This window comes from Diuraphis noxia, unplaced genomic scaffold (assembly GCF_037042655.1).
Source record: "Diuraphis noxia isolate RWA-SAM2 unplaced genomic scaffold, SU_Dnox_SAM2 contig0001, whole genome shotgun sequence".
Lineage (NCBI taxonomy): Eukaryota > Metazoa > Arthropoda > Insecta > Hemiptera > Aphididae > Diuraphis > Diuraphis noxia.
The window spans coordinates 50,948,968-51,021,056 of record NW_028301711.1 but is presented as its reverse complement, the minus strand read 5'-3'; the positions used below and the strand labels follow the sequence as shown (position 1 = coordinate 51,021,056).

Genomic DNA, 72,089 nt, shown 5'->3' with positions numbered 1-72,089 from the left:
ATTCAATTGGTTTTTGTGTATTGTTGTTATAATTTATTGAAATGTACCATACAATAATTGATTTTTCTCATTTTAGTTTATCAAAAAATGAATTAATATGGTTAATTATTCTAAAGATAATGTTTTTATTACTAAATACATATTACATGTATTATACATGAAATTTATAACCACAACTCGCAAGTGATTATTTTTTATATTATCTACTGTTAAAAACATTTAAAGATTTTTCTATAATTTCTAACTCAAAATAATTTGCAAATTTTCGTCATTTTTAGGATTTTGTGGAGATTTGAACTTTAAATGCTTGTGAAAAATATTCTGACTACGGAGTTTAATATTTTTCATCTGCCGTTGAAAAAGTATACTAGGAGCCTTTTATTACATTTTCAAGATTTTTTATCCAACAAATGAAATTTTATTGATATATATAGAATTGGTCTATTGTATAAGCTATGAACCACAATATATAAAAAATAATATATCATTCCTTATACTATGTAACGTAGGTATCAATCACGTTTGGTCGTTCATTTCGAGAACAGAATTATACGAAACTGAGTCGACAGTACTAGGGTCGCATGTGGTATTACTGGTATTTGCTATTCGATCAGTTTTATATCGAGCACCGGCAGCGGAGGCAGCGTAGTATCTACTTGTTCAACAACCATCACGATCATAGCATACAGTCCTGGTACATTGGTACATGTATACTAATCCTTCACGTAATACGTGTTTCTACAAACACAAACTCAGCCACAATCATAGGCGCCCGCAGAAATTTTTCTAGGGGGGGGGGGGGTAATATTAGGATTTGAGGATAAATATTATAATTTTACTAGGTGTTTTAAAATAATAACCTTTTTTATTATACTCGTATAATAATATATCGTATACAATATATTATATTTTATTATATTATAACTTATTTTATGCTTTAAATTTGTTGTATAGTATATAGTAATTTATCTTAAAACATTCAATTAAAAAAAATATTTTTAAAAAGCCAGTGGGGGCAAATGCCCCAGCTTGCCCTCCCCTGTGGGCGCCTATGGCCACAACGCATCTCAAACGGCTTTTCATCAATTCAATTACGCTTATTATTAATATAGTGGTCGCCGCTTATAGTTTTCACAGCTGGTTATAAGAATCAGCCACTTTTAGTGATAAAAAATGTCAGGAACGGAACAAACAGCGGTCTCCAGTGCATTTTTCGCCGCGTACTGTGATCAGGTTTTCGGTTATAGTGATCAGAAATAATTATGTCAGGAATAAAATTTATACTAAAATTACCTATTTTTATGTACACAAAGGAGGAAAAATGATTGCGAACGACCGTACTAATCTTATCTAATATGACCCATGTAATGAGTACTTCATATTGTAATATCGTATATGTTTGAAACCGTTTGTTATATATACCTATAGTTTTCATACCAAAAAAATGGGCAAATTACCAACTTTTTTGAAAGAACCTAAGTTTCAAATTTCGCATGTATGTATATTTTCCTTATTAATTTTTAAATTTAAATTTAATTAATACAACTGCAGTACTGTATTTTGATATTTTGCACAGTCTTTTTTATGTTTTGTACAAAATAAAATATGATTTTAAAAAAAATTTCGTTATTTTTTCGATACCTATTTTTTGAGTCGCCGCTTATAGTGATTCCCGGTTATAGTGATCAAAATACTCTCGGACGGATGTGATCATTATAAGCGGCTACCACTGTATTATAAACATCACAATAAATAGGTACTTAACTACAGTCGTTGCCAAATAAGCTGATCACGCGATTATATTATATAAGGGATACACGGATCCCGCCGCCGCCGCTTGCTGAATTTATCTGGCAATAGCTGTAATATTAGTGATATATTAATATTATCATGTATAATAGTAATATCTAGTACAACTTTTTATTCCTATTATGATTATTAACGCGTCATCTTTCAATAAGAATATTATAATTTGTATAATTATTGTATAGTTACTCATGTAGCCTATAGGTATGCAATATATATATATATTCATATGTATTTAAATAATGATAAATAATATTAGGTATTATTGTATTAATATATATAAATTAAGGTGAATCCATATGAATATTCTTGAACTATGCCGTCCCGCGGATTCTAAGTGATGACTGCAGCCAATAGCAATCAAATACCTAAATATGTATTAAAGTCTGCTTCACCAAAACTGGCGGGTGGCCTCCGTCGTACCCCGGACCACACCCCGCCTGTAGACAGTGCTTCTCTTTCTATGCGACCATTGTGACCACCTTTTGCGGTTCGGGTCGGCAGCGCTTAACTATTGACGCTATTGTTTAATTTAAAATGTTAGGCTCTCCTGTAGACAACCTTCCACGTCTATACATTTTAAAACGTATATACAGTATATAGGGGAGGTTTTTTGTATTGTTGTTGAATTTGCAGCTGCTTGTGGCATCATGTTTTACAGTTTTCTGTGCATTATAGTGTGTTCAGTGTTGCTGTGTCGCTTGGCAACATAATACAAATATGGTGTGTCCAAAAATCCCTACTGGAAAAGATGGGCATCTTATTGTTGTGCATGCAGGGTGTGCTAAATACGGGTTCATTCTAAATTCCAAATTGGTTTTCCGGAGCAATACTGGCAATTCTACGGATTACCACAGCCAAATGAATTCGGAATTGTTTCAATCTTAGTTCACCCAAATGTTGAACAATCTTGAAGAGCCGTCCGTCATCATAATGGACAATGCATCATATCATTCAACCCTTATAGATAACTATCCAAAGAGTAATGCAAAAAAGCAGATATACAGGAGTGGATGACTAAAAAAATTATAAAATTTTCACCATTAGAGACGCTAGCAGCACTTAAAATGAGGGTTAAAGCTTTCATACCAAATGAAAAAATAATATGAATTGGATCAATTGGCATTAAAAATAGGTTATAAAGTAATTCGACTTCCTTCATATCATTGCCAATACAATCCAATTGAGCTGATATGGGCGCAGGTGAAAGGCCAAGTTGCAAAAAACAATAAAACTTTTAAAATGTGCGATATCGAGCGGTTGACTCACGAAGCATTAGATTCGGTTACCCAACATGATTGGGAAAAGTGTGTGAGACATGCTGAAGAACTCCAAGACAAGGATAATGAAAAAGAAATTATAAGAGATGCTGTATTAGAGCCAATCATTTTAACATTGCTACCAGATGACAGCGATTGGGATGACAGTGACGATGAAAAAAATGCTGAATAGGACTACCAATTTGTGTTTTTGTATAATTATTTTGTATTTATATAATTTTATACATTTTTTAAATACAAAAAAATTATATATTAATTATAGTATAAAATTGATACTGTAATTTTTAGTAATAATTTTACCATAATTGTTAAAATTAACTTTAATACAAAATGTTAATAATAATAAAAAAAAAGCGGGTAAGTCGTGTGGATGTCGCTCTGCTGTACAGTAGGTTACTGTAATGGATGAGATTAAATTTGAATGCAATGATGGGTATCATTGTATACGAAAAACGATTCTGAACGGAGATGAATGTCTCCGAAAGTCTAGGATATATTATATTTAAATATTGTCATATATTCTATTTTGAAACAAATATTTTATTTTTCAATAAAGACCATTTTGCATAAGGCATGGGTAATCAATTAGTGTAGTTATCATGTAGTTATCATAATTCATAATACCTTATATTATCATAGATATACGAATGCCTGGTTTGAGGATAAATCGTTATCATTACGCGATTTCATAAAAATTTAAAACTCAGACGCTCAAAACATTTTTCCTATAATGACGCTTCAAATTTTCTCTATAGCTATTTGAAGCAAAACTTATGGAAAACTTGGTGTTAAATTTTATAACCTTAGATATAAATACAAGCAATATTATGAATTTTAAACTATAAAATAATTTACAAATATTCATGGTTTTGACGGATTTTTGTCAATATTTGAAATTCAAATGCTAATAAAAATTTAATTTGAATTTCCGGTGGACATTTTTTTTGTGATAAAGATTGACAAATTTGTAAGGAATCTTGTATTAAATTTTCAAAGCTTTTATTAATTTGCGAATTTTCGTGATTTTTACGTGTTGTCAAAATTAAAATTTAAATGCTTGTAAAAAAAAAATGTGACTACACATTTCTTCTATTTTTCAACTGCTATTGTAAAAATATTTTAGGAGCCTTGTATTAATTTTCAAATCTTAGGTATAAAAGGAAAATTTTTTATGAATTTCTAGAATAAAATTTACGAATTCTAGTGATTTTTATGTATGTTGTCAAAATTTAAATTTAAATGCAAGTAAAAAAAAATGTGGCTATATATTTCTTTTGTTTTTCAACTGCTATTGCAAAACTATATTATAAGCCTTGTATTAAATTCTCAAATCTTAGAATTAAAATGAAAAACTTTTATGAATTTCGATCTAAGATAATTTGAAAATTGCCGTAATTTTTACGTATTAAGTCAATATTTGAACTTCAAAAATGCTAATAAAAAAAAATCGTGCCTTTATATTTTTATAATTTTTTAATCACTATAAGAATAACTTATGAGGAACTTTGTATTAAATTTTCAAGTATTTTGATAGGGCCAACAAATTTTTTTCAACACTTCAAAAAAAAATTTTCAAACAAATTGAAAATTTCAGTCGTCTATAAATATCTCAAAAAAGTCAAAATATTTTGAAAATTAAATCATGTAAAGAAAATACCAATCTAAATAACTGATAAAATTTTCAAGTATCTACGGACTTATACTTTTTGAATAATTACAAATATCTAAAATCGTTTGAGGATAAATCCTTATCGTTACGTTATTTCGTAAAAATTTAAACGCACTTAAAATTTTTCCTATAATGATGTTTGGAGTTTTCTCTATAGCTACTTGAAGAAAAACTTAGTGCTGTATTCTTAATCCTTAGTTATACTTCAAAATTACTTGCAAAAAAATTTGAAATATAAACGCTTATTAAAAAAATTGTGACTAACGATTTTTAATTTTTTTTAGCTACTATAAGATCAACTCATAAAGAACCTTGTATTAAATTTTCAAGTTTTTTTGGTCGTCCAAAATTTTTTTACCGGCACTTCAAAAAAAAATTCTAAAAAAAATTTCTGTGGTCTATAATTAACTCAAAAAAAGTCAAAAATTTTTGAAAATTAAACTGTATATAGATATCACTAATATAAATATTTGGTGATAATTTCAAGTATTTACAGCGATTAGTTTTTGAATTACAACCATATAAAAAAATCGATTTGGTCGAAAACTGGTATTGCGTAAAAATTACTGATTTTCTATCACTTTTTTTGTGTTTGTCTCGATTTTTTTGAAAACTTTTGGAAAATGTTTACTTTTGACCTCTATCATTTACCAACGATATTCACTTTTACATCGGAAACCACCCCCAAAGTTTGTAATTTAAGCATTATTTCAACTAGTAATGCTGTACGCAGACACAAAAAAAAAAACACACACATCATAATGATCGAAAATTGCATATGCCAATAAATAGTTAAACTTAAATCGAAATTTTTTGAAAATATCATGGTTCATAGAATATACTTATATAAACATTCGGTGAAAATTTCATGTATCAATGGTCATTTGTTTTAAAGTTACATAAAAAACCAAAATTGATTTTGTCGAAAACTGATTGGGCGTAAAATTCTCGTTTTTTTCTTAATTTTTAGTTTGTTTATCCCGATTATTTAGAAAAATATAAATTTTTTACTTTTGATCCTCCAAAGTATCAACTAGATACACTTTCTGATCTAACAAGGTACTGAAGTCGAAAATCGAAGCATTTTTACTGCCACAAAACGATAACAGACACAAAAAAAAACACACATATCATGGTAAAATCAATACATTCCTTGCTCCGCTCAGAATCTAAAATGAAATAATCTATATTTATAAATTCAATTTTGTATTGAGCTATGAAATATTACTAAGATTAAAATCGTTGATTAATAGCTATTATTGTGTTCTATAATACTCAGTTTTTGTTTATAAATAAAGTAGGTCGTTACTTATTTTTGTATGAACATTTTTTGTTGCAACTATATAGTCTACCCAGAATCTTGACTATAGTTTATAATGTTTGTATGCTTTACTCTATACCTGAACATAACAACAAATATATATATATATATCAAACACAGTGTAAGTATAAAATATAAGAACATGTTTGCTTGACAAAAAAAAAAAAAAACACACATCATTGTAAAATCAATACATTCATCACTTCGTTCAGAATTTAAAAGTTATATATTTTTACTTGTATGATAGTTATATTTTTTTATTTTTTAAGTTTTTATTTTGGTATGCTTTTGTTATATTTAATTGTGAATCAGTATTCAAAAGTATATACAATTATAATTTGTATTTTAGATTCTGAACGAAGTGATGAATGTATTGATTTTACAATGATGTGTGTTTTTTTTTGTGTCTGTGTACAGCATAACTAGTCGAAATAATGCTTTGATTTCAAACTTTGGGAGTGGTTTCCGATGTAAAAGTGAAGATCCGTAAGTCACGATTTTTTTTAATAAGCGTTTATAGTTCAAAATTTTACGAAATCTGTCGAAAACGCGAAAATTTGCAAGTAATTTTGAAGTTGAAAAATCATAAAATTTTATGCGTTTATAACTAAGGATTAAAAATACAACACTAAGTTTTCCATAAGTTTTTCTTTAAAGTAGTTATAGATACAACTCGAAGCATCATTATAGGACAAATTTTAAGTGCGTTTAAATTTTAAATTTTTACGAAATAGTGTAACGATAACAATTTATCCTGAAACGATTTTAAATGTTTGTTATTATTCAAAAAGTATAAGTCCTAGATACTTGAAAATTTTACCAGTTATTAGGATTAGCATTTTCTTTACATGATTTAATTTTCAAAATATTTTAACTTTTTTTGAGATATTTATAGACGACTGAAATTTTCAATTTGTCTGAAAATTTTTTTTTTGAAGTGTCGATAAAAATTTTTTGGCCCTATCAAAATACTTGAAAATTTAATACAAAGTTCCTCATAAGTTATTATTATGGTGATTAAAAAATTATAAGAATACATAGGCGCAATTTTTTATATTAGTATTTGAAGTTCAAATATTGACTTAATACGTAAAAATTGGGTGATGGACAATCGACCGACAACCAATCGACCGACAGGACAATCGATCGACAACCAAAATACCGACAAGACTATTAACCGACAGGGTCGATCGACCGACAACCAAAATTCCGACAAGACAATCGATTGACAATAGTTTCTAGCTGGAGCATGGTTATGTTCGTTGTTGGTTCTTAACTTTTGTCTTCCATGAATTAAAATTGTGGACGCACGTCCTTTACATTTATAAAGCACTTTTTTCTCACAATTCCAGTAAAAGAGATCGTTTCTATTTTTATCTTTTACCATCAAATATCCATTTACTACTAATTTTTTTCGGCCTTGTTGTGACGGGACAATATTGCAATATTCCTCCATTATACTTATATAAAATACGCACAGAGACTGCGTGTATCTTCGTCGGATCAACTAAATGTACACAGTTGGAAAAAGGTATCGCGCGTTAATTGAGTTCTCGTTGTCGTGCGATAAAATTTTTCGATTAGATAAAAACATTAAACGAATCGGAACTGCTTATCCATTTCAGGACTAATATTTATATCTAAAATGTTCTAACATCCGATAATTTCGGTATAAACCACATTATTCTGAGGCTTAGTTTTAATTTAAAAAAAAAAAAAAAACGTTTTCTTTGTAATATACATTATTAACAATAATATACCAATATTATACATTATGCACAAATTTTAAAACAAGAATATAAATATAAAGTGAAATTAAATTACAATATATTATATTATTGTCAATCGATTGTCCTGTCGGTATTTTGGTTGTCGGTCGATTGGTTGTCGGTCGATTGATCCGGTATTCGTATACCTATGATAATATAAGGTATTATGAACTATGATAACTATATGATAACTACACTAATTGATTAACCGTATGCAAAATGCGTCTTAATTGAAAAAAAAAAATATTTGTTTCAAAATAGAATATATGACAATATTTAAATATAATATATCCTAGACTGACAAATCATCTCCGTTCAGAATTGTTTTTCGTATACAATGATACCTGTCATTGCATTCAAATTTAATCCCATCCATTACAGTAACCTACTGTACAGCAGAGCGACATCCACGACTTACCCGCTTTTTTTACTATTATTATTTTAAATATTTGCGAATACTATGATAGAAAAATTAATAAATATTTGCGTTTTATATATTATTTAACTTATCTAATTATTAAAAAAATAATAAATAATTAAATAGTTAATAATACAATGTTATTATATTATAAATAATACATTGGATTTCAAACAAATCGATTTTATTATAAAGTAAATGCATAAAAAAAATGGAAAAAATACAGATGTTTATTAGGTATATAATATATATATATATTTGAAAAAGCGCGGAAAGTTGTTTGATAATTACTACAACAATTAGTCTGCTTGAACCGTGGCGATCACCCGCCAGTTTTCGTGAAGCGGACTATAGGTATTAAAATTGATCTGCGAAATTAGCATATAGGTACTACAGTATATTACATTTGAATATCGATCGGTGCAATAATTATTGATGAATACATTTTTATATCCCACAATTTTCTTTTTATGTGGTTTATCCGTTATACATCTTACCTTCAGAGTTGGGCAATATCAAAGATACAATTGTATCTTGTATCATGTGTCATGATACATTTTATATTTTATACACATTTTTATTGTAAAAATGTGTACCAAGACATTTTGATTTTCGATATTAGATAATTTCGTAGTGGATTCCATTTTCACGAAAAATTTTCCATGTGCAATCGAGTTAAAATTAACGATAACGAAAAAATGTACCACACAATTTTATAACTTGTAAAGCAGTAAGATAATTTGAAAAACATAAAATTAAATTAAGTTGCCCGTATGCCCATATATGGTATACGTATCTATAAGTACAGTTATGCAGATAAGCACTTACCTGAAATACATGATTAAAGATATACCTAAATATATTTTTAATTATGCTGAAATGTTCGTTCTCATAAAATATGAATCCTACCTAGATATGAGTGTAACCGTGAATGTATTTCCGCATAAAATAGAAAATCAAATCAAAAGTATAAAGATAAGCAATTACCAATTACAATATACTATTCGCATTGTTATACCATTCTATACATTTTACTATTGGTTCTGTTTTCAATGTGACTGTGTCAACGGCCCATTCACGATTTTTTCATAATTTGTTGCTTTATAATTATCGATTTTACAATTTATTTAATCGATTATTTTACTGTATTTATGTATTGACAGTATATTGAATTATGTATAGACGTTTTAAGTTTAATAACAAATAAAATTCGATTAGAAATATCGTGTATCCAAGTATCTTGTATCTTGATACACTAAATGCATGTTTCATGATACTTTTTTTTGAGTATCTTGCCCAACCTTGTTTACCTGTATAAAATACAAATAATTTACCCCACTAAAATGGACTTCGGTGGTGGAGATGTGGTGCTTATTTACAATCGCTTGTAAGTTCCAACAATTATCAGGTATATTATCAGATACTCGATTTTTAGACTTGCACTTAAAAACAAAAATATAAAGGCGAAAAAAAACTGAATACAAAATGTGTACCTATAGTTGGTATATTGTTATTTATGAATTATTTTATATTTTATTGATTCCTAATAAGTTTGAAATATTCATTACTTCAATAACACTATCAACTATCAAATATTAATTGTTAATATTCTAATAAGTGTTAAAATAATCATGTTTTTTTTTATACGCATTTTAAGTTGAATTTTGACAAAATTCATAAAAATCTCAAAAATGTTATGAATTATTTTTAAGTTTAAAAGGTATTAAATGTTCAATTTTAAAGCAGTAAATTGTTAAATATTATACAAATTTCTCATAAAAAGTTCATTCTAGCTGTAACCAAAAAATCTAAAACTATATTAATACGTTGTTTTTTTTATGGATATTCTATGTTCAAATTCGGACGAAATTTGGTCATTAAACGATGTATTTTAGTTATTACACTGTGATTTTAAAATATTATTCGTGGTTATATTATATAGGTAACTTATAACGTATGTCTTATAAAGTATAAATATTATTATATTGTGTATGCTCAGTGAAATTTTCAAGAATTATTTTTTTGAAAAAAAATGAATTAAACCTACTATACCTATTGTAGCGTTAAAGGGTTAATGATAATTTAGGAGGACTATTCGGTCTATTCGATAGATTTAATTTATTGCAATAATTATATTTACCGAAAAGATCGAAGGCGTCAAGGGTATGCAACCAAAGTTGCATGGACGGTTAACGTTTCAGACAACGAACGTATGACAGTGCCTACTTCCTATGTATAGGCAATTCTTCACACAGTACAACGACGTGATGGTGGGTAGCACAATGACGCGATCATAAAACAACAAGGTATTGATTATTAACGAAACGCGAAAGTATAAAGGATACAAGCTATACAATTGAACGTAGGAGTGTGAAGATTACGGGTGTAACGTCACAGAATTTCGAGACTTTTATTAGAATATTACATGATATCATTATTATAATCTTATAATATGTCCAAGTCCTTTTATTATATAACTCATAGTATTTCCATAATCTCTATTATTATGCATGCGCTCATTAAATATTATAATGACAAAAACACTGTTATGTAATACTAGTCCCCTGACCTCCCCCCCACATACGCATGTGGAAACAGGTTGGCGCATACCAGTGGCGTATATAAGGGGGGGGCCTAGTGGGCTGCAGCCCCTCCCGAAATTACAGTCTTAACTGTTAACTATATTGTAGTCTCTAGGTGCTAGATAATTATTGTTAGTCGCTATATATATTATAGCCCACCCCAAAAATTATTTCTATATACGCTACTGGCGCATACGGACACGGCAACCTGTTTCCACACTATATACATTGTACGAAAGTTCCAGATGCGACGACTAACGCGAAGACGCCGCAACGACCTACGACCAGCCACCGACGTCTACGGCCGTGTTGTCTGTTTTTCGCCACCATCGATGACCGATCAATTTTTTCGTTCTGATATTCCACTCGATCGACTCTCGAAAAACGTCTCCCGGACTTGCGATTATAATATTTGTTTTCACCATCGGCGGAATACCATCATGATGGGCTGAAGCTACGTCATAGACCCGTGGCCGCCGAATCCACTTCCAACATCATCAGTTCAGTACAAACAGTCGTCGTCAAGTATTATTTTCCCCCCAACATTTCCCCTTTTTCATTTTGATTATGTATCACCATAGTTTCTTTTTTTATACTCCGATTTTTCTCAGAGATGCCGCGGTAATCGTACTGCGGAGCCGTGGGTCGTTTCCTTTACTACGAATAATATGTTATAGATATGTCATACCGACATATAATCTCACAAATGTGCTCGGTAACCGTTCGTCGGAGCCGTAGCGTTGATATTCATTTTTTATTACATTCCTTATGCACTGAAAAATTATTCATTTATATTTATTTTTTAATTGCCATGAGCCGAAATATTATTCATTTTTTATTATATTTATTTGATTATATTTCTTATGCACTTGCCATGTGCCGAAATATTCAAATATTATTTATTTATATTTATTTTGTAATTGCCATGTGCTGAAATATTATTCATTTATATTTATTTTGTAATTGCCATGAGCCGAAATATTATTCATTTTTTATTATATTTATTTTATTTTATTTCTTATGCACTTGCCATATGCCAAACTATATTATATTGTTCCCGACATTGCCATATACCAAACTTATATCTTAATTAATTTGTAAAAAAAACAACTATGCCATTATTATTACTTATTTAATTTATTTTTGAATATTGTGTAAAATACACCCGTATGATTACCCTAAACTTATTAGTCCTCATTATTTATTTATCAATTAACTTATCTTCTTTCCCCACATAAATCTTGGAACTTCATTGCTCCATGCGTGTATCAAAGCCTGTGAGTTCCACTAACTTGACGCTCGGGTCTCACGCGGTGCGGCTCACAGGTCACAAGGACAGGGGAACACTTTCCTCGTGGGTAGCTTTTGTGACATGGAAAAACCACAAATTTTCACATCATAATCGTGATAATTGCTTGTTAATTTGTTATGTGTGTATAAACTGCTTCATTCGCTTAATTTGCATTTGCCAACATATTCTAATTTATGTGCCACTATTGAATATGTTCTAACATTATCCATAAGCCAAGTGAATTGCTAACGAATTTTCAGTGAGTTGAAAATAATAGAAAATCGTCAGAGAGCATCAATGTCAAATGATAATTTAGAGGCTTTCATTTTTATGTCAGTTGAAAAAAGAAATATTAGATCAAATATCATTGGAAGATATTATAGAATATTTAAAATCTTCATAATCAAATATGTCTAAATTATTATCTTAAGTGGGTATACTTAAAATGATTATTATCTATTTTTTATTATTACTAAACTAAATATACAATAAATAATTATTAGTATATTTTCAATTTTGTGTTATAAATTAGTATTATTTATAATTATGTTTTAAATATTTTAAATATTTTTTTAATATTTAAAGTAGGTACGTTTAATATTTGTTATAAACCTTTTAAAAAAAAGATATTTTTAATTATTATTTCAAAATAAAATAAATTAATTCATAAGAAATAATATTGTATTTTTATTAAATTCCACTAATGTATTCGTGTATTATTTTAAAGCGTATACTTTATAGTACAAAGTAAATTTATTTTGTATAGTAATCATGGGACATGGATTATGGATAACATCACATAACTAATCATGGTTGTTGAATATAAAGGTTATAAAAAAGTGCCTTCTTCTAACCTCTTTAAATCCTACCAAATATCAATTTTGTGAAACAAATACATTTAAAAATTCCCGAAATAATACATTGTGGGCCGCCTGCTTTCCTAGAATAGTAGGCCGGTACCCTTCCAGTCCGGACCTGTCCAAAAGGGACATAAATATTATCTTTATTCTGTTCAGATATAAGGGCTACGATTCATTATATTATGAGCTGTATACCATTATTGTGTTTCAATGATTTATTATACATTTACACCATTATTATTGATATTGTGTCTTATACATAAACTAATTATTTACTATATAGCAACTAATTATTTACTAACAACCATTTTTAATATCAGTTTAATTGTATATGTACACACCTAACGACCTAAAACACATAAATACACAACACCCATTAGGTATTTGAACAGTATTTTCCCAACGATCCCGACTACTGCAGCAGTTCGAGCTACACCATTAGACATCCAGCCAGGTCTTCACATATTTAAAACCTCGGTGTTAGTGATAAGCAATTATGTTCCCGGAGTGCACGTATTATTATTAGATGCTCCCGGCTCGTACACATACTGACTTTCATAAAACCGTAGATAAACTAAAGTGTTATTTAAAAACTATTGTAGGAATATCTGTAGGAATATTCGAATTCTGTTTGTAAATATTTTTGTAAAATCCACTGTAGACATGAGTTTAATAAGTATTTTAAACAAAGGTTTGGCTGCCAAGAACAAAACTAAACTTACTTAAAATCTATTGACTTTATCGAATCAAAAATAGTATAAAATCATTAATCATAAGTATTTATTTATTAATCATTAAATCAACAACGTAACGAAGACCGACTCAGTTGTATAACGCGATTTCGAAGCGTAGTCTGAATCGGTGAACAGAATGCACATCCGTGGTTTTTAAGAGACGTGAAAAACAAACAAATACGATTTGAGGGAAAAGCGCAAAAACTCGGCCACTACGAGTAAGTAACGCAATGGGCCGCGCAATAGAGATTTCTTGCACCTAAATCCTCCGTGTTTACGATAAAAGTAACACAGGGACACGCCACTGAATTTTGGTTTTATTATACAAGAGATTACGATAGAGACTATGACCGTCATGGAGTATTAATTATAAGTAATTATTATTTATATTATTATAATTTAATAATTAGTTACTATTCTAAAATTTTCTGCGTTGTATTTTATTGATTTTCTAAGGTCAAATCCGGGACGGGTACAGTTTTCCCGATTTTGATAACAACTGATAACATCGAACCTGATAAGAACGAAAAAAAAAGGCTCTTGCCAACCTATAAAAGTTAGCACAAATCCGAATTCCCGCATCGTTAACCAGCAATTATATAAAAAATAAAAATATCAGTTTAATACCAATAGTGATTTTTCGAAAAATTCATACCAAGAAATTTAGTCTTCTATAAAATAAAACCCTGTTTAGTTATATTTTAATCAGTGAAGTTAGGCTTTAATCATTATACATTTAAATTTTATTTTAATTCATTGATCAATGTCCAATTATCTTAATAAATTATTTTAAACTTTATATTATGATTTAGATTCATTTTATAAGCAATTTGGCTTTTAAAATCGTACTAAAGGTTACCATTGTATTATAATATATTATATTATTATAATATTGTAATCTTTTGATTGAAGTGCAGCTAATATTAGAGAATGTATTTAAACTTACTGAGCTATAATAATTAAATTGTGTATGCAAATTTGAATATGCCAAACAAAACTAATTACTATTTAGTCATATTTATTAGAAATGTATATAATTTATTTTTATTTTTAAAAACATAATTAACTATGGTAGTGTAAAAATATTATTAAATTCTTCATAGGCTTAAATTATGGATTATATATTTTGTTAATCAGTGGTTGAATTGGAAAAATAAATAAAGGTGGGATCTAAATGAAGTTTAACAATTAAGCTAATCAATTTAATAGTAACCCTATTCCTTGATGAATATAATAATGGGGTACGCTTTAATTTGAAGAAAAGATGAAGAGTAGCTCAGTCCCTCCCGCGTCCTCCCCCAATTCAACCACAGTTGTTAATTAAATAAAGGTAGCATAGCCAATTAGAAAAAATTTAGTAAAACAATATATTATAGTATTCATACATCCAGTAATTGAATTTTCATGAAATACATTTTATTTGTTTATTTGTAACTTTATAATAACATACATTTTTGTGTGATAAACTATTCTATTTATTATTTTATTTATTTATTTAATAGATATCAAACGTTAAAATAATTTTTGCTATATTGATAAGTAACAATAAAATTGTTAGTAATTTCTTATATGTTAATAGTTTTTAAAATATTTTATAAACAAAATTATTTTTTGAGACAAGTATTTTTGTAGATAATAGGTATAATAACTATAATATAAATATAATTTAAATTATAAACTAAACTTGTAATAGGTGTTGTTTATATTATAACAAAATGGTAAATTGCTATGTGCTACAAGCAGTTTTTTTTACTTATTTATCAAATTTATAATAACTATAATATTTATGTACATATTCTTATTGTGTAAAATTGTTAACATAATAATATGAATTATAGGTAACATGCTTTTTTTAGTTGGTAAAAAAATGAAAAAAATGATATTTATTTTCTTTAAATTTTATATACTGAGTTATATTTTTGATTGTTATATAAATTATATAGGTATTATATTTTCTTTATAATATTACCACAGTAATAATATTATTACATTGTAAGTAATTATTTTTATTGTTTTACGTAAAATCATATTTTGTTTTAAATACGAGTATTTAATATTTTCAAAGTGTTACATTTAATTACTTTTCTAATTGTTATCTAATGTTATATATTTTATTTTCCTTGTACTATTCCCTAAAGCGATATTAGATATTAAGTATTTATTTTGATTTTTTGTAATAAATCATATTTGGGTTTTTTAACATTTTTAAATTATTACATTTAATTAATTATTATGTTGTGTTCCTGGTAATTTGTTTGCCTATACACTGTTACATAGGTGGTAACTATAATATAATACTGCATGTACAAAATCTATTAGCTTATACATTTTTCTAGTTTTTCAATATAACTAATTATCTTAACATTAATTATGAATGTTCAAATACCTACTTGTGTTAAGACTAGGTTAAACTGTCCAATGACTGATGTTTTAAAACTGAACTTTGTGTTATTTTTAATGTGTATGATTCAGTATCCTTTCAAATGTGTTTATTATTATGTATTAACCATATATTTTGGAAAATAAATTAATAATACTGAATTTTTGAACAAAATATTAAGTTCAACTAGTCCTTAATTGTTAAATAACTGGAATAGTTATCCTAACTTGTTGTCTAACATGAATTTATAATAAATAAGTACTTATAAAATAAGCATCTAATTATCTTAACATCAACAATTGTGTTTAAGAATCCCATTATAAAAATGTAACTATTTTAGATACTTAAAAAAAAAAAATGTAATCTGCAATGTAACGTTTACGACTCATGGCCATTGTAACCGATGTCTTTTGATCGATAAAAAAAAAATGTAACTATAATGGATTGAAGAACACAACAGAAATAGAAGATATTCTAAACTAATATTTAGTATAATAAAATAATATACTACCTATACAGAGTGATTTTTTAAACATGCTCACCTAATTTGTATGCATTTATTCAAATTTTGATTTTTGAATTTTTAAATATGCTTGAAAACCATATCTCAAATTTGAGATTTTTGTACCACTTAAGAATGATCCTGTAACAGACAACAGTACAAACTTCTGTTTTTTCAAAACTTTATTTGCTACTTATTATTCAGCAGACATTTATTGATGCACTTATCTAAATAAAAATTTAGTTGTTCTTAAGTACCTACTATGTATTAATTGGATTAAGTAGCTACTAGTTATCAGTGTTAGATTAAATTAAGTTAACCAATAAGTAATAACCCTGTGTGGCTGTGTCCTGTGATCTATAATAAGTATATTATTATTGCTTTACAAATTAGAATTAAACACTAATTATATATTCTAATTACCATAATTCAACATTTCAATACCTAGTATAGCAGTATGTGCATAAATAATAATTAATAATAATTGTATTGTGGAATAATTTAATTACTATTCAGTATTCATTCTTTTTTCGTGGTTATATTTGGAACGCAAGTACGCAACTAGAATGCAACAAATATTTTACTTTTGAGTTTTTGATACCTACTCAGTTTATGTATTTTATTAGGTACATATTAAACATTAAAATAAATTAATGTACCTATCGTACGTATAATAAAAAATAAAAATTCGTTATTAGAATTAAATTAGTAGGTACCTAGGTGGCTAGGTAGTAAGGTATGTAAAATAGACCTCAAACATAGACACTGAGAATAGAATGATCGAGAATCAACAAAACAAACTACAGTTACGTTGTTGGATTAAGATTAACATAGGTGCCTATCTACTGTTAAATACGTTTTATAATATTCAGGGAAGGTAATAGTTTTGTGATGTAATCGTGTAATAAACTAATAAATATAATAATATGTGAATATTAAAATGCAATTTCCACTAACTTTCAAAAATTATCATAGTGTGCAGTGGCACCGAACTAATTTTTTTTAGGTGTGGCAATGGACATTAATTTATATCCACCCACCTACCTCTATGCAGTATGAAACCTAAGCCATGGGGGGCAAAGCCACCACCACCCCAAAGACACTACAGATTTTTTAACTTGGAAAATATAATTTTCATAAATAAATACCTATATATTATTTACTGCATTTTTGCATTATTTCAGTAGGCTACCCCTTTATAAATGTACACACAAAAAGTGGGGGTAAAGTCTATGTACAGCATAACTAGTCGAAATAATCCTTCAATTTCAAACTTTGGGGGTGGTTTCCAATGTAAAAGTGAACATCCTTGGTGCATTATAATGGTCAAAAGTTAACATTTTCCAACAATTTTCAAAAAAATGGAGAAAAACAAAAAAAAAATGAGCAAAACCAGTTTTCGACCAAATCGGTTTACTTATATGGTTGCAATTCAAAAACTAACCACTTTAAATACTTGAAATTTTCACCAAATGTTTATGTTAGTATTATCTATATACAGTTTAATTTTCAAAATGCTTTGACTTTTTTTTGAGTTATTTATAGACCACTGAAATTTTCGATTTTTATGATAATTTTTTTTTTGAAGGGTCAGTAAAAAAATTTTGGATGACCAAAAAAACTTGAAAATTTAAAACAAGGTTCCTCATGAGTTATTCTTATTGTAGCTAAAAAAAATTAAAAATCATTAGAGACAATTTTTTTTTATAAGCGTTTATAGTTGAAATTTTTACGAAATCTGCGAAAATGCGAAAATTTGCAAGTAATTTTGAAGTTGAAAAATTATAAATTTTTTTGCGTTTATAACTAAGGATTAAAAATACAACACTAAGTTTTCTATAAGTTTTTCTTCAAGTAGCTATAGAGAAAACTCGAAGCATCATTAAAGGAAAAATTTTAAGTGCTTTTGAATTTTAAATTTTTACGAAATAGCGTAACGATAACGATTTATCCTCAAACGATTTTAAATATTTGTTATTATTCAAAAAGTATAAGTCGTAGATACTTGAAAATTTCACCAGTTATTTAAATTGGCATTTTCTTTACATGATTTAATTTTCAAAATATTTTGAAGTTTTTTGAGATATTGATAGACGACTGAAATTTTCAATTTTTCTGAAAATTTTATTTTTGAAGTGTCGATAAAATTTTTTTGGCCCTATCAAAATATTTGAAAATTCAATACAAAGTTTCTCATAAGTTATTCTTATAGTGATTAAAAAATTATAAGAATACATAGGCACAATTTTTTTTTTAATAGCATTTGAAGTTCAAATATTGACAAAAATTCGTCAACCCATGAATATTTGCAAATTATTTTGTAGTTCAAAATTCATAAAATTGTTTGTATTTATATCTAAGGTTAAAAAATTCAACACTAAATTTTCCATAAGTTTTGCTTCAAATAGCTATAGAGAGAATTTGAAGTGCCGTTATAAGAAAAATGTTTTGAGCGTTTGAGTTTTAAATTTTTATGAAATCGCGTAACGATAACGATTTATCCTCAAACCAGGTATATGTTATATGTATATGTATGATATAAGGTATTATAAATTATGATAACTACATGCAATGTTTTTGGAAAAATTGATTAACCATGCCTTATGCAAAATGCGTCCTAAAATATTTGTTTCAAAATAGAATATATGACAATATGTAAATATAATATATCATAGATTGACAAATCATCTCCGTTCAGAATCGTTTTTCGTATACAATGATACCTATTATTGCATTCAAATTTAACCTACCCTAGTCAGAGGTCCACCCCACCCCCTAATGTACAGCAGAGCGACATCCACTTACCCGCTTTTTTCTAGTTACTAAAATATATTAATTTATAATTTTTTGGAGATGAGTGTTCAGTTTATGTGAATAATTTGGCCATTGGCTGAACGAGGGGGGTGTAGAAGTCCCCTGTCCAAGTTTAAAATGTGCACTCCCAAAAAGGGGGAAAGTGACTGGCCATCGTCATATGAAAGTATACCAAAAATGATGAAAAAATACCCTTTAAATAGTTGGTCTAACTTTTTTATTTTTAAATTATAGGCAATTAACTTTTTTTATCAAAACTAACCTATCGCTCATTTGTTTATATATCTTAAAAACTTTTCAACATTTTGACTTAATTTTGGTATTACAATAATGTTTTCTTTTTATCCTGTTAGAAAAATGTCTACCAGAAGTAGTGCTTCGATTTCCACATATTATATAGGTAGTATCTTTTTTTTAGCAAATTGGATCCAGGTGGTACTTAAAGAAAGTAATTTTTTGATTCTCTCTTATTTAACGCCACAGTAAAAAACCACTGAAAAATTACAAAAGATCTGGATTTCAATTTTGCTTTGCAAAAAATCTTTATTTATCACCATAGAAACGAATAATATTTAAATATCAAATAAAATAAAATATTCTTTCGTCCGCTCAGAATCGTTTTTTTATCGAATGTAATCATTGCATTCAAATCGAATACTGTAAGACTACACTATCCTGTCCGAGGACCGAAGGGACGATGGACAAACTTTCTACACCGCAATGCTGACCTACTCTTTTTAATTTTAAATCTATTTCAGTGTTATATAAACTACAATACTACATAGAACATACACGCAATTAAACAAGCAATGTGAAAATGATTATTATTAAATGGAAAAAAGTTATCATTTACTAATTAACTCGTAGTAAATATTAAATTATTTGGAGTACCTACCTAATCCTTTTAAAAATTCAAATGTTTGATAAAAAAAATGTTTACTTTTTCAAATTAATAAATCGGCAGGACCTAGGATCGACTGGAAGTTTTTTGAGGACATGGTGAAATGTGCGGATATATTTTATTATAATGGTTAATTTATTCGTGGATAAGTTATTCGTGGAGATCATGAAATTTTTATTTGAATTAAATTAAAAATAATTATATATACCAATTTTATTCATCTAATAAAAACATTGTCTACAATATTAACTGTAGACATAGCTACACAGTTTAACACATCCATGTAGTCTTGTGTAAACTACTTTTGAAAAGTGTTTGGAATAAATACTCGAATACTTATGAAAGATATATTTTATATTTTGATTTGTGTCACTCTATTCTTTCAAGGGCTACAACAAAGATTGTTACCAATTCATAAATATTAAATATTGAGCGATATATAACAAATAGTTTGAAAAGTGAACAAATTTCAAATAAATATAATTTTCATTCAAGCAAAATCATGTTAAAATATTTAGTTCTCATTTTGATCATTTAATTTTGTTAACCTATAAATTGTATTAGGTACCACTATAAAAACAAAGTATGTATGTTGTATATATTTTACATTAGCAGTTATTTTTTTTTTATAAATGTAATATGAAAACTAATGGGATGAATGGTGTGGTGGTGTGGGGGCTTTGCCCCTACGGGTCAGTGAGCTTTTCACTATTTGTGCACCCCAAAAAATATTGGTCTAGTTGCGCCAATGAATTTGGCATTAGACGTTCTTTTCATCACACATTATGGTAAAAATTAATTTAACATGATAAATGTTTATTCTAAAATGTTGTTGTGTGTTGAGGTATATGTTTCATTACTCATAAACTTAATGTTTATTTTAATCAAACTTAATTTTCAATAGCTTATGATTACATTCTATAATTCTCAAACACTGTACTAAGGGGTGGCGAGGGAAGGCTTTAGTCCTCTCTAAAAATGGTCCAACCCAAATAAACCAAATATAAAAAATATAAAAAATATAACATAGCCCCACATGCTATTTTTATAATAGATAAATTATTATTTTTAAATACTTATAAAATATATTTTTTAATTTTTAAAAATTAACAAGTATTTTATTTATTTATTAGTTAGTTTATTAAGTAATTACTAAAAACAATAATTTAATTTATATTGATCAAACAAAAGTAAAAAGTACCTAGTTCAATAATTCAATCATAAAGGATCATCATGTTATAAAACTAAAATTAAATATACTTTAATTTGTGCATCATTTTTAAAGTTGTTATTTGAAGTCTGTATTTAAATATTTCCTTATTTACATAAAACAAAACAGCCTTTTAGCCATATAGGTAACATTATCAAAACATTGTACCTACAATGCATATATTATCTATTGAGAACTTAGAATTTAAAAAATTTGGTATAGTGTTATAAAATTTAAATGTGTAGTATATGTTAAAATAAATTAAATTATATAATTAAGTAATCTCTTTTGTTTTTGAAAAAAATAATGCATAAAATGTATCTGCTCAGCTCAGAATCCCTTGAAAAAAAAGGTTTAGTGCCAATGTGTCATTATACTATTATAGTTAAGTACAGTATAGTGTAGGAATATTGCAAGAATTTGGATTTGTTTTTTAAATTACTGTATTATTTTGATTATTCTGTTTATTAAACACAAAAGAAATTCACTATATCAATTAATTATTTTATTATCATTGTAGCAAAAGAAAGGTAATGTGTTTAGTGCTGTATATTAAGTATGTTTTCTAGCAAACTGTATAATATAATAAATAAATAAATATATTTATTGTAGAAACAGTAAAAAATATAAAGGAGAGAATACATTTGATATTTCCAATTTGTTCAGCACTTGGACCATTAGAACTCGATATTTTTCAGATATTAAATCCCTTAAAGTACCATCTGCTAAAGAAAGTAATGTAGCATGTGATAATAATCAATGTATACAAACAAATCTAACAAATTTTATATACTTATACAATTAAAGCAATTATAATATTTAATATGCCTTATAATACCATTTATTTTGTAATTTGTAGTTAGTATATTGATAACCATTAGTTATAATTGATAAGCGGTAGTTAGGTTTTTAGATATTTTAAAGGCGAATAAAAAGGATTTTAGTATTTTTATGTTGGCAAAGTTGGTCGGGTAAAAAAAAACAATATCTTATGCGGGAATTTTATTTTTTCAATGTTGGCTAAACTGATCTCCCGAATTTTGATTTTGATGATATCTGCTGTTATCAAAATCGGGAAATCTGTACCAGCCCCGTCAAATCCTCCACATCACACAATTCTCGTGTGCCACGCCTGCGACGGTTGGCACTGCCGACAGCGTCATTTCACGGCGTCCCTGTCGACGTGGTAGCTTGCCGCCGCCCTGCGTCTGCAGCAGCAGCTGCTACGGACCAAATACGGAGACAACCAATACGGATCGTCCATTTTGGGGCGTTGCGCTCTTTGTTGTAGCTGTTCGTTGTTGTAATATTTTCTACATCGTTGGTTGCTCCCGGGTATACTCCTGATTATTGTTTTTTATTTTATTGTTTCGTTCGGTTCGGACCAGGGTAGTTGTTGTACAATTAAATATTGTGTTATTACGACTACCTTGGTCTGAAATATGGATTGCCAAACATTTTTGTTCGTGTATGGAGTTGAACATCGTGTAAAAGTCAAAATCAAGTAAGTCCTGTTGTGTCTTGATGAGATTGCACATAATAATGTATCCTTGATGCTTACCAAAACTTTTTTGTTTTCGTGTCTCTAATAGTTTATATTTTATTATTTGTTTAGTATTTCTCAGCATCAATCAATACGGCCGGAAGAAAATTCAAGTCAGCAGCCAAACTGTCAGTAACACTCAATCTCAAAACTAATCCGTTGTTTTCACCTTCTAATGAGGTCATGGTAATTTATTCCCAAACAAATGCATTTTTGTGTACGTACCTACTTCAGAAATATAATTACTCTGGTCCTGTAGCAGCCTAATTCTAAGATCAACCGTGTTATATACGTATTCCATGCAGCCTAAGTGCCATTTACCACAGTCTCGGCACTTGTGTTTTGATGAAATATGTGTGCCAAGACTGGGATACTTAGGCTGCATGGTATACGTATATAAAACGTCTAGCCTTGCCGTTACCTATGTTACATCAGAGGTTCCACAAGTTCGGAACAATTAGATTAATCTATAATATGTACATGAAAACGGTAGATGTATTGAGATAAAATGATTGCCTGACCTTACTAACCAATAAATAACCATGTTTTCTCTAGCTTTATTAAAATAAATTTTCGTAACATAAAGATATTACAGATTATATAAATATTACTAAATTTATTTAAGCAAAGTATAATTTTCAGTAATTTTTTTTTCAAATATTTGTAACATTTCAACAAAGTGTGTTATTAAATGAATTTTATGTTCACAATAATATTTTTGTTTTGTATTTTTATTTATTAATTAATACTGCTACTAGAAGAAAATCTTGTTTGTTGTCAACTGAATAACAATTACTATAAACTATAGTTGATAAGCGTTTTATGTATTTAACGTAAGAACCTTTGTGGTGGTTTTTTATATTTTTTAGAATAGGTTTACATATGACATAATGTCATTTAGGTATGTACCTATATTTTTAATAAGATAAAAATAGGAAAATTCATAAAATGTATATTTCATAAACTCTGATTTAAATGTTCGGCTATACATTTTTATTTTGAGCTATAAATAAGTAAAACAACACTGATTGGCATAACCACCAATTATTTTTACAGTATCACAGATTTTAATAAATTTAAAAACCATTAAAAAAATTATGATATTTTTAATACATAGTCCAGTACATATTATTTTTAAACCAGTATTATTAAATTCATATTAAATAGAATTTTTTGTTTAAAAATTGTAACCTTATAATACATTTTTAATAAAATTAAAAGCATGATAAAACATTTCATTTAAATTTAAATAGTATTAGGATAATGCGCGGCAATTCCGTATAGATATTTTCTAGTAGTAAATATATACCTATCTCCATATCTCGAATAATCAAGCATATAGACTTAGCTTGGTGCTTGATCTAATTTTCTTGCTTTTTGGTAGTTTAGAGCTACTAAACAAGAACTCAATCAGCTGATCAAATGTCTCTCTCATTTTATTTCACAATTGATACTCTCAAAATTTGAGTTATATACATTATTATTATATTTTATTCTTTAAATAGTTGTAACTTTTAACTTTTATGTTTACATAAAAAAAAACGTGCCTTTGTATTTTCAATATTTTCCGACTGCATTTTCAAGTTTGTTGACCCAATGAATACAATTTTATTGACATTTATAGAATAAAAACTAAAAAAATAACGGTATTTTTGAAATGTCTATAAATAAGTTTAAAATTAATGAAAATATATCAAGTATAGGAATTGGTAAAATAAACATATGGTGAAAATTCCATGTTTCTATAATTATTCGTTTTTGAATAACAGCAAAATAAGAATATCGATTCAAGAGAAGTTGAATATACTAAATTGTAATTCAAATGCTCATAAATATTTAATTTGACTTTTCGCTAGATATTTTTTGTTTGATAAAAGTAGAAAAACTCATGATGAATCTTGTAATATATTTTTAAATCTTAGATTTAAAAAGATAAAATTGTATGAATTTTTAACTCAAAATAAATTGTAAGTTTTCGTGGTTTTAACGTATTTTATCAAAATTCGATCTTTCTATATGTTTATTAAAAAAATTGTGACTATGTATTTTTATTTTTTTTAATTACCCTTGTATTAAATTTTGAAGCTTTTTCATCTAACGAATACATTTTTATCATCATTTATAAAAAAAAAAAAAAACTAAAAAGGTTTAAAATTTAAAATATCTATAAATAACTTAAAAATATTTGAAATATTAGGAAGTATAGAAAATAACATTATGTATATTTAGTGAAAATTTTATGTGACCACGTAGATTGTGTTAGAGTTAATCAAAATTTATTTTGCGTAAAATTTTTTCGTTTTCCTTAATTTTTTTTTTTTTGTTTTTCTCGGTGCTTTTAAAACACACACACACACAAAATAAAAACACTGATTAAATGAAACTATTACAAAACATTCAGTATATATATATATATATATATATAAGTTGTGAAACACCGAAAAATTGTCAATGATGGGTTAGAATGTGTAGTTTATTCTTTTTTACCATCGTAAACATAATAATAATAATATTATTTACAATATAGGTAATCTGTTTCCGGTGCCTATACCTACCACTTTTATCACCGTTTATATTATGGTATTTTTTTTCGAAACGTCCACTACTATAAAAATGTTTTCCATCTCAACTAAAGATTTCGAAACGCATGGATCCCGTACAACATATATAAATATGTATAGTATTATTATTTTAAGTCCTTTTTCATTTTTATGGGCGTAATGCACATGTTTGCTTTCTACGTTTGAACTCGTTTGACCAATTCTAACATTAATCATCATGTGATTGCATTACTGCAATTGAATATTCAGTGGAGTTTATTGGATATGTAATTTAATACACCCTACACATATGTGTTTGAGTTTGACGCACTGACCGCTGGTGCTTGAACGAGGAAACGAGGAAACCGATATAGTTTCTCTCCCTCGTGATAGATATTATGTATATCTACAAGCTACACTGCTACAGTATTATATTTCAATCACATTTTGCCGTCAGATGTGGATTGAAATTTCAAACTACCTCGTGAAAATAACTTTTAGCGGCCCCTTTGTAGCTGTGTGGTTGTTGGAGTCTTGTGGCGGTTAAGTTTACCATATTGAAGGTGGTAATTTTTTAGTCATTTAAAGAGGTGTAGATACTTATTGATATGTTATGGTGTATTCTTTGTTCTTAAAAAAATATTAGTATTATAATATAATATAAGACAGATTTGTATAGACAGCTAGATATAAGGTATCTTGTTTTATTAGATATAATCATTAGTTAAAATCACGTGGCCTACTTTAAATACAAATTTACTAATACTATGTACATATGCATACTATTTGAAAAATACTTCAATAAGTATGACTTACCATAGGCACCTGCAGGGGAGGGCAAGCTGGGGCGCCCCCTGGCATTTTCAAAATATTTTTTTTAATTTAATGTTTTAAGATAAATTACTATATAAATTACTATATACTATACAACAAATTTAAAGTATAAAATAATTTGTAATATAATATAATATAATATATTGTATACGAGTATAATAAAAAAGGTTATTATTTTAAAACACCTAGTAAAATTATAATATTTATTCTCAAATCCTAACATTGCCCTCCCCCCTAGAAAAAATCCTGCGGGCGCCTATGTGACTTACTATTTACTTGCGTACTAAAACACATATTTTACCAGTAGCAATAGACAATATTCAAACAAATAAATAAAACATATTAGTAGGAAAGAAATTGGTTAATACGTTAATCATAAAATCAGCATTAACGGCTTTAACAATAAAATATACGAGGTATAGATTTTATAGTCCACGGAGGTTGAATTTTTGATTAGAGTTACTGTTATACTCATTACTTATTAATTTTATTGTATTATTCAGTTTCTGTTATAAATTTATAGACGTTATAGTATTATTTATTATTCATATTAGGTATTGTTTATAAAAAAAGTTATTTCATTAGTCAGGTCTTTCTTGTTCCTGTATACTGTTTGGTGCATATTAAATAATGAGATACATACCCAAACGAGGATAAAAATAATATCTGTACTAATTGAGTTGGTGATTGGAAAACGAAATGCATAAAATATATTTATATTATTTAAATTATTATGTAGGTATATATGTCATATTATGTTTTGCGTTTCCGTAGTTATGGTTAAAACAAAAATATTCCAACATCCATAACATTGAATAAATATTAGTACCTATATAAAATTCTTAAGTAACTACAAACATGGCTAAAAAAATGTATATTTAAAACTATTTAAAACTAAAAAACAGACATTAGATAAAAAATTTGGGCTGTATTACAAATAAAAGAATTATCAAGCATTTAATATAGACCTATATGTCCTATACCTACATACTTTATAGTTTTTCAGGCGTGAGATATATTAAATTAATGTATTCATAAAATATTTTTTTTCAACAAATTAATCGAATATATCCAAATTAACATAAAACCAATAACAAGTTACCATACTTGTACATTTCTTAAAATGGGAAGAAAAACTTACTTTTGGTGTTTTTCATTGCTTAACGGGACTCGGGGAGCTTAAGTATAGACATAGATTCCCAATTAAAATTATATATATTTTAAGGAAACGTAGGTAGGTACCTACTATCTACCGCTCCCCCTCCATCGAACTAGATTCTTCGTTCTAAAAGGTTTTATAGGTTCTCAAAAACAATTGCTTTATTGTTATCATAAGCCCAGTCAGACCATAATATATGGATAATAAAAAGGTGGTATTGTATTAACACAGTTTCAATCATCTTAGCTGATAAAAATGATACGATTACCTTAAGTGACGCCGAGTTTATGAAGTGTAATTATATCTGGATTTATCGATTCATTGCTATATTTATAGTTATTTATGGATATCAATAACGTTTATAATCAGTATTAAGTACCTATATAGAACACACCAAATGATGTCAAGTACTTTAGTAAAAGTATTCAATTACTTTTTAAAGCACCCACTCAATTACGTATTTTAAATATTTTCTCAAAGTAATTAAGTAATACCTAGTTCATAAATTTAAAATAAAATAATAATTTTCAAAAACTTTAATTATTCTTTTTAGTTTACCTATATATTCTCTATTTCAACTTTTATATTATGATAGAAATCAAAATTAAGAACACACAATATAATATTTTTTAACGGTGATATAAATTCAAATTATTATCAAATATTTTGACGTAGAACACAGTGAGTATCTAATATGAAGGATTAAAGTCCTGCCAAGTGATGTGGTGTAAAATATAATATATATATGTATATATACTAGAACTAGGTAGGTATATACAATTTACATAAGACGTCATCATTACATCAACTAGGTAAAAAAAATAATATTTTATAAAAAATGTAATGCTTTTGAAAGTATCTATAAGTAGATATAGATACTTATAGTCTATAGATAATAATGAGCTTTTAAATACGTCACGCCGTCACGTTTGCCTAAAAATGTAAGAAGGGAAGTTCAAATATATTTCTTAATATATATAATTATCGCATATATTTCGTATAAGTATAAAATATAATATATGTAGTGCTAAAAATAAGATACTCGGATAGATAAAATTATGTTGACCGCAACTGATCGCATATGTCCCGGAACCAGCTCGAACTCGTGCCAGTTTAGTAAATATATAATAATTATATTATCTCGGCTGCTAAAGTGGTGGTGCGAAATTTAAGAAATAAGAGGTAACCACCAATGAAGACTTCACCGAAGGAAGTAAAGACACCCAAAAATATTTGGTCTTAGATTTTATTTTATTTTTGGTATAATTATAGGTGTACCACAATTTTAAGCTTGGAAAGTGTATTCATTTTTAATATAAATTATATTTTTTTGAACATTTTGAAAATGTAATAATATATATTATATATAATATATATTTATATTATAATAATAACAACATTTAACTCTACTCGTATTTATAATTAAATTCATTGCTTTAACTATTAACTCTAGCTATAACTACTCGTTCTTATTGACGGTATATGAACCGTATAGCCGTGTAAAGTTATTATATCGAATTAAAATAGTACCTATGTGGTTTCTTGGCTATTTCGTTGACTGCGTATGTAATATTATACATATTTGTTAAATAAAATGATATAAAAAAATGTACACTGCACACGTATTGTAAGTACTATTAATGATAATTATAATGGTCGATCGTCGGTTTTAAAAGTTTTTAATGTGGACCGAGGACGCACCTAACACGAACAAAGATAAAAAGACTGTCATTGGTTGGCGGGTGGGGGAGGGGGGTTTGCATGCATCACTCAGTTGTATGTCGAAGTATTTTAAACTGTTCGTTTAACCATCGTTGTTGGTGAAAACATCAATTTATCTAATCTATTATAATTTATACACATAAATTTATTAATACAATACAAAAATATGAATTTAAATAACCTATTTAATATTTTTCAAATTCAATTCTTATAGTGAACAATAGGTGTATGCCATAAACATTATATTTCAAAATTAAATTCGAAAAAATAGTTGATACAACGGAAACTATAATCACAATTTTATGCGAACCTAATTTATGTACAATTTAATTTTACATTAAATTGTGATTTTGCATTATTTTTTTATTAACTTTGTGTTTGTTATAATATTTTATCATCCACCAAATCACAATTTTGCACAGTATAATTCCGAATAATCTCGCCAGGATTTAACTATTGCGATATCTTACGAAATAATGGAGATATAAAAATTCTGGTTATGTAATAAGGCTCACAGGGGTAAGAACTAAAATTTTTCATTTTTAAATTAAACTTAAATGTTTTGATAAAAAGTTAAAAAATATATTTTTTTATTTAATGATTTCCAAAAAAATTGATTACAGCCATTTTATAGAGTTAATTTTTCTGAAAATATTGATGTTCCAAAATTTTATTTTCATTAATTTCCTGATTTTTAATTTTTTTTCTAGATTGAAGAAATAAAATATGATAATAACTAGGCACATTGAAAATGTTCGACCAGCTGTACGAGAATGCACGCAGCGCGGCGTGTTACATGTTTGATAACACTGCGGTGTTAAATAATTTACAATTTTTAAAAAATTTAAAAAAATTAAAAATCAAAAAATTAACGAAAATATTTTAATATTTACATTTTTTTTAAATTTTTTTTCCAAAACATTAAAATATGAAATAATTATTGTACTTATCCCTGTGAGTCTTATTAGTTATTACAAAACCAGAATTTCGATATCACCATTATTTCGGGAGATATCACAATGGGTAAATTCTCACGGGACACCCTGTATTTCTTTTCTCTTCTGTATATATTAACAACTATTTGGACTTATTATTATGAGGGTGTGTATTTTTGGAATATTATTTCAGCTATGAGAAAAAAAGAAATTAACGGCACATGTGACATTTTCATTAAGAACTTTTGTTTTGTTTTTGTCAAACCAAACGATTTTTGTGGTTTATCTAAGCACAAAAATGTTCATAATACTATAATATATCGAAATATCCAGCACCTAAAACTATGTAAAAAAAAAACGCGTAGATATTTTTTTAGAATTTTTTTTCAAGATATACCAACTAATTACATGTATATTATAAATAATATGTTTAAGAACCTAGTTTACCTTTGAGGTTTTGACCCTCCTTTAAAAATTACACAATGGGTGCCCTTTTATTGTTATCATTACTGTAGACCATCGTTTTCTAAACGTTTTTAGTGTCGCAACCCCCAAAATAGGTATAAAATATAAAAATAGGTATAAAATATGGTAAATCACTTTGCGACCCCCCTCCATCTATATTAGGTAAAAATTTGAAGAGTAAAAATATCCTATCAATAACCAAATGAAATATAACATTTTAAATCAGCGTTTTATTATTTTTGAACTACGTAACCCCATGGTTGAGAAACGCTGATGTACACAATATTTTCAAGAATTTTTGTTATTATTATCAATTTATCTCTATAATATTATATTTTAAAATATTTGAAGTAGTTTAAGAATTTAATCAAGCACCTAGTACAAGTCTTCTTAGTAGGGTCGAATATTAAAATGTGTATGAAATAAAATAAAATAAATAAATAATATTCCATTTGTATTTATAGCACACCAATCGTTTATATTTTACTATAGTTGAAAACATAAATTACAGTAAATAACACAACATATAGTCGTCATAAAATCTAGTATTAACTATACAGTGATGGACGGAAGTTATATTATGATTCATGACGATTACATTATTTCTTTCTGAAAAAAAAAAAAATTAACAATGACAGTTTTATAATACAAATGAAGATTGGGTTCACAGGAAGGAGTTTTTACTCCAAGGTCAAAATGTAATTTACGCTGTCAATTAAAATGTAATATGATATACATATTTCCAATTCAAGGTTGTGAATTACAAATTTAAAAATGTGTATAGATTTAATTCAAATCATTATAGTAAAGAACCACGTCGTAACAGTGCAATTCAATCGAATAACATATGCTAGATGTGGAGAATGTTATGTAATCAATTACGCCAATATTTTGTACCTCGACCATCATCAAAGTAGGGAGAAACAAATAATTACAAATTAGTTAAAACTATTGGCTTTGGTCTGACTAAGGCGAGGGATGGACCAATTTCAATCACGTTCTAATAACCACTTACCAAATAAACTGTAATTATATAGGTAAGTTACCACAGTAGAACCGACACGCGACATTAGCGCTACCATGTTGTATGATTGAATGTTTATTTCCTTGTTAAATTTATCTTTTAGAGCTCAAAATATGTATATTGTTGAACTATATACATATGCACATGAAAAAATGAATAAATCTTTAGGTAATTAAAAACCAATTAATAAACTAATAAGTATGATTTACTTTATAAAGTTTCTAATGAAATATTCAAAATCCAGAATAGTCACATAACATCATTAAGTGATGAACTTACATTAAGACGTACACAAATAATACGTTATATAATAAAATATGTTAAAGGTCACAGGTTGTCGTTTTATGTGGACTTTTAACACCGTATATTATATACGAAGTACACGACAGAAAAGCACACACTTTCCGTTGTATTTATCCAAAAACTAAAAATGTTATGTATACATTTTTAAATGCAAAAAATATATGAGGGAAATTACCTTCATTAAAGTACTTATCACAATAATTATATTAAATTCCTATATTTTTGTTGGGTACATTGTATACATGTTACAATACAAATTTCATTTCATTTGTATGTATTTTTTTTTAAATTTAAAGAGGTAAAAATATCATGATTTAAAAAAAAAGGTTTGTTCTTACATTCCTTTTGGTAAAACTTGGTAAAAGTTTTCGTTATTCGTAATGCATTTGGCCTGTAAATTAAAAGTAGTGTACAGTTTTTGTTTATTCACCTTTTTGGATTCGAAATTATAAGAGTTCTGATTTCGGATGAAACTACGTTTTTAACAAAGGATGACGTCATATGCTATAATGCAGAACAGTTTTCGTTATTTTTGTTTATTTATTTTACTTTCAAAATGTGTAAGAATATTAAGTTTTCTGAGTGTGTAACATTTTATAGTCTAATTAAAAATATTGATAAACCAAAATTAAAGCAGTTTCCATACTACAATAGCCGTGTACGTTATAGAAAAACAAATAAAACCGAAACGGTCTTCGAGGCACACAGTGTGAAGTCCATTTACAATATTTTTGGACGGCTATTCTACAACAATAATAATAACACTATAATATGGTTCCAAATATGCCGAGCATGTTTTTCGTCGCAGCTGCATATAGTATTATATTATAATAGATACAATGCATTATGGTAGTATCTCATGGCATCAAACACACAAGCCGAAAAACCATTTACATTTTACAACTTTATATTATATTTATGCATGTTGAGGGGTTTCTATTTTTTTCCAGCTGGTTTTCATATATTATATTGTATACAATATAAAGAACGATCACAGAAACACATGAACATCCCGCCGCTGTCATCATAAAATTTCGTCGTTGCCTCTTTGTGCTCGTCATCCCCTGGTGATAATCTCCCTTCGAACCAACGCCCGTAAACCGTCAGTGATTTGTTTCACCGATCCTCGTATTTCAAAAATGTACCTACCCTATATATATATATATATATCGTTTTATTCTAACACATCCGATCGTACTAAGCCCCATTCAAATGAAACACAATACGTATTATATAATTTTATACATGGGTACAGCGAGAAAACGTTCCGAAAAACCATTATCACCCTACAATTGAAGAGAACATTTTCAACCCTGGTACGTTTTTACCCCTCACTAACCCTCTAAGATCCCAGTTCATGACAAGGACATTCTTGTCGAACAAAAACATGAGCAATATATATTAACAATACCATATTATATTATAATATAATATGGTATTGTGTATGGTGTACCATTACAATGCGTAATAGGTATAACCCTGAAACATGAACAAATGATATATTTTCACTCCGGGTATTTTGAATCTACAAAAAAAGTCCCGCGAAAAAAAGTCCGGTTTATTCATTGACATTTAATTTTTATTAAATTGACAAAAAATTTAAATGTCATATTTTCTGTAATATTTTAATTTTTATTGCACCTATAATATTGATATTACTTGAAAAATGTACATAATATATAAATAAATATGTATAATAAATAAACAGGACTTCACGTAGAATCCCGTATTCTCATTTATTTTATAGGTAGTATATTTTTATATAGATACAAGTATTCTCTGACATAGGTGCAGGATTTAGCCCCCAGTTTTATCAAATATCAAATTCAAAAATGAAAAAACAATATTTCTAAATTTATATTTTTGTTAACACACGATATATATAAGTTTTTTATTTCATTTTTTTAAACGTACGTATTTTTAATCAAATTCTTAACGACGATTGATATAAACATTTATTGTAACCACATTTTCTTATTGAATTTTTCGTCGAAAAGTGCAATCTACTCATACTTACTTGTTTGTTCGAAACTGTGCAATGGGAACCCGTGAAAAATAAAGCAATGCCATAAAAGTATTATACGTTTGGAAATAATAGAAATCTAAAAAGAAACCCAACGATTAATAATAATCGTTAAGACGTCGTTGGAATGAGCTCATTTAACTGTAAATTTAATCTCCGCACAATAGTGTAGCAACATAATAACTAATACTATAACAATATAATTATAGAAAGTAGAAAATCTCAGGGCCACCACGTCCAGGGCAAGAATAAAGGAAAAATAATCCCTCGAAATAACGGCAGAAACAGATTTGCGTGCAACGGCCCATCGGGATACCGGGAAACTTCCCGGTGGGCCGGTATCCTTGAGGGCTGCTATAGACGCAAACAGTTTTTAATTTTGTTATAAATTGTCATGAATTTTTTTTTCATATTTTTCAATATTTATTTATTTACTAGTTTATCACGTCTTTATCATAATTATTTTAATTTCTGACTTCTTATCACTTCTTATCTCATAATATGATAATAGTAAGCAACTTCAATGACATTAAAAATGGTCTTCCAGCTGAAGCACTTGATGTTATAGTCTCAAAATTAATAAAATTTGATTCAGAAGTTACTGCTGATAAATTAAGGACAGAATTAATACACTTTTCTAATAACTAGGAGCCATAAAAATAAATATTGCAGAGTCCTATACCTTGAATCACATTGATGATGAAGATAATGATGATAATGATGAAGACAATTTAAAGAAATACAATAATTGCACAACACTGTCGACCTGTAAGAATAATTGTGCTACCTGTTGTTATACACTATTTATGAAATTTAATCTTTATAGTAATGCTTATAGCACATTGACTTTAGCTTACAAATTTTTACTTACTTTGCCAACGACACAAGTAAGATCATTTTTCCTGAAGGTTTAACTTAAAATATTATAAGAATATACTTTTCTTTTTATAGGTAGCTTGTGAGAGATCATTCTCTATACTTAAATGTATTAAGACCAGATTGAGAAGCACATTATCTGATTCATATTTAGAAGATTTTATGCTAATGGCAGTAGAGAAAAAATGTTAAATGATATTGACACAGAAAATATCATTAATAAGCTAAAAAAAAAAAGTGCATTACTCAATAAAGAACTCTGAACTCTCATATTAAATTATTTTGCTATATTATGTATGTGCAAATTTTATTTTAATAAATATAAGTCAGTAAACAAAATTGTAATTTTTAAAACTTTAAATCGTGATTTGTGGGGGGGGGGGGGGAGTTGAACCACTTATAAAAACACGAGTAATATTATGTATAACATTTGTAGTATGATAACATAGATAAGATATTTTGTTTGTTATATTTTTATATTTTTTTTATATTTTGTTTGTAATATTTTTATATTTTTTTTCCTACACATTAGATATTATAGTATAGAGGGCCGGTCTCAATAATTTTCCCGGGCCGAAAAATTCTGCCAATCCGTCCCTGCCTGCCGTGTACCGGCCACACCGGAGGTTATATACAGGTATATATATACGTCTATACACTGGCCTCGAAAAGAAAAAAATATGATATTTTACATTATGCCTTCGATAAATAATCAATTACATTCCAACTGTCTAATAATATATTATGTTTTATAATGTTACAATCAAATGTTATGCAGATCTCGCCATGGTCCAAGTGTAATATTCAACGAATTATGTGGTTAATTAATTAGCCACTCACCATCATTAAAATTTTCCAAACCTGTTCAAATTTTTAGCAAAGTAATCGCAAATAATTAGATTTGCTAAATATTGGCGTTATTTTGGAATGGATCGAAAGAATTGGGGGCTGTATGAATTTATCCCCCCCACCCCCAAACTTAAATATTAGGTGTGACTTTGCACTTGATTTGCAAATTCTAAAAATCAATTTGCAATCATTTTCAATAATTTTACTAAATTATTGCACAGGTTTGGATAATTATCATGATGGGGGGAAGGGGTAATTTCGTGACCACCTGAATTATATCTATCAAAACCGAATATTTTATTGGAAAGTGACATAAAACAAAAATTCTACAACAAAAATGTAACCAATGCTTAATTCTTTGTTCCAAATTACATAATATGTGTCAATTATATTTAAATATAATACCTAATTTATTGCTGGAGCATACGGCTTATGAGATAATGTTGTATAAGTGTATTTTATTGTGCTTTGATTATTTTTTTGAAGTAGGTAACCTATTTTTCTAAAACAATAGATAACTACATAAGTACATGTTATTCATACACCGTACGAAAATCGGTAAGTGGTATATTATATTATTTTAAATCTAAAATATTAATCAAAACCTACAAATTCTTAGCTCCTGCAATGATCTTTATACGCATTCAGTGTTTCAAAATAATAATAATAATAAATATCTCAATTATTATTATTATGTTACATTGAATCCCACTATGAACTATGCGTATTATAAATTATAATATTCAGCAATGAACAATGAGTTAATCACATAATATTTTATAGGTTTATACTATAATTTTAAGTACATGTTTTTATGAAACTATTTTATTTATATGTTTATACTTAATTTTGTGAACCATTTGGCTCCTTTTTTTACAAAAAGGTAAATTCCAAACACTCGTTTTTGACAACAAAAATTAATTTCCACTCGCCGCTTATTGGACTCACGGTTAATTGACTCATTCGCCTATTAGACTCAAAACGACGGGTCCCGATTCACACATATACTAACACACAGCAAAAAATTCGTCTATTCGATTCACACACCGGTTAATAGGGTCATTTGAAAATTAAATAAATAAATAAAATACCTATGTATATACATCGAACAAACTTGTTATAAAAATAATCTGGTATCTTTTATATATTTTATGATTATGAAGTTGGCTGAAGAAGGGAAAATCCAATCAACATTAGATGGATTTTTATCAAAAAATTAATTAATTTTATTAATTATGTATGCATTCTATTAATTTTATTTTATTTTTAATTGCGTATAGCTTGATTTTTATTTTTATACATACTTTGAATCTCAATATATATTTTTAAGTAAATTTGTTTTTAAATTTAAGCATTTTTAATATATTTTTGAGTCATTCGCCTTATTGACTCATTTGGTTAATCGACTCAAACTGTCGGGTCACAAAGTGAGTCCAATATGTGGCGACTACTGTACTATAATACTCGTAATTACAATGTATAAATATAATTAAACCTAATGTGATGTATAAAATAATCATTTTCAACCATACCAATGATTAAAATCATTGTCAGTCCTAAGATTGTAAGTGGGAAGGAAAATGAGTGTTTACTAATTTTTTAACTCCTTCAAATACATGATAATCTTATTGAAATACTTTTTATGTGCCCAAGTGCAATTTGATCACTACCTGCTTTTATCCGAGTGCAATTCGACTAAAATAAGTGGAATTCAACCATACCCGCCGTTACCCCATCTTGTCAAGGTAATTATGTTTAATTCGATGGGCGAAGCACGTTTGGGTACATTACATTATTTTTACCTGTAAATATAGAACACGTTTGGGTACATACGCTAATTACCAGTATGTTATCGCGAATAAAAAGAATAACAATCTTTATAAGATATGGTTTATGAAACTACATATGTATTAAACAAACAAATTTGAGGAATACGAAGTCGATAAAGATGTTGCAAATATTTATCCCTAATTGGTTCGATATTTACCGTTAAAAACATTATATAATTGTAATATATACAGCAAGTTAATAATAATAATAAAACTATGACAAGTAATTAAACATTATACTCAAATATTTTTGGGAGACTAAATAGAGCCAACCTCTTCGTGGTGTCTACTGGATAACGCTAATGAGATCTAAAAATTTTAAATTAATGATTAAGTATTAAAGTATTATTTTTCTAGGTTTTTCTAAGGGCGCATGTAAACTCCACCGATTGTGACCTTTTTAGACCTTTTTTCATGTAAAATCCACCGGTATGTTTTTTTCATAGCAGCATCAAGTCAATTTTTCCAATTTTTTTTTCAATAAAGTAATAAATATATTTTAATAATAAATTCCAAATTAAAATAACAAATTTTATAAAAAAATAAATATAAATGGCATTATTAAGGTCATTTTTGGCATATTTGTATGGTTTTGAGTATATTTAAATCCAGGCCCTAATTATAATATATCTATTGTATTTAAATACAATAATTATAAAAATAAATCATAGAAAAATAAAATAGAAATAATAGAAAAATATATAATTATTAACATTACGTAAGTAATACGTACCTACATAATTTATGTACAGATTTATTATTTATATATATTATATTCAGATACTTATATCTTTTTTTACACAATATTAAAATGAATAATATAATAATAATTGAACATCTAATATAGCTTTTGTAAAGATATGTATATTTGGATTTTTATATGGAATTAAGTGCTTTCAGGTTAAAAATACGTATCGGTGGATCAATGTAAAAAACAGATCTTTACTTTCGGAAATTATGATTCCTATAATATATTTGGTGTAGACACCGTTTGGGACGGAGATTTTCGTATTAATTTTATTTCGTATCCACACTCCACTCGCTGTAAAAGCAGCAGGTGGTGGACGAGTGTTAGGCGTCATTGTCATTGTAGGTATATGTTTTTTTTCTTTCCGTTTCGTCGATTCCACTGATCGATTCGTTTTGTGAACATACATCGAGTATTTTAACATATAATAATAGTAACTACTGCAGTGCACCACGCCCTCCGAAACTTGGCCCACGATTTATTATTATTTATTGTATTTGTCGGTGTGTTATCGAATGAAACAGAACCAACCGGACATCGATCGCCGCTAGTGTGCGGGTGCACAACACGTGTGAGTTCTCAACAAATGCAGAAATATTTCTGGGCGATTCTCTCCCTCTGGCCTCTGACACCACCCTCTCGCCCTTGCAACGGATAATGTCTAAAATATGATCGTACGTGTGTTGTGTGTATGTGTGTCTGTGTGTTAAATGTATTTCGTAACACAATGATGGCCATTGATCCGTTAACAATGACACATGCAGTAGGCCCAAAATATTTTAAAAGCCGGTCTGAGTGGAAGACTTGAAACGATTTTATACAATGAGAATACTGCAGCGTGTGTGTGTGTGTGTGTGTGTGTGTGTACATGATACCGTGTAATTGGTTAATGTAAGGCTCGAAGTATTTTTTCGGAAAAATATCACCGATCGTTAACCACGGAATAATGTGACAGCGGCATCGGCTTTGAAATATAATATTTTACATTTTTATTGTGTTCACTGCGGCAACTGACTGCTTTGGGACATAAATTTAGGTATTTATTATATTTCGTTGATCATACTCGAAGTAGCGGCGGCGGTGGAGATGGTAAAATAAAATGAAATATTCAAGAAAAAAAAAATTTTACGACTATATATCTTACGAGCACCGCGGGGCCATATAATAAAATATACAATGAGTTGTCTTATTTGTGTAAAATAATAATAATAATAATAATATTGTGTTATATTATATTATGTAGTATTCTTGGGTGACCAGAAAAATCATAAAAAAATTAAAACTGAAAACGGTTAGGTCAGATCTTTCTGCAATAACCTGTAAATATATTAATTGAAATTTCCACAAGATTTTGATATTATGTTAGGGTTTATCTGTCCATTTTAAACCGTTTAATTATAAAAACTGTACAGATATTTAACACAGTAAATTTGGGAGATTTCAAAAAAAAAAAAAAAAAATACAAAATACAAAATATAAAACGTCTAAAATATTATATCCATAGCTAAAATGCTAGTAACCTCATATACGAACAAAAAGATATTCATATTCAATGAGCCATCAAATACCTGTCTGAGTCTCTATTTAAAATGAAAAATGAAAAACATTGACTTTAAAGTGCCCATGATAGGCCTATGTACCAAATTTCAAAACAATGAATGCGATAGACTTAACTGTTAATTAGTTACATACACAAACACATAAATATCAGTTTTTATCAACAATAATAATAAATTTTAAATTCCATCGGTATAACATTACAAAACAAACAATAATATTAAACAATATTAAAAATGATGTGGATCGCGTCAAATGGTAATGACTGTCAAGCGCGCACCCAAGGGGGTGGCTAACGGGCCATAACGGGCATTTATTTATTAAGTAATTATTATTCAGTATATTGTATTCGTATTGTATTTTATAAAAAATTCAATGATAAAATGGGTTGTAATAAAAATCTTGTTTATTTAAGACATACTTTTTTTTTTTTTTTTGCGGAGGTTGCGTACCTAATAAAGATTAAATTTATGGGTCTAAATTGCAAAAAGGTTGGGAAACAGGGTGTACCGCGAGGTACCTGCGATATCACCCAAAATAATAAAGGTATCGAAATTCTGGTTATTTAATAAGTTTCACTGGGATAAGAACTACAATTATTTCATATTTTAATTTATTTTAATGTTGTTGTACAAAAGTTAAAAGATATATTTATTTATTTAGTTATTAAATTGACTTCAGCCATTTTGTAGAGTTTATTTTTCTAAAACTATTGACATTTAAAAATGTTATATTAATTTATTTCCCGATTTTTAATTTTTTTTTTTTTTAGTTTAGTGCAAAATTGCGAATTCTCAACATCATAGTGTTATCAAACATGTGATCCGCTGCGCCGCGCGCCGCACGCGTTCTCGTACGGCTGACCGAACACTCTCAGTGTGTCTGGTTATAATATCGTATTTTATCTCTTTAAAATTAGAAAAAATTTTAAAAATCAGGAAATTAATGAAAATAAAATTTGAAACGTCAATATTTTCAGAAAAATAAGCTCTACAAAATGGCTATCTTTAATTTTTTTTTTGTTAATAATTAAATAAAAAAAAATATATTTTTAAAAATTTTACCACTAAATTATAATAAATTTAAAAATGAAATAATTGTAGTTCATATCCCTGTGAGTCTTATTATATGACCAGAATTTTTATAAAATTTTTATAAAAAAATTAAAATTAAAATTAATTTAAAATATTTAATTTAATTTAAAAATTTAAATTAAATAAAAATTTTTATAAATTCTTATAAAATTTTATTTGATATCGCAATGAGTAAATCCTAGCGGGACATCATGTATATATATATGATTTTATGGAGCGGCACATTTAGCCAAGATGTGTTTAAGTTAGAATTATTATTATAATATAATGTGATTACACAGTTTTCAAAATATCTGTTATCTGTTACGCATTTATTATAAAATCACTGCCAATCAACTTACGTGAAAACAAAACTTAAAAACACTTACTATGTATAATTTATTCAAAATACGATTTGTTTGTATCGAAGTACTCCCAAATAGTATTCTATTATATAAATAAAAATTACATATTATGCTGTATTCATATGATCAAAAAATACTTATAAAGTTAATGAATTAAGAATTTTGTAATATATATATATATATATATATTAATTTATATTATTTTTTTTTTTTTTATTAATGTTTTGTATTAATTTAAAATGTAGGTATGAAATATATTTAATAAATTTATGAATTTTAAATTATGATTGTGTATGAATATTAAATAATATTATAAATATTATAGTATATAGTATTTATGTAGTATAATATATTATAGACATGTATAATATTAATAACTCGAATCGATTTGCGACAAATAATTAAATTTATCAAAAATTTGAATTACAGAAAACGTTTTATGTAAATATTAAAATGCTGAGTTCAAGGCAATCCTTCGAGTCATAGAAAATTTGACTTACAGAAATTTGAGTTACTGAGATTTTACTGTTCATGCTACTATAACTAACATTGGTTCTAAATATAAATTAGTCTTCTACCCACTTAACCTAATACTTCGTATTCGACTTATTACTCACCCTGCAGAAATTAAAATAATATAGGTACTGTGTTTTTCTTGTTTACTAACCCGCTTAGTAGGTACTTACTAACCCACTTCTTTTTATAAATAAAAATTAAACATATTTTAATTTTAAACTTTTTTAATATTTCATTGTAAGTAATAAACCCGTGTTTTGTTGTAAAAAAGTTTGAAAAAAATAAAAACTATGTGGATTTGGAAGACGGAGTTTTCATTTATTAAAGTATCGTGCCTTGAAGAGTTAAGTGACTCCTTTGAAATAACATTTAATAATATTCGAGAAAATAACTTAACACAGCGTTGGCAATTGCATAACTGAATATTATTATAAGTGATAAGGATAACCGACTTTGTTTGTCACTGACAACAAAACCTATATGGCTATATAATATTCTTGATGCGAATAGTTCGTGAACAATGTCTAGATATATACATAAAAATTTCATAAATATATAGCTAATCAATTGGTTATTAGTTCTGTAGTTATTATCATTTGGGTCACACATAATATAGCAATATTGTGTGATTTTCGAGTAATAAATAAATAAACAATTTATTAAAAATGCATACTACTAGAATTTTTTCTATTGACGCACACTAGCTGTAGCAGGTTTTCACAATAAAACATCAGAATGTCTAATCAAGGACTTTTAATACTGATGTATTTTTTTATTTAAAACCTTGGCGAGTTAAATGAAAAAATAAATAATTAAATCCTTTTTTATTCTATCTACAACTGATACTATACGATATGCAGTAGAAACATAAATTTAACTGGAGTTGATGTATGCAGTACCTATAGACCGTATTTTGTTTTTTCTTTCTATGATCCACGAGTAACATAGCAAATGTGTTGAGAAGTAGGTATATATGTTAGCGTTAATGTATGAAGTTCAGTAATTCTATAGAACTATAAGGGTACTTTCTGTTAATGTATTGAATAAATCCATAAATACATACTTCAGTTAGTTATTCTACATGCTGATTAGATATTTTATAAACTAACAATAACGGTTTAGTTAATATATTCAAAACTATAATTGAATCTACCTATACCGTGTGTCCCAAGAAATAGGATACACTTCATCACTCATCGTCCTATAAATATCTTTCAATATTATGTTTGCGTTATGGTATGATTTAATAATCTTATTAAAATTGAATATTTATTTTTATTTTAGATTCTGAGCGGAGCGAGGAATATATTGATTTTACCATGATATGTGTTTGTTTTTTTTGTGTCTGTCATCACGTTTTGGGGAAGTAAAAATGCTTCGATTTTCGACTTCAGTACCTCGTTCGATCAGAAAGTGAATCTAGTTGATACTTTAAAATAAAGTATTAATTAATAAAGTAAAAAATTCCCAATAATTAAGGAAAAACGGGAATTTTTACGCACAATCGTTTTTCGATAAAATCGATTTTGGTTTTTGATGTAACTTTAAAAGGCATTTTATATATTTGATATGATTTTCAAAATAATTTTGAGATGTTTACTGACATTTTAATTTTTAAACTTTTTTAGTTTTTTTTTTTCTATTAATGTCAATAAAAATTTTAGTGGTTGGGTCAAAAAGCTTCAAAATTTAATATAAGGCTTTCAACATATTATTTCAATAGCAGTTGAACAATATCAAAAACACATAGGCATGGTTTTTTTTTTATAAGCATTTAAAGTTCAAATTTTGACTAAATACGTAAAAATTACGGCAATGTTCAAATTATCTTAGATAGAAATTCATAAAAATGTTTTCTTTTAAATCTAAGATTCCTTATAAGTTTGTATACCTTTATAAAAAAAAAAAATATCCACTGGAAAGTCAAATATTTTAATAAGTACCAATAGTAAGTAATAATAATCTATAATATATCCTAGACAGATAAACCGTCTCCACTCAGAATCGATTTTTGAAACCAAATTTAATTCCATCCATTACGCAGTAACCCACTTTAACCTATTGTGCAGCAGAGCGATATCCACTTTCCTGCTTTTTATTTAAGTTTTTACTATTCGTATTATTTCTTTCTAATCCTCGTGATGTAATCAAAATTATTATTATTAAGTAATAAATTATTTATTATTTATAAATTATTATTCTATTTTATTGTTAGGTACACGTTATGAAATAACATAATATAAATAAGTATTTTCAAGAAACAAAATTCTGAATTTCTATTTTTCTTTTTTTTTTTACTTTGCTGTAGATTTTTATTCGCAATTTAATTTACATGAATTATAAACATAGACTTACAATAAATTCTACACAACAAAGAGACTTATCTAATCCAGTCTCGGTATATTACCTAACAATATAAATTTCATACATTAGTGAAAATCCGGGAGTTTGTAATTTGCACCACTGCAGGTAGTCAAAAATAGTGTTTGTAATTTGCACCAAAATAAGGGTATGTAATTTGCGCCACCCACAGGTAGTCGAAAATAGAATTTGTAATTTGCACCAAAATGATTATTTATTTGTTCGATTATCGTTTATCAAATATTCGATTATTCCTCGGTATCTTCGTAGACGTCGAGACTAGATGGACACGAATGACAGTAATAATTTTTTGGGATTTTTCGCCTGATCTGGTAATATTTTGACGTTTTACGTCCAATTAGCGGCCATAATCGCGTTGTATATAATATTTATATAATGTATATCAGTTTATTATTTTGATCAAACACTAAGCTATCTATACGTTTAGTCTTGCCGTTTCATCGTAATATATAAGTTAACGTAATATTTTTGTAGTGCAGTTTTTAATATTTTTTGCTTGAAAAATGGAAGTTAAGATAATTAAAAGTAATCGAGGGGAAGATATTTTAGAATATAATAATCATACTTTTTATTTTGCATATAAAACAAAAACCACAAATACAATTCGTTGGCGTTGTACACATAGAAAATGTTCAGCAAAATTGTTTACTACAGGTGAAAATATGACGATTGTCCGTGATGAAAGTGTACTTATAAATCACGATGAGAAAAATTTAAATGTTTATAAAATAAATCAACTGTGTAAAATAAATGCACGGGAATCACCATATGAAGAACCAGCCAAAATTTTAAGAAATGTAGTGCAAAATTTAACAGTTTCCAATGGTATCACTACTAAGGATGTTTCTGATTTAAGACGTAATATATACAACACGAAGAGGAAAATATTGCCAAAATGTCCAGTATCACTGAATGAAGTACATACAATGCTGTTAACTATGGATATTAAAACACATACAGGTGATCGTTTATTTTAACGAACAATTCTGATAAAAATATAATTATATTTTCTTGCAAAACAAACATCGATTTCCTATGTAAAAGTGAAACAATTTATCTTGATGGAACATTTGATTATTGTCCGAAATTATTCACCCAACTGTTTACTTTACATGGATATTTTAATAATAATTACGTTCCACTTGTATTTGCGTTGTTACCGAATAAAACAAAACAAACGTACGCACATTTTTTAAATATTTTGGTACTCGAATGTCAAAATGTTGGTCCAATATTAAAACCTATAACAGTAATAAGCGATTTCGAAGAATCGATTCGACATATCGCATTTAAGAGAAGTTTGGAATAATGTGAATATCTTTGGATGTCGTTTTCACTTAACGCAGTCTTGTTACAAAAAAATACAAAACTTAGGACTGTGTAAAGCGTATAAAAATAATAAAACCCCCGAATGTGAATGGTTGAATAATATTTTTGGGTTAATATTTTTAAATCCTAATGAAGTGGGCTCATGTTTTGTTGATGACTTTATGTCAACAATGCCATCTGATATTAAATTTCAAATGTTTGCTGACTATTTGACTGACAATTATATAGACAAAAATTCATTATTTCCACCGTATATTTGGGCAGTTACATCACCTCGTCGTCACTTACAACGAATGCATGTGAATCCTTTCACAGTAAATTTAACTCAGAATTTTATCATCCACACCCACAAATTTTCAGTCTCATTAAAGTTCCAACAGATTTTCAAACAGACACGTACATAAAACTATCAAGTTTTCATATAACTCCGCGAATAACATCTCAAACATGTCAACGGACGAAACAAATTCAAGATGCTTTGGACCAGTATAATAGTAAATTGATTTCAAGAACTTCATTCATTGAATTAGTTGCATACAAATACAAAAAACGTGTAAGTATTAAAACAGAAAAGTATAACAGCAATTAATATTTGCCTTCCTAAATTTACTTTTTTTAAATTATAAATTATTATTTCCAGGTTATTCCATCTTCAATTGATCGCGAAGCATAAAATACTATCAAAATAAACCTTACAAATCAACATAGGTAAATTTGTTTTATTTAATTTCACTTATAATTTTTTAATTGGCTAACTTTTTATATTTATACTAATTCGATATCAATTATATATATAATTTTTTTAATTAGCTAACTTTTTTTTTATTTTCAGAATAATATGACTTTAATCTTGCATATATTTTTTTTGATCAACTTTTTTTATATTCAAAATTATACGATTTTATATAAATTTATTATCACAATTATATGCGCATAAGCTCAACTATTTTATAAATTTAAACTAAGCTAAACTTATATTAGGATTATAGACATCTTTATCGAAATCTATTTATCTATTACATACATTTGTTATTTTTAATTTTACATATAATTTTTTTAATTGGCTAACTTTTTTACATTCATAATTATTAAACGGTTTTATATAAACTTACATCAATATGTGTATAAGCTCAGCTATTTTATAAATAAAAACTAAGCTAAATTTATATTAGGATATAAAAATTTGTAAGTTTATACTACCGAAAAAATAATCGATTTTAATTTTGGTGCAAATTACAATTCCTATTTCTTACTACCTGAGGATGGGGCAAATTAAATATTTTTATTTTTGTGCGAATTACAAAGGCATTTTAAAAAAATGGTGCAAATTACACATGTTGTAAATATTTTGGTTCAATTTTGGTGCAAATTGACTACAGCCGAAAATCCAACTGGCATATTATATATTAATTAGTAAAACTGTGTAGTATATATATTAACGATCATAATTTTATTAAGATTTTTATAGAATAACTAGTAATTCTATAAAATAACGTATTACATACATTACTGCTAACACACACATACAGGGTGTCCCAAAGAGATCTGACATTCTAACAAATGAAATAACTTTTGTTATAATCAATATTTTTTAAAATTTCTTTTAAATATAATCCATAGATACTTGCGCTACATTTTTAGAATACATTTTTTATTTTTTATTATACATTATATACATTTTTTTTCCGAAATATTCAATATAGCCAATTTGTAAGTTTGATTTTCAGAAAAATTTATATCGTAAAAATACTTATTTAAGTTAAAAGGCTGATTTTTTAAAAAAATTTTAAATATAAATATTTTCGTTAAGTAAATTATAGTAATTTATAGTTTATACATCACATATTATTAAAATAAATACAATAAAAAAAATAATTAGATTTTAACATGTACTTATTTAAAAATTTTCTTATAAAATATTTTTTTAAAACTTTATTATGACTTGAAATTACAAGGTTTCTAACATAAATTAACTAGATCGTAATTTACTTAACGAAAATATTGATATTTAAAAAAATTGTAAAAAATCAGCCATTTGACTTAAATAAGTATTTTTACCATACAAATTTTTCTAAAAATCATATTTATAAATTGGCTATATTGAATATTTCGAAAAAAAATTTTATCAGTTTTTAAGTTTTTTATTTTTTAATAAAATACTATAATACATAATACTATAATACATATTTTTTATGTATTCTAAAAATGTAACGCAAGTGTCTATGAATTATATTTAAAAGACATTTTTTAAAAATATTGATTAGAACAAAAGTTATTTCATTTGTCAGAATGTTAGATCTCTGTAGGACACCCTGTATATACCGACCTTGTGTTGTTAGAATTAGTATCAAAGTGAGTTGGCCTACTATAAAACTTAAAGTTAAAAACAATAGCTGTATTTTTTATTTTATTATTTTTTTTTATATATATAAATAAATGTATTTACAATCTTTAATATAATAAAACAATAAGTAAGTTTGAGATTAGCTGTATTTTAAAAATGTTTTTCTTTTTTTGATATTTCGATTTTAAAGCAATAAGATATCACTGTTTATAATTTATAATATTTTAAACGATCATAATAACTTCCATGCACATTGAAAAAAAGTAAAAACATCAACTTACAACACACATTTTGTTTTAAATTATAAGTTTAATTTTAATTTTTTACAGTTTTGTAAAACATTATTTGGAGTAGTTGCCACCGTAACAACTTTTTTTAAAATATTTTCGGAACATTCATTCATGTTTTTTTCATACTAGTACCAATTTTTAAACGTTTTTAATTGCGAAGTCTTTTTGTTACACCTATTGTATTTGTATATAACGTAGCAGTACTCAAGGTCGGTACATCCGGTCGGATCGGTCAATTGCTAGACCAAAATTAATTGTATTAAGAATTATACCTATATTAATATTATTGTTATAACTGAAGCCCGGATTTATATGCAAATGCATATTCTTTTACAATTCACCTAGAAAAATGTTGATTATAAATGTTGACCTTTCATAATGTGTAGATTCTATGGTTAATTTTTTTTGCATATTTTTGCATATTTCTTGAAAATTGCATAAATGTTGCATATTCTAGAATTTGTAGGATTTTCGTTTGTGAAGATACCTACTTTCAATTGAAAATAACCTATTATAATGTACCTATACGGCTATACATCGGTAAGTAATCGACATCGTTATCGATTGTTACCAATCACTTGCACTTTAGATAACAACATATGTATAATGTACATATTATATATACTGTACAATACTTGATGGAACACAGAATTTAGTTTTAGTTTGGTCTGTTCATTTATCGTGTGTAGTGTACATTGAATTTTTTTGATAATATACATAATAATATATATTTATATTGTATAATATTTTTACTCAAAATCATAGTTTGTTAATTAAAAAAAGAATATCATTTTGCATATTTATGATATGAATCTACATATTTTATAGATTTTGATTGCATATAAATCTGGGCCGTATAGTTATAATGCTTTCAATTCGTTAATAGACAGTACGATGGTTTTTAATTTTTTTTTTTTCAGTAGACTCATTAAATTTCATTCATTCATGGATTAAAATTGAATATTGATCATTAAATAAATTACGACCGTTATTATTGTATAATATGAAAACTTTTTGAATTGGAAATTTAATTACGTACACTAAAAAACTATATCTATATAAATATATTTAAAAAATGTGATAATACAACATTCATCGTGTTAAAAAAAAATCAAACAATTACTTTTGTTTACCAAATGCAAGAGTATTTAAAAAGAATTCAATAATAATTATAAATAATATGTATACAATATACATAGGTATTATAACAGAATATGCAAATATTTCAAATGTAAATATCTGTCCTCGATGAAAAAATTATACTTATATTTTAATCGTCGTAGTTTAATAAACAATAAACACGATGAGTTAGTATGTTGAAACTAAATAATTACCTTTTATAATTTAATATTAAATCTTTTTGTTTTTAAATTAATAACTATTATACATAGACAATTAAGAGAAATATTCATAGCGATTCATGATCGAATTTGTTTATAGTATACGGTTTATTTATTTCAGTGCTATACTGCTATATAAGTTTGATATTTAGTTTTTATGTTAAAAATAATATAGTTAAGATAGAAGAATCAATGGTTTTAGAGGAAGTATTATGCTAACAGAGCTCTTCCAACCTTCGATATCACAGAGGAAAAAAGTAAAATTAAAATGAAGTGTTAAAAATGACTAAAGTTAAACCATCAGTTCGTTTCGTATATAGCTGCAAATATATTTTTTTTTTTAAAACAAATTTCAGTAATTTTTTAAAGGGATTATCAGTTATTTTTTATAGTCTTTAGAGCAATTAAATCTGGGCCCTTTAATATTAATATTATGATTATATTATAATTATAATTTTTAATATTATAATATTATAATAATGGTATCTATATATTATCGACCGCCACTGGAAACGATAATAATATACTTATTATGATGCGATAAAGACGTCACTCAAACTACATAAATTGGTGTAGTGCCAGTATAGGTATAATGTTTTATTATTAAACCGTGGTAACACGATCAATAATGGCAGTGGCAAGTGAGGTCGCCTGTGGCCATCATAATTCGGACAACCGCTGCAAACAGTCCAACTGCAATATATATATTTGCCCCACTGCAGGTGGTGTAGAGCAGTGTGGTGTATAATATGCCCTGTGACGATTATGTGCCAGCGAGTACAGAACAGAAGTCAAAATACCGTTCATATTATAAAATGTAATGATGATAATAGGTTTAAGACATAAATAAAAATACAATTAATATATAAAAAAACACTCATCATATATTGTGAATAATTTGAAAATATTGTACATCATATTAAATATTGTAATGAAATATTATAATCATAAGTGCAACTAGGGGAGCTTTTGAAACTTAGTTCCCCAAAAAATGTAATAGCTTGGCCCCAAAATAAATTATTCAATTATAAATGTTATTCAAAATCAACTGTAATTCGTATTTTATCTGTAATATAAGTTAAGGGTTACATTTTCTCCAATATGTTAGCCCTAGTTGTGCAACTGATTATAATTTATCAAGCATAACAATTTTATTATTATAACAAATAAAGACAGCGATTGTAATGCCATTTATAAAATTTGTATACATTATGTAGTTATATAAAAATAAATATAAACAGAAATTGGAAATATGAAAGTGTGCATAATGATTTATATATAATAATACAATAATACGAGTTAAATATTGATTAGTTAATTACAGTATATTATGTGACAATGTAGGTAATTGTCATTCAAAAGTGAGTGTTTTTGTTATAAGTACTTAAGCGATAGAACATAAATTACTTGGATGATAATTAATAAGTCAAATATTTAGTATATATACAATATTATAAAACGAATAGTTTAAAATTCCACAGAGAGAATGAAAAGTGGCTAATTTGCAATCGGAAAATACAATTATAAGTATATTTGTAAAAAAAAAAAAATAAAAAAGCCATGTCGTAGAGCTGCAATACGAAATAACATAAAAATGCTATAATTTATTAATGAACGAAAAACTGTCTCTCAAACATCATAGATTTTCTTCAATAATTTATTCTTAAGAATCATAAAGTGCATTAAATAAAAAATGAGAGCAAATTGTACAAACATACGGCCATGCTACTGTATTAAGGTGTTTAAAAAGTATCTAACGATAATAATAACCATATCGTACAAAAAATACTATAACTATATCAATATAAATCGAAAATAAGCAGGTATCTCATGACAATAAAGTTATGTCCGGGACAGTCTCGGTTTTAACAGCATGTCCCGGTGTCCCGGTCGGTCATTAATTTTGTCCCGGTTTATGGAAGACAAGAGAAAATAACTTATATATTATTTTGTTTAATAATAAAACATAAAATAATATTATACATAGAATTTGGGTTTAACTTATAAAGAATTTTATTTAAAAATTAAAAGTAATACAGCTGTATTGAAGACAATTCATTCAACCGAAAGGTATGAACATTAGGTTATTACTAACAATTAATAAATGTAAATTCAGTAAATGTAGTTTATATAAAACATTGTATAATATACACTATAGTTTTTTTTCTGAGTTCATGAGGAATGCGTATTGAATTTGGCCGATTGACCAGATTAGCAGATTTTAATTATACCTAATCAAAATTGGTCAAAGTTGTATACCTATCTAAAAAAAAAGCTACACGTTGTATCCGTCTCATAAGTGTGTGTCATAACAAATTTACGTTTAGCAGATCATGTTTAGCTCCATTGTAGTTTACAAATTAGAGTAAATTGACTAATTATGAAATTTGATGGTAAGAACATTATCTGTATTTGTATTTGGAATTTTAAGATAACTTAGTTTTTAGGTAAGTTATGAGAATTTTTAATTTACACTTTTTATATACGCATAACTTGCTAAAAATTGAACTATCATATAAAACCCACAAACACAGATCATTTTCTTGACATCAAGTTTCATAGTAGGCTGATTCACCCTAATTTTTAAACTAACGGAACTAAACGTGATCTGCTGCATATAAATTTGCCAAGCTATTCACTTGTAAGACGGAGACGACACATTAGAGTGCAACGTCCACTTAAAAAAATTAAAAAAAGCGAATGTATAGTGTCCTCACAATGTTTTTCATTTGGATAATATTTATTAATAATTAACGTTTTGTTCGTGAACAATGATAGTCGATGTAAACAGGCCACATTATTTTGACGTAAAACTTTATTAGAAATTAAATCAAAATAAAATGAGTTACCTAAAATATAGTATAATAAAATAAAATAGTAAAAATGTGACGCAATAGTGCACTTAGGTAGTGGGTGCCAAAAAGGGCATCAAGATCATATTTATAAAGATAATGACGCAAACCGACCGATCCCTATGTAGTACGTAAACTCATCACAATCCCGTAGGATCACTATCAAAATATTGGAACTTTTCTCATAGCAACCTGTGCATCTGTTTAAAAATGTAATGAAATATATAAACCTAAGTACCATAAGACTGGGGGATTACTCGGGACATTTTATTATATAAATGAAATGATTAATTTGAAAGTTGGGTACCTAATGTTGAAGACATTTTGAATTAAGCCATCTGGTAATACCGATTTCGCTATAATTATATCAATAATTTTGTAAGTAACCATACCTAATAAAAATAACTGAAGAAAAGGTGTAGTATAGATTTAGATAGTTAATTTTTTTAGTGATAACTCAATCATATCGAAGTTTTAAAATATAAAAGTGAATTAGCTTGATCAAGTCCTTGGATATTCTTATAATTTTCAAAAAGTGTGTATATGTATATTAAATTAAATTCAGTTATGTTACTAAATAATATTTTTAACGCTTAAATAGTGGTCTGTGGAAGCAATTGAATTCAATCAAACTCTGAGTAATATGTACAGCTCAGTCTCAACTCTCAAGTTCAACCCTGCCGTCTAGACACGTAAAAAACTTTAATAGATTTAAAAAAACCGATAACACATATCCCGAATACCCAAAGGAAGTTTATAGTATAATGGCAAATTAATAATAATAATAATAACTTAATCTATTAGGTCGTCTCACTAACTGTGAAATCTATTATATCAGTATATAAGAAAAATAAAAATAAAATATTTTCATCAGTCTCATTCAAAGAACACGCAATTAATAATAATAATAATAATATACCTATCTACCAACGTGTAATAATTATATAAAATACCGAAATGACATAATAATATTTTCTTAGTCGTCTTAATTTTCGATACAATATTACAATATAATATTAATATTAATACTGTATATAATAATAATAATTTGATTATAGGTACCTTCTCCTGCGCGGGGCTTTGAACAACGACCAATAGTGGAGCGCGTAACTTAACGGCGGACCACCATCACCGGAGCCACGTTGTTATGCACCGGTACGGGGGTGAAAACGTAAGTGGTGTCTCCCATCGAGTCGTTGTAAAATGCACCGGGGTTGGCGTGGCCGCGGTTAATTTGGCTGCGGTTCATTTTGCTGCGATTCATGTATCCGCGGCTCTTGTGGCCAGGATTGGCAGGCGGCAATAACGGCGCGGTGGAGTCGTTGCGGTTGACAGCAGCGGCCGCGGCGCGGGGATGGGATGAGGACGGCTGCCTGCGTGGTCTGCACCTGGTAAATCCACCTTTGCATGCGCACAATTGGCCTGGGTTGCTGCACTCACTGCATTTGTCATGGTTCACACAAAACGCAATAATAATATGCGGACAAACAAAATAGACACGTGGCGAATTAAAATAAATTTTTTCAATAATTATAACAATATAATATAGTTGTAATCCGGTGGTTCCTAATAAGTGGGGCGGGAGATTTGGTTACATCATGAGGAGAATGCAGTGATGGTTTTGTTGTTAAAATACTTATGCCATTTTACAATCAATACAGTTTAAAATAATAAATTAATAATGTTACTTATAAAATTGTATTAAAAAATATAAAAATTATACTATCAATTAAGTTAATTTACCTTTTATTTTTAAAACAGAAAATTCCGCTTAATGTGAACATGTTGGGAGTGTTAGGACCAAACACATTTGCTCACATTAAGGATTAAGCAAATGATCGTATATTAACCAATACCCACATAACACGGTATACACTGTATATTGTTATACATATTACATATTTATGTATTTACGTGAATCACTTACCCTTTGTAGTTACTGATCAAATTAGTTTGGCTAAGGGTATTTCTAATTATCAACATCGACAACACGGATAGGGTGATAATTATCCCGGCAAATATGGCGCAGATTATACCGAGCACTCTATTATTAAAGTCAGTGTCGTCGTTATCGGTGTGAATTTTAAAGTGGTTGCTGTTGTTGCTTATATCCCCGGACGATGGGAAGGATTTAGAAGTAATAGTCTTCTTCTTCAGGTCCGGGGGTGATGAAAAATCCGGAATGCCACCGTGTTGTGGGTCCGTGTTCAGGGTGGAACGATAGGTCACGGCACCTATCTGCGTGATTATCGCAGGTGACTTGGTGGTAGCAACTGCTAATAAAATCTCGGCTGCGATGTCATCGTCGAAGTCTGAAATATTCTCCTGGTCGTCAGGGTTCTGCTTTAAGACCGGCACGACTGCACACCCAAAACCGACAAAACAATATTTATATATTATTATACTGTCAACATAGATCACTGATCTAATGGACGACCCGACGACGATAACAACTACGTCGACAACATGAAGAAAATCATAACATATTTAATATGATACTCTGCATTGCATAGTGGCGTAGCGATCTTAAATAAATTTACACGGACAAATCTATGATGTTCTATCACTCATCTAAAACTCGATAAAAACATCACGGATATAGTCATATTTTCAACTGCCTCCAGCTATCGGAATTATACCACACAATTATTAGGCATTGGCAAATCATCGAACGTCAAAAAACTCTGAAGCTATAGCTTCTCAATTACCTTCTTTACCACGCCACTACGCATGTGTGTATATTATGTTTTCAGCAGTCACGCGTAGGTTCATAATATGTATAATATATATAATATTATATACGAAGATACGACCATAGTCACAGGATATAAGGTCGCATGCGTATGCGTCCGCAGATGAGAGCAGTACCTATAACCTACATCGATTATTTTTTTAGTAAAACAGTTGTTATCACCTATTAAATAAAACAAAATATGTGATAACAACTGGTATTATTAGTCATCCTGCCTTAAGGAATAGGGTCCACCCTTGCGGCCATTTTTCAGCGCAACCAGACAAACATTTAGAACTACCTATCTAGTTGTTATCATTATTATTTTAATTTAGAAACCGGTGAGATATATATATCTAGTTACTTAATTTTTTTTTTTTTTAAACGTTGATACTCGTTGTCAACACTGAAACTTAATTGGGTTGAATTGATAATTTTTTTTTAACATTAAATTATTTTCATCGTTCGAACTTTATCAGTAATCATTGCATAAAATGCATTCGTATTAACAACAGATGAGGTTTGACTTGTAGTACTTTGTGAAAACTCCGATAAAAAATTAGTTACAAGTTACTTACTTAGTAGATACAACTCTGCAGAACCCGTACACTAGGGTACCACTGCAGTGTCTCCAATTTTATATTTAATACCTATTTCCCAATACCATGGTCGTAATATATAATATGATATAATATTATACATAAATGAAAGTCATCGGTTCGTCGGTAATCAGTTTTATCAACAAATAATAATAATAATAATAATAATAAATAATAAATAAACGATGTGTACCGGAAACTTAAGACTCTATCTGTCTCAAGTTCGATAAAAACATCTATTAAGTGTGTGTGGCGTGTGCTCTGACATATTAAGTATTGTGAGTCTATATTTTGTTTTGTTTTCTAATAAACCAATGGACTACAACGGAGAAATATATTATATCGTCTGCGTTTAGCTGTTTTCGATACTTTTTTAATTTAAATTTAAACTCTTATTTGTGTATAATAGGATATGATATCGAAATGATTTGAATTCACTCAAAAACAATCAGCAGCAGACATCGTAAAAATAAATTAACTACTTATAAATGTATTAGGTATAATACTAGTCGGTCGGTTCCATCGATTGAGTTGAAAAGTGGTGATAATTTATAATTATTATAAGTATTACAAAATGTGTTGTGGTCCATTCAATAATCAGATAGGTAACCATATGTGTATTGTGTATATGTATGCGAATGTGAAATGTCTATAATTATTATATAATATAATATATATTTTGTACATATATAGTAGAAATCGTTTATAATGACAATGGTTATAGCGACATACCTAGTTAAATGACAAAAATTAAAGGTCACTGCAAAACTTTAATATTTGATAATTTATAAAGTTATGTTTTCTAATTACACTTTTTTTTTCTTTTTTAATTTGAGTATGACAAACGGATCAATATGGCTTATTTTTTGTTGTCTTTTAACGTCATTATAAACAGTTTCTACTGTATACAACTGTTCTTAAAAATACATTTTATACCCAGAAGAAATATAACTATATAATTACAACATATTTATGATAAAATAAATACAAGACATTTGTTGGTCGAAACCATTTTTTTTTTTTTTATTCACATTTGAAAAAATAATTTATTAAGTTGGGTTTACAATAGTAGTTAATTAAGAGAATTATTTAATTTAAAAAAAAAATATATATATATATAAAAGACATCATAGTAAAAATTTTAAAAAAAAACTGTGAGAAATTGTTTTTCATATAATTTATTTGTAGATTATAAAAATGAATTATAATATATTTTAAGTAGTATAATATTATCATTAATAAAACACGTTATATTATGGTTATATATTATGTACAGCACGTCAGAGCAACAACAAATATAAAGTTTTATTAAATTTAAATATTATACACTTAGACAACCACATTGGCGATACAACGTGTTATTTTACATACCCTTTGGGCGGTCATGACGTTTGGACACTACGTGTTCCAAATGACTGGCGGTGCCATCGTGGGTAATCTCCTGGTTGTCTGGTACGGCCACGGGTGATGTTGGTGGCATCGCAGCAGGAATAGCGGGAGTGGTTGCATCAATGAATGTGGCTATCTCGGAGCTGTTATCCGATTGCAAGGCGGACGGGGCATTTGGTTGACCCATAGAGAAGAATGAGTGCCACAAGTCTGAAGTTGATGCGTTCATTTTCTTAGTGTTGGATAATTCTATGTTATTGATCTCCGATTTGTTGTTAGGTAAATCTGCGTTGTTGACCGAAGATTCTACAGCGGGGGTCCAAGGCACCCCCACTGTAGAATTTTGCACCCCAAGAGGAATCACTTGGGATGCAACAGTGTTTTTCAATTCGGCAACTAAAACGGCTTGGGCAGATTTTACGGAACCCTCTGCTGGACCTGATTGGTTTCCATTGCATCTCTGTGTTTGGCAGCAGTGGAATGCATGGATACCATCGTTGGTAGCAGAGGGTGTAGCTCCGTTAGTAGGAATTTGAATGATGGGGAATTCGGAGGCTTCGGCTTCCATCGATTTCAGGATTTCATCGCAGGATTGTTTTCTGTATATATGTTCACCGGAAACGAACGCAGTCGGGGACGCACGAGCGGAACGCGCCACAACAGACAAACAAAAACACATGCCAATCAGTATTATGTACACGACAATGTTTATAAGAATAATAATAATATATTATATACGATGATACAATTTTTTATTGTTGCAGAAAACGGATGACGGACAACACAATTGTATGATCTATCAAATTATTGATGGTATGGTATATAAATGATATAAGTATGAATGTATGATAGGAACTTATAATATCAGCATGCGCATGATGTCAGAATAAGTTAGTCGAAGTAATGCGTTATAACTTATAAGTAATTGATATGTTCTAAATATTTAAAAAATAATACTAAAGTAATAATTGAAAATTAAAATATAAAATAGTATTATTTAGTTTTATTTTTACAATTTTGTGGGGAAAATATAGATAATCATTTCACCAATATCTAAACATCGAGAAAAAACCTATAAAATGTTTTTGCTGAAAATTAATTGGTATATTAAATACTAAATCCTTTTGATTATTTTTAAAAATGGGTTTCAATAATTAATGTACCTACCATTACATTCGAATAAAGTTGAAAATATTTTTATAGGAACTATTGAACTTTTAAAAAATCTATTTACCATTGAACCTAGCTTTTGGTATGAAAATTGTGAACACATGATGTAATGGTTATAAATTATATTATATCACCTATATTATAAAGACGAATTAAAAATGAAAACTTAAAAATTGAACTTTTAGAAAACAAATTTATGCTATGCAATCCACAAAAGTGTTGTCTGATTTATAAAAAATATCGTAATCTTCAATCCCGTCTATTTACGTAATAATTTTATAAAGGTGTCTATGTGGCAGAAGGATACCTACTCGTTAAACAGAAAACCCCTGTTCTGCATAGGATTTGGAAGGAATGCGATATCTATATAAATTATACGCTGATGAATACTCAATAATATGTCATTTCTACAATATAAGTGTTCGTATTGTATGTAATAATATTTAAGTCTACGTGTGAAGATATATCATGCGACTATGCTAATGAAAAACTACACAACGTAGGTTCAAAGCTGTGGTATATTATAATGATGTGCACTGTGTTGTATTCGTACTGGTAATCGCATAAATATTTATCAAATAATATACATAATACAGATATAATAAAAATAATGTATAGCTAAAAAGCAACTGTGAAACAAAAGAAAAGAAAATCCAAAAATAACACCTATAAAAACTAACAACAAACGAACAGCATTATTGCTGTTTATTCAGAATCATAATATTAATTTTGTGTTAGATGTAAATTAATATTCAAATAATTTCAAATGTACAATATAATTATCACAGTATCATATAATCGAGGCGTTGACATGGAAAAGGTACTAAGTCAAAAAAAATCAATTTTTCGTTTTTTCGTTGAAAAGGTACTAAATACATATGCTAATGGCCTGGAAAAAGAACTAACTCAAATTTCTTTAAATATTAATAATTACGTTGAACACAAGATGGCACTGGTTGTAAATCATGGTGGTTTGCTAAAATCAGTTTTTTCCTTCTGTAAAATTTGGTTTTTATGACTTAGTACCTTTTCCATGTCAACGCCTCAATTATAGTACGATATGAAAATATTTCAAAAACTAAGAAGACGAGTCCAATTGGCGGAGTAGGTACATGTGTCGCCCGTACCAAATAAATACATGATAATCTTTATACGCAGCGACTGCATACAAATGTGTGACTCGAATTATAATAGGTATATTATTATGTACTAACACTAATATTGACCCGCCATACAAAATGAATTTTTCTCTAGGTAACGTCACTATGACACTGATCTAGTCTACCCCATAATATTACAAAATAATATAAGCGTGTATAGAATGAGCGACTCGAATTGAGGTGAAATGACCAATGTGATGTATTAATATAATGTATTATTATGAAATGCAACGTGCGAACATGCGATCGCATAGTTGCGAGAAAGCAGCCGTGGAAGGTCCAGTTTATTTTTGTATTATGAGACGGGATGGGTAAGTTCCAATATGTTTTATAACCTCTCATAACCCTCCATTGACGATTTTACCTTAATTTAAATACACCATAAGGATGTATATGTGTTTAAAAATCCGTTTACTTAATAAAAATAGGTACATACAAAGACATATGTAAATCTATACGATTAAATATTAAAATTTTTTAGTTGATATTATGTATAAGTTGGAACACATGGCCCTGCATAAATTATCAATCCTGGAACCACCACGGCAAATGAAAAACGTGTATGATATACATATTATTATGTAAGCATATATATATATTCTTATCATTATATAATATAAACTCACGCGACGTATAACTGATCCAAACATCCAAATGATCCCCTGATGGTTGCTGGATGTCCGATGGTTACAGAAACCGGGGTCTTTTCTAATTCAGGAATGATTGGAGAAACAGCTGAGCCATTAGAGGTTTTGATTGATTCGTTTTTGACCGGGATCATGATTTCTTCTTCGATTACAGGAATAATGGGTTGAACTTCAGAATAACAGCCAAGCCGGGTGGAGCAAGTTCCATCTCCCCCGGCGGCTACCAAACACTCGGGCAGATTGCAGTAACAGGTGAGCATGGGCATCTCGGTCGGTGTTGGTGTTGTTGGCTCAACGGTTGTAATATTATCAGCTGGTTTGACGTTTGAAGTATTATTAACCGACTGAAAAGTTTTCGACGGAGTATCGGTAATCGTTAATCCTGCGCACAAAACACCGTACATTGTTATTACATAGGTATAGTACTTAGCTAGGTAAATTATTGTATTTGCACGATCACAACATTTATATTTCTATGTTTTTTTATTACCACGTAAGTAGTCAACAGTACCTACAAAAAACTTGCAGTTATAACGGAATGTTGCATATTATCAGTATATTTAGAAATAGGCATTTATAAAATTAGGTGTACACGTTTAAAAGTACAGTATATTCAAAATAATACGATATTTCATAGATTTCGAGGATTGTGGTAAGTTATATATTTTATAAACATTTTTCACTACAGATATAATTAATTTCCAAAAATTAAACAAATAATTCAAATTTTATTCAAAAAAATGGACAAAATCTAAAATTAAATTTGCACGAAGTGCTTATTTCTATTGAAGGGGATTGGTTGCAGTGATTTAATAAGGGATTGTGTATAAGCAATTAAATTTCTCATACTCGTTACCGATTGTGATTGTTTGCGAAGTAAATTATTATCATTAGTGTATACGTAATAGATACGTTCGGCAGTCGCGAGCCGCCCGTGAATGCCACTTTCGAACGCGCACGCTCGTGTTAATAAATCGAGAAAAACGAAATATATTCTTTTATGCAACACCAATAAAAACTACCAAAAACGGTAGTAAATTCAACCTACTTCCTGAAGTTTGATTGAAATTTCAAAAAAAAAGGACTGAATTCGTAAGCTCTTAGATTATGATTTGTAGGAATCATTTTTTTTATATAAAACCTAAAAAACCCAAAATAAATACTTTTTAAAGTGCTACAAGTCCCGACGAACCATGATAATATTATGATATCAAAGTGACAACAACAAGTAAAAATGACTAATAAATAACTCAAGCGTTGCGGGTGACAAAATTATAATATATTTAGGCAGATAAGTGTGTAATATGGAAAACACAATTATTTAAAACTACTCAAATCCCACTCCCCCCCCCCCCGCTCCTTCACACACACGGATTTCAAGATGAAATGATAATACTATATTTACATCATAGATATTAAAGAATGGATTGGCCATTTATGCTTATCATACGGGAACATGAAATATTTTGGATTTATAGAGGTCTTAACACAAATATATATTTAAATAATTATTATACACAATTTATGATAAAACCTATGCCAGAATGAGAAGTAATAATAAAAATCAGTCTCTCCGTTTTATTAATACAGCCATGGCCTATCCATTCTTTAATATCTATGGTTCGCATTACTCGAGCTACACACAATAAACATGCGGCAATAAGTTTTTGTTTACAAAGAGTTATTATTATTATTATTATTATTACTACTACTGGTGTTTTGTTCTTTGGCGCATTTATAGTCATCGACAGTGGTTTGAGTGGGTATTATGTGGGTAAAAGAGGATGGCGCGCGCGGGATAAACGGTCACCTGCCAGCCCAGTCATGCGTGCGCACACATTTGTTATTGTTCAATAATCAATGTATTTGATTATTATATAATTATTATTATTACGTGATAAATGAAAATACAACTGTTATGTTACTACTAAAAATATAACAACAATAACAGCGTGCAATCAAAGGCGGATATATATAGTATCATGATAATATAATATGAATCGTTGATAACAAGTATACCTATTGTATCGAATTAATGGCAACATTTTTTCAAGACTATAATATTACAGTACCTATCATTTGAATTCTCGAGTGCGGGAGTGCTATAAATGCACATCGTAATGATATAACGAATAATAATAAAATTATAGTTGTTGCATTTATGTTTGAAAATATATGAAAATAATAGTTAGTAGTTTAGTACATCGATCTTTTTACGAATTTTACGAAATTTGCATATTGGTATATTATATATTTTTTTAAGAATCTCGTATTTTAAGTTTTGAAAATCAACTAAACTGATGTTGCAATTAGAAATTCTGTTACGAGACGAGTTATGTGTTGGAGGACTCAAGCTCAAACTTAATGACCATTTACCCACAAAATACATAGATTCAATCCCTTAATATCTTTACAAATTTAAACGATTATTACTGCAAAATTGCGTCTGAATAAAGTATACACCTATATTATCTTATGTAGTTAAATTCAAATTTAGTAAAAATCAACACAATTTTTCTGCTTATAATTATATATAATATTACCAACTGAAATCTAGCTATTATTACTTATTGTACCTTCCATCAATTACCTAACGGAAATATTTATGATAATAGCGAAAACAATAATAATATTCAAAACACGGATAGAAAATTGATAACCTAAATGAATATTTGAATTGGTTTGTTTTTAAAAAATAACTAACTACAACATAATGACACAAAATATCTACGAAAATAGGAAGTATTTTTGATAATAGTTGAAACAATAATATTTAAAACAATAATAGGACATGGATATGATATACGAATATTATACGAATTTGTTAAATTTGAAAAAAATACTTAATCGAATAACTAAGCAAATTTTCGAGTTAACGTATAGAACAATAGATTACAATATATTTTAAACAAAATCAAAACCAACACAATCTGCGATGTTATGATCTACTGGATTAGTTGGTATACCTAGTTTACCTACTTTAACTATAGGTATAGGTACCTATATCAGTATAATGTTCCGAAATAAAATTACAATACAATATTATAGGAATACATGGGTTTTTTAAATTCAAAATGTTGAAGTATATTTTATAATGAATTTCTAATACTCCAAAAATTGACAGAAATATGAATAGTATAACATAATATTTTGATTGAATAGAAATCACGTTTTGTGTAGGGAGAAAATGTACCAACAAAAATAAATACGGGCACAATGATTATTTAAATGTAATAATCTACAACGAACATGTATAACAAATAAAAATAATATTTATATTAAAATAATTAAACTATATCAGCCCAATGTTCAAATAATAATGAAATATATACCCATAATATACAAAACATAAATAAATGGGAATGATATTAGATACTAGTCATAATACATATTTTCAAACCATTAAACAATAACAATTATAAAACACAAATTCGTCCATTTAATATTATATTAATTTATTGATTACAGCATATTATAATATAAGCAATAACCTAACCATAATAAATAAATATAATAAATATTAGCAGATTAATATATTATTATAATGACGAATGAAACTAATTTCCTATAGTGAAATATTTTACTCCTAATTATATTTTATCGAATGGTAGAAATATTCAAATGCACAAAAAGATTATTGTTTTACAAATATAAATCAAGTATATAATATACTATTTTATAATTGCTGTAAAAATGAAAACTATTTCATGTTAAAAAATTAATGTAATAATTAGTGATGTAAAGTTATGAATATTTTTTACCATTCAACACAAACATAATAATATTGTAAATAATAAAAATATTAATATAAAATATATTACCTAATCGATCTGGCGTGGTGATGGGGTCCGGCATGTGGATCACAGAGGCGGACGCGATGGCCACGAAGACCATCGCAGACACGATGCCTCGGAAGATCATCTCGAGAGATGAAAATCCGTTCGACAAAAAAAAGTAAACGCTAAAAAGCAAAGTGGAATAGAAAAATGGAACGCGATCAAAACAAGTCCGAGAGAGGACAAGTACTTGGAAAAGGAAACGGTGCGAGTGAGTGCCGAATGAGCTCGGACGGGCCCTTAAATAGGCCAGCTCGGCCACCGGTTCGGCGGCGTTCGCGCGCACTCAGCGCCACTGCGGCGGCGGCATCGACGGCGGCAGCAAATCGCATGCCGGCGCCCATCGACGCCACGGTCTTGGAGGATGTGCCGCCGCCGCCACGACGCCGGAGCAGAAGTCGGGTGGGTGTGGTGTACGGCGACGAAACAAAACGCGTTTGTAGCCGCCGCACTAAGCCGTTTCCCCAACCCACCACCCAGTCGCACTCACACCGACATGATGCCGCCCGGACGCTACTAGCGGCGGCGGCGGCGGCGGCGGACAGCCGATGAGCTCCGCGCAGCGAGTATGGCGATGACGGAACGCTTCGTTTCTCTAGGGTTTTTTTTTCTTTCAAATCTAACGTCTTTCCGTTATGAAAAACGGAAGATTCTCGAAGATTCTCCGTCATCGAAAATAATGCAGTCGTAGTAATGAAAAATATTTCTTCAGTTTCCGTTTCTTGATGTGCAGGGCAACGAGTCGAATCGACGTGTATATACCTATACTTCATAATTTATGAACTGCGCTGTAATAAGATCGTTATAATATTAATTGTTAACAGTAATTATAATGTAGTCGACAAAAATAATAAATTTAATTCGCATGCAAGTGTATAATGATGTCAATAATAGGTAGGTAATAAAAAATATTGGTTTTTGGTTTAACTAGTTTGAAAATAATTTGATCTATACTTTTTTAATAACGCTTGTACACGAATATATTATAATATCACATCATAAAGAGTTTGTGCCTATATTATACATACCTATGTCATGCCCTATAATAACTTAGGATTTTCCATAAAATATATTATTTTAACTAGAAAATTATGGTAGGTACCTTACATTCTTTTTATTTAAAACCGGATGATGTGTGTAGGTACCTACAGAAATATTAATATGACGTATAAAACAATTAAAGCCAGAAAATTCAAAAACTTTTTAATTTTGACTAGATAGATCAATATTTAAATCAAATGAATAAACCTAAGTTATTTCAATGACCAAATAAAGTATAGTTGAATTTTTAAGATAATTATAGAAAATTAACAAACTATTATTAATATAAAAAGTAAAAAAATAAATATTTTGACGAGTTAATAAGTATAGTGCCATATAATATAAACCTATGTAAATATAATGTTGTCTCATTTCCGACGGTTTATTCTTTTTACACATACCTAATAGTCATAGACCTTATACTCATAGTATAAGGTCTATGCTAATATTACACAGATGGTTATAATATCTATTGCTATTTTTAAATAGTTATATAATTATAATTCTTGCTCAAATATATTTTAACCTTCACCTAAAGATTATATTTATATCTTATATATACCCAGGGTTGGTCTATTCATTGTAATTTAAGACATTCATTATTTCAAAAGCTTATAAACAGTTTTAAAATGTTTAGATAATCTATTGTAAGTCTTAAAAAAAATATTTTTACCATAATAATAACTTCTTCATTTTTTTTCTTTAGCAACTTCATGATATTATATACATAAATCTAATTTTTGACCTGTAGTTTATGAGTTATGCATATAAGTATTTTATAAAATTATAACTTTAATAATCGAAATACCCCAAATAATATTCTGCTTCAAAGTATATAAATTTAAACATCAAAACAGTAGAAAAATTATAATGATAAAAAAAATTGTAAAAATATTGCGTTATAACGACTTAATGTTAAATAATATTTTCAGAAACGTTAGTATTTTCTGATATAATCTCTTACGATAAATGGATCGTTCCGTGAAAATGTTAAAAAGTAAGTAGCTAAGTATAAAATGTATTGATTGCATACACCTATTTTTCAAGTTTTCATCTATATTCTATATTTTTGAAGTTTATTGATTTTTTAAGCAATTAAAACAGTTTTATAAAGTCTATTATAATATTATAAAATATAGGTATAGGTACCTCTATACGTAAGTAATGATTAAAAAGTTTGAAAAAAAAATGTTATGATGATGAAAAATATTAAGAAAATTAAAAATTATAATTTTCAATGGCTTTTAAATAATTATCTATTTAAAATAATTATTCCATATACCGTTAGAAGTTTTCGATACAAGATAATAGTCTTTTTAATTAAATATATCTCGCGTCTACGTAAGTTATAAATATATATTCTTTAGAAAAAGTTTATAATATTATATTTGTTCGAGAATGCAATAATTATAAAAGTAGGTAGGTATATTTCAAAATCTAAGTCGTACATAACTTATAAATTATAATACTGTATATCAAATATTATACACCGTATAATTATATTATACGCGAAACTTGATGAATTTTGGATGCGTCAAAAATTTAAAAAATATGGGAACTTCGGAAATGAAACCACTCGCTGAATATTATATAATGTATTAGGTGCCTGTAGACTACACCAAATACAATTTTATATAGGTAATATATAGATAGAATATTATTGAATATTGTTATATAAATATTAAATTTTGCACGAGTAGTTTATATGAGCTATAAGTATTTTATAAAGTTAAATCTAATAATTAACTATATTACATATTATATACTCGTCCAAAATTTGATTTTGGTTGATAGAAATACTTAGAACGATATTTTGCTACAGAATATAAAATGGATAAGGTTGCGTAAAATATCAGAAAATAAAATGAACATTATTTTAGTAGAAAAATAATTTATCGCCATAACAATGTAAGTACTTACACTTAAAATAAAACAACAGAAAATATTTTATCAAAAATTCAACTTATACTGAAAAAATTGTTATTTTTTTCGAAAGTTGGATGATTTTTCAGTAAAAATACGTGTCAACGTCACTATTTTCTGATATTTATAATTTTTGGCTTTATCATTTTCTAAGCTAATATGTTGGAAAAAAATATTTTTACATCGAATAGTTTTCGGAATATTTTTCGGAATATTTTTCTAAAAACAATGTTTTATTATTTTTTTTTAGGTTTTTATATGAAAGCACATCACGATATGTAAAATTAAAATTTGAACCATGCATGACTATAGCAGTATGTCAGTATAGTTATAACTGTTATAAGCTTATAACTAATAAACTATAATATATCCAACATTTGATATTGATATAGATCTAATATCCAAGTACTCTGTATTGTATCTTGTTTTAGAATAATATAATAAATGTCTATCCAAATGTATATGCATTGTCCTTCGAAAGAGTAAAAAGTAAAAAAAAAACTATTGATAACGATAAAAAATTATAAAATATTAGTATAATAATTTCCAAAAAATCTTACATTGTAAGCATGGTAGTAACGTTATTAAAATCATGGATTTAAAAGAAATATTTCAAAAATGTTAGTGTTCTCTGAAATAATTAGTGTTTCACGTTAAATAACCTAAATGGATATCCCCATATATACCTATAGGTTAATTATTCATAATGTTATCGTGTAAAATTATATATTAATTATCCGTTCAACTTTAATTGAATTTTTATATGTATACAAATGAAACTCCAAATCTTAGCGCATTTATTGAAACTGTTTATGTAGGTATGTAATTTTAATGATTCGATAAAATAATGTATTATCTATTTATCTGTTCCTACATATTATAATATAATATAAGGTACTACACTTCTGTTCTGTTTAAACTATACAAAATATATTAGTATTGAGTATAATATAATGTGTACTTACCTAAAAATAAAATAAAATAAAATCATAATTTAATCTTTATCTAGTTATATTTAATAAACCCATTTTCAGTTAAACTGTATTTTTGATCCACACGATATAAGTACTACGTCCAATACAACAAATTATTAATACAACACTATAACATAGGTAGGTATAGGAACCTTAAAGGCTTAAAATATTATGGTTGTTGTTGAAAATTATTGTATTTGTTAAATAATAAAATGTATAGTAATAATAATTATTGCAATCATATTATATTCAATAAAAATTAAGAATTGGATTGTATCTATTTAAAAACCGCGATTATTTTCAGGAGCAACTCCGTTCAGTTATAATCTATAAAAAATGTTTGAACAAAACAACATACGCCGGGTCAACACTATACTCGCTGTATTATATAATAATATCCATACCTATAATATAAGTATTATTAATTATTATACAATTCCGCGAGATGTTTTTGTACCTGATCGACGTGTTCCGTAATTCCGTTGTCAATAAAACCTTTATAAAGTGTTACTATGAATAATAACCATTATAGTTATTATCAATATAATCATTACTTGATTATTAGTTAATATATTATATCATGAAATATTATTTTGTGCATAATTATTAGATATTTGAGCTCTTAGTTGAATGATCTTCGGTCTTCGCTCACGAGCTGTTGAACCGCGCGTGGACATAGACCGATGAAACTATAATAATTATTTTTTATGTTATATATTGTACGTATGTCTATATTTTCTATGTACCTATACGTTTAACCGTTCTAAAAATGTATTATTTACAATCACTGATCAGTTAATATTATTATAAATAGTAACGGGGAATCATTTAGACAGCTAGAGCTCGAAATCTGTAATTTCAAATCAATTTTAAATATCAATAAAAAGTAAAAACCATCATACAAAATCAAAAGTAATATCAAAATTGAAACTGTTTCAATATTCGATAATATTTAAAATTTATATTGAAATTGAAGAAAATGAATAAATTGTATCCAAATAACAATCGTTTTATAAATTGTTTTATAAAAATTCTGACGATTCATGCATCCGCAAGGTATACCTTTTCATTCACACGATTCCACACTAAATTAATTTGCGATAGGTTAGGTTAGTTTTTAACTGAAAATATATACACTATACATACTACATAGTCATAAGGTTGACACTCCTTATAAAATAGAGAAAACTGTAAGCGACGAGCAGAGGAATCAGTTTCTAATAAACCTATCAAAATCATTCATACAGATAGTTACTCCGAACTCCAAAATCATCAGTAATAATAAGACACCATGGCATTAAATCCGTTAGTAAAGCAATGTATGATTAACAAAGAAAATATTTTCCTGTATTTCCAACATCATTAGATAATACTTTATAACCACTGAGGATCTTAAAAACTAATAAATGTTTCACGTATAAAAATCAACAATTTATCTATATGCGCTCCGGCATATGCAAATTTTACCTCCCGTACAACTGTTCAAAATGTTAATATCTTGACTTAATATTGTTCAGAATTATTTTGTGACGGAAAATTTCACTATTCACCGAAGTGCTTTTTACAGCTTTACACAATACACAGGTATTAAAAATGGATTTTATTTACTACTATAGTATGTTTTTATTTTTTTTTAAGACAAAACTCAAAATACTTTCGTATAGTAAATAAACAATATCTTTTTATTTAATATACCTATATATATATGGGTTTCAGTAAAACTTATTCGAATTTTACATTCTCGAGAGCACACAATATATAGCATAAAATACAATAATAGTACATATTTTATATATATATTATATATATTGTTACTAGCAGACCCTACAGACCTTGTCCTGCATGAAATTTCAAGCGATTAGGATATTAAATAAAGTATGAAATGAAAGACAAATAATATTATAATAAATATTTTTTATTTTGAAATAACATCAATTTTTATAAATACCTACAATTCGTTATAATCAATAATGTTTGTTTACGATCCTTAGAACACATAATATAATATACACATTATGTGGATTGGTTTGTTAAATGTAACTGTATATTTTGTATACAACTATTTCTACTTAATGTTACATCGTAATATACAGTGAAACCTCCCCTAACGGACACCTCTTAATAGCAGACGTTTTATTGGGGACCAACTATAAACTTTCTACAATTTAAGTTTTCTGAATAGCAGACATTGCACGCACATCTACAAATACTTTGTAGTTAAGTACAATTATTATTATTTATAGCCTCCGTGAAGCTGGGTCCCAGATTTAACCTACCAAACATTAGTAGAGGCACTTATATTAACCCATATAATATAATAGGTGTAACCTTTTGATATAACAAGTTTTATATATTGTGACCGATATCAAACTGTTTTTCATGACCAGTTTCCGAGAAAATTAAATTTTCGTTTGAACGAGACTTGATTGTGGACCAATATAAAAATGTAGGCTGCTTATTGTACAATATTAATATGGACCACCGACGACGTTACAATAATTATCAAACTTACGCTGCACCGTACCACGCAAAACTCATTTCGTAATTATATTTACGTTTAATAATTTAAATGTGATAAATAATATTATGATTAATATGCCATTAGGTTTATATAAAGAATATGCTATTACGCGATTATCAGGATTTGTGTGAGTTATCTATGACCAAACATATAATGATTCACATGTGATAAATGTATATAAGGCGTAATAATATATTTTGCGATAATTTATTTTTTTATATCGTTATAAAAATATGCTTAAAAACGTTTCTAATTAAAACAAAATATTACAATATATATATATATATACAACTGATTTAAAAATTCAATTTAAATTAATCGTCGTCAATAATTACTAACAGTTTATCATAAATCATATACCAAACATTGGTATTTACTATTATTGATTCGTTTTCCAAGCGTAATTTCTATACAGTATTCAACGATCCAAATAAATTAGCAATGAAATACATTTAAATTTAGCTCATCGAAAATAGTAGTATTGTTCATTTGTTCCAAAGAATTGCGTACATCATATTATTATATTAATTGTCCGTATCGAGTTCAATCCATAAACTTTACCATAATATTACCTATAATATAATATACCTACCAAAACTTAGAATTTTTAACAGTTGAATGATAGTCAGTACTATTATAATTAATTAATTAATAGAGCTCTAAAATATGTATTTCTTCCGTCTTCTGCAAATCCTCAGAGATTAATAAGCTGATGGCCCGCGTAATAGCTAGTAAGTTTATAAATAGTAGGTGTATACCTTAGTACCTACTTATCTAAATAAAGCACAATTTAAAAATGTAAAAAATAATTAATTATAACAATATTATACTATAACTAATTATTTACCATTTGCATTTTAACGATTTTACTATTCAAGTACCCGGAAAGGCACAACAAGGGAAATTGGAAGGGATCCGAAGAGATTCCCATGCACCCCCTAATTGTGCTTTTTGTACCCGCTACTGTGAATAAAAAATTCATGGCAAATACTGCAAATGTATATAATGACTTCAGGCCGAGTATGTTTATTTTGAATAAAAATCATTTTCTTTTATTATTATTCAATAATATTACCCCACTCTGTGTATAATTTTCTATTTTTTTTTTTTACATATTTGGTAACAAAAAAAAAAAAAATAAATAAATAAATGGTAATAATTATTTAATTAGGAACCTACCACAATTCATGCTCAATTTCTAATATTTTTTTGTACATATTTATTATACTTATTATAATTTGTGATTTTTTTTAGAAATGTAATGCTCAAACGCAACCCGCTGACACAACGATATATTTAACTAAAAACTGACACACGCGTTTGCTTACAAAACACATTCATTAAACATCGCTGAATATAAAATAATAATGTGTTTAATTTAACGTTTTTATGCGCAAGATTTCGTGAAAATGTAGGTAAATTTGTTAAACAAACATATTACAGGTACCTATAATGATATACGAATAATGTAAAAATTACTTTATACATTTATTCAACATAAACGATTTTAAAAAAAAAAACAGAAATAATGGTTATAATTATGTTGGTACATTAATAATTAATAGCTTATATAATAGTATATTATTATGCGTACCTAGTGCTGTTTAAAAAAAAATTGTCGTTCGAGAAACATAATATAATAATTAATAATAATAATGTAAAC

General features: G+C 27.7%; 1 protein-coding gene across 1 annotated transcript; it reads right to left on the bottom strand.

The window, feature by feature from the left end:
- Positions 1–50,447: 50,447 nt before the first annotated feature.
- LOC107170249 (uncharacterized) lies at positions 50,448–64,168 on the bottom strand. Its single transcript, XM_089217167.1, has 5 exons — positions 63,953–64,168; positions 60,111–60,513; positions 57,137–57,753; positions 54,363–54,795; positions 50,448–53,874 (listed from the first exon to the last, which is right to left on the bottom strand). The coding sequence occupies exons 1-5, from the start codon at positions 64,050–64,052 to the stop codon at positions 53,547–53,549; spliced, it is 1,881 nt and encodes a 626-aa protein (XP_089073293.1). The 5' UTR covers positions 64,053–64,168; the 3' UTR covers positions 50,448–53,546.
- Positions 64,169–72,089: the final 7,921 nt, after the last annotated feature.

Bases quoted from the DNA above. Each gene is read 5' to 3' on its own strand.
- LOC107170249 (XM_089217167.1), bottom strand. From the start codon at position 64,052: ATGATCTTCCGAGGCATCGTGTCTGCGATGGTCTTCGTGGCCATCGCG. The intron at 60,514-63,952 runs GTAATATATTTT...TTTTGTGCGCAG, and splicing joins CACCACGCCAGATCGATTAG to GATTAACGATTACCGATACT. The intron at 57,754-60,110 runs GTGAGTTTATAT...ACATATATACAG, and splicing joins TTGGATCAGTTATACGTCGC to AAAACAATCCTGCGATGAAA.